Source organism: Leucopleurus acutus (assembly GCF_964270905.1).
Source record: "Leucopleurus acutus genome assembly, chromosome: 16".
Classification (NCBI taxonomy): domain Eukaryota; kingdom Metazoa; phylum Chordata; class Mammalia; order Artiodactyla; family Delphinidae; genus Leucopleurus; species Leucopleurus acutus.
In genome coordinates, this window is record NC_139158.1 from 8,351,222 (window position 1) to 8,421,661 (window position 70,440).

The window sequence follows — 70,440 nt, forward strand, 5'->3', positions numbered from 1 at the left end:
TGTGAGCCCCAGGGTATGTGACAATGTGAGGCAGTGATAGCCTCCCAATAGTAACAGGTCACATCAGGACACGTGGTCATCTGAGGCTCAGAGCAGTGAGTGGGCTCCCAAGAGCAGCACCGGGCTCTGCGTGAGGGCCCACGTCTGACACTGCAGGGCATGCAGCAGGAGCTCAGTAAATGTCTGTGGCGTGAGAGTGAGTGGATAAGTGTGTGAGCCATCAGCGTGTGCAAGGGGGTTAGGAGTGGTGGCCGGAAAGTCATAACGTGTGTCTACACTGTCAGACCTTACAGCTGGTGAGTGCCCCCCTCAGAAAGGGCCCCCGTCCAGGGAAAATGGAAGAACCTCTAAAGGCTCCACTGCAGCCCCAGCCGCTGGTGGATGGGACAGAGGGGCAGAGGGAGGCCTCATATACCCCAGGATGGGCCCAGCCCAGCCCCCTGCACGGGGCAGACAAGGCCCCCTGCAGGCCTCCTCCTGGGGCCTGGAAGCTTCCTGTCAGGGCGGTCTCTCCATGTCACCTTTCAGCCTCACTCGAGGCAGGCAGAACTGAGGCAGATGGAGGCGGAGGCTGGATGCCCAGCCTGACCACAGCCCTCCCCTGAGTGCAACTTCACTGCCTGGAGCAGGGGAACTGGGAAAGCCCAAGGCAGGGCTGCTAGTGGTGGGATGGATTTCAGGCAGGGTGGGGAGGTGCGATGGGGGAGGGGCACGTAGGTGCAGGTCCCCCACTGCCCCGGCCCCAGCTGTATGGGCCAGGCTAGGGGCTGAGGCTGGGGAGGGGTTCCAGGCCAGGCTCGCAGCCCACGGGCAGCGTGGAAGCCTCGCTGGGTGGGATGTGGTGGGTCATGTAACGCGTCCCCATGAAGGAGCCGGTTCGCAGCTGCTCTGGGGCCTCCTCCGGCCACCACAGGCTGGAGCTGGATGGGGAGAGGAAGAGGCGCAGCTGTCATTCTGCTGGGTGGAGTAGGCTGCCGAGCTCCCCGCTCCCAGAGCCCTCCCCCTGCAGCCTCTGCTCTCCCTTTCCTCCCTTGTAGAACCAACTGGAGGTGTGCCTCCTCCAGGTGGCCACCCTGACTACCTGGGTGTCAGTTCACTATGATAGAGGGCTCATTGGAGAGAAAACAAGGTCAGGGAGGAGAAGGGCCCAGTCAGAACGAGGTGGCCCCTTCTCTGAACCTGTTGTCAGAGGAGCTGCTGGACCACCTCCCTGACCTCCCAGGTGAGAGATATTGGGGGGGGGGGCGGGGAATTCCCTGCACATCCCTGGAAGGGGCACCGCCCACCTCAGAACCACAGGGCTCATGGAGGGCTTCCAGGTGCTGGGACCAGTGAGAGGGAAGGGGTTCTGGGTGAGAGAGGGGCCCTCGGGGGTGTCAGCACTCACAAGCGCACGCTGGAGGCTGCCAGGAAGGCCAGGAGCAGGAGACCGGCCAGAGAAGAGAGGATGGAGGTAATGACAATCATGTCGCCACTTCGCCGGCCTGGCCATGTGTCAATGGAGCCTGGGGACTTCCCTGCACACACAGTGGCTCTCAGAGGCTGCCCCTGGACCCCAGGGCGGTCACCTCCCCACCATGCTCCCACCCAAGGCTGACTGCCTTACATCCCCAGCCAGCCTCCTGAGCCCATCCATCTGTCCCTCTCAGCTAGGCATCTGTGTTCTGCCAGCCTGGACCACCAGCCATCGCTCCAGCCTCTGCCTTGGTCTCACCTTCTGGGCTGTTCCCACCAATGTGCCTGCCCACTGCCCCGCCTGTGGCAGGAAGCGTGGCAACAGAGCTCAGGACTGCCCTGCTCCTGGAGCCTGGCATTCAAGGCCCTCACATGACAAGACCCACCAACACCACCAGCCCGGCCTCTCAGCCCATCTCCCGGGCGCCCACATGTGGGACACTCCAGCCTTTCACGTGCAGTTTCCTTATCCCGGGACCCACGGCCCTGACCGACTCCAGCCTCCTTGCCCTGGCCCTTCTCCTCCACCTGGCAGTGCTGGGCACAGGGTCGGCTCCTTGAAGGAGGGGAAGACTGCTTCTGTCTATGACGGGGCTGGGGCCCGGGGTACCCGAGGGTTGGCAAACATTTTGGGGTGGACAGAGCCGGTGTCTCTGCTGATGGGGTCAACCCGGTGCCCCAGCCTCCAGCACGAGGTTCTGTATGGGGCGGGGGCCGGCTGAGCACGACCATGGTGGAGAGGGCGGCCAGTCCACACGGGGCAGACTAGAGCCGGAGCACCCCTCCCCCAGCGCTACCTTGGCGGAGAGTGATGGGGTCGGACCACCTCGTCTGGGCCTGGGGTGAGCCCTTGGAGTCCATCAGGAGGAACTTCACCCTGGGGAGAGAAGGAAGGGTGAGGCTCCGAGCCTCGACTGCCCTGGGCGAGGCCCCACCTTGGCCAGGCCCCAGGCAGCTGTTGCTGGCTGGCCAGGCTGTGGGCCTTTCCATGTATAGGGGAGGGTGGGGCCCATCAGCACCGCTGAAGCCTGGCCCTGCTCTAAGGACCCCCGGAGACCTCTCTGGCCACAGTGACCTGTGCCAGCAGCCCCAAACCATCTGAACCGTCGCTCTCCAGACACTCTATCTGGTTTAGGTGGCCCCGATTACTAAGTGTCACATGCAGGGTGCCTCAGGGTGGCTCAGCGGGGCGCATGGGGCTGGGGGGCCCTGGCTTCCCAGAGAACTGCTGGCTGTGAGGAGTTTGTGAGGCCTTGGAAGGCCCCCCTATAAGGGCGGGTACCCCAGGCAAAGGCCAGGGAGGGAGGGCTGTGATCAGGGCGCACTCCGAGCCCAGGATCACGGGAGGGGGCAGGCTGAGCTGGGGGGGGGCACCGGGAGCCGTGCGAAGCCTCGGTTGTATCTTTGTCCGCGGGTGGGGGGCGGAGCTCTGGAAGGTTTCCGAGCCGCAAGGAACGCAGGCAGGCTGGCACTGACGGGACGGCTCCGGGGGCCGCTAGGGATGCGGCGGCAGGTATAACTGGAGGCCGCGCCAGGGAGTGGCCACGGGGAGGGGGAGGGGGACCTGGCCGGGCTGGGTGAGAGGGCGAGGGAGGCGTGGGTGGAGCCTACGCCCCGGCCCGCCTTGCCTGCGCCCCCTGCCGGTTCCCCCAGCCGCACTTGGTCTCCCCAAGACCTCTGGCCTTGTCCCCTCGTCTGACACCTGCTCTCCCACCCCGGCTCCACCCTCAGCCCCAGGCTTAGTTTCCCGCCAGATTTACCTGTGGGAGGGACGGTGGGCCCTGCAGACTCCTCCCCAACCCCCACCCCACCCCACCGGCTCTGCGATGCCCATCTCCTCCTCGTGGGCCTCCTGGAAGGGCCACATTCTGTCTGCCCCCCCAGCTGGTCGGACCCCACAGAGGAAGAAACCCAGGCTTGTGAAGGGGAGGGGCTTGCTCCGCTTGCAGCCCGGAAGGGGACAGGCCAGGACAGAGGCCTGGGGAGAGGCTGGGTGGGGGGGCAGCCCTGGTCCCCAAAACCCCTCCTCTCCCAGCACAGCCCTCTCCCAAGGTCCAGGTTGGGTGACCCACCTGTAAGGTCCAGGGCCGGGGAGGGGGGCGTTGCAGTAGGGTGGCTGCTGGAGGTCAGCAAGGCAGCCGGCGTCATTGCCCACCCTAAGCACCGGGGCGCCCCCCCTGCCACCCACTGGGTCCTCACAGGGCAGCTGATCCAGGGTCTGGGGCAGCGTCATGTAGTGGCCATCCGTCAGCAGCCTCGGGGAGGCTGGGATTTCAGCCAGTGTCTGGGGACTCTGGAAGTCCCTGGAGGCTGCAGGAGTGAGGGACAAACAGATTGGGGCCGGAGGGGAGGAGCGGACGGGACCTCGCCACAGCCCCTGGCTGTGTCCAAGGCCTCCAGCCCTGGCCCTCCAAGCCTCACATGAGACTTTGTCACCTCTCAGAGCGCCCTCTGGATAAAGCCCAAACTCCCAATCCACACCCAGTTGTGAGGGGTTCCCAGGGCCCCTGCAGCTGTCCTCAGCCCCAGGCCTGCACCAGTACATACCGTTGCTGAAGGCCACCACCAGCCAGACAGTGCTGGCAGCACTGGCGTGCCCTTCCAGGACACAGCGCGGCTGCTCCAGGGAAAACGTGGTGGCCGTGACCTTCCCTTCCAGGTCCCAGGCTGTTATCCGCGGCGTGTAGGGGATGAGCTCTGCGGCCGAGGAGATAGGGGTGAGGGCCCAGGGCCCACTGCCCCTGGGGCTGCCTCTCCCAATCGGAGGGGGCAGGCTCCCAGGGTCCCGGCAGGTGCCCCAGCCCCTTGAATCTGGCCAGGGGCACCCATCCCGGGACCCCCCACTCACCCAGGCTCGTGCAGGGCTGGGGCCACACCAGCACCACGAGGAGCAGCAGACAAGGGCGCAGCTGCCTCCAGGGGAGCCCCATGATGGCCTGCAGAGCACGCATGCATCCACAGCCTGGGGCTCGGCCTCACCCCCTCCCCCAACACCGCGGGCCTGGAGGAGCTGGTTAGTCAGGCTGCCCCCTGGCCGAGGGCTTGAAAGACCTGAAAATGTTCACCCTCACTCCTCCTCCCAGCCCAGCCCACCACGGGGAGGGAGCTGGGCAGGGCTCCGGTGTGGGGCAGGCCAGGGCCAGTTAGGAGGGCAGGAGCAGGGCCGCTGGAGCTGAGCGAGAGAGGTCATTGGACCCCCAAGATGCAGGCCAGGGCACCCCAGGGGCCCATGTCTGAATTTGGGTCCCACCCAGCCTCCCAGCCCTGGGGAGGAGGGCTGATCTCTGGAAACAAGGGCTCAGGGCCACATGCCAGAGATTCCTGCACCCCAGGTGCCAGGAGCCTCCCTCTGGCCTTCCATCCCCACCCAGGGAAGGAAGTGGGCAGCCCCAACCTGTCTGACGCCAGCCCCATCACCGCCCCTGGCCCTGCTGCCATCTCTGCACCCTGCCCTTCCTCCACGAGGCCACATCCTCCCTCACTCCCCAGTTCCTTCGTCCAAAGGAATCACATGGACTCAGAGAAAGGATTGTAGAGCCCTTGACAGCTAGCAAGTCCCCTACTTCAGTGGTCCCCAACCTTTTTGGCACCAGGGACCGGTTTCGTGGAAGACAATTTTTCCACAGATGGGTACCAGTCTTCGGCCTGGGGGTTGGGGACACCTGCCCTACTTACATTACTCCCACGGGTTCTCACTATATATGTATTTTTTAATTTTTAATTATTTATTTTTTAAATATTTAAATTTTAATTTTTTTTGGCTGTGCCACACGGCCTGTGGGATCTTAGTTCCCTGACTGACCAGGGACTGAATCCAGGCCCTCGGCAGGGAAAGCGTGGAGTCCTAACCACTGGACTGCTAGGGAATTCCCTATATGTGTTTTAAAAATTGAGATATAATTCACATACCATGTCATTTTAAAATGTACAGTTCAGTGGTTTTTGTTTTCTGGGGGCTTTGGTTTTTTTGGGGGGGTTGTTTGTGTTTTGCTTAAACAAGGAGGGATTTATTTTCATTTACAAGAATCCTGGAGGAGGACAGCTGCTGGCATGGGCTTGGTCAAATGACGATAGGGTCAATGTCTCTGAGATTCTCTTGGCCTTTTTCTCATTGTAGCAAGATGGCTGCTGTGGCTCCAGCCATCATATCCTCAATCAAAGTAGGAAGACGGGAGGAGCAGGGAGGTGTTATCCAATCTCTCTCTTTTATCAGAAAAACATAAGCTTTCCTAGAAGCCCCTGTAGACTTCCTCTTAAATTTCACTGGCCATAAATCACCAGATTCCAGAACCTTTTCACCACCCCAAAAGGAAACACTGTACCCATTAAAACAGTCACTCCCAATTCCCCCTCCCCCTGACAACCACTAGGTTACTTTCTGTCTCTCTGGATGTGCCTCTTCCGGATATTTCATATGAAGTGAATCACACAGTGCATCCTTTCCTGTCTGGCTTCTTTCACTTGGCATAATGTTTTCAAGGCTCGTCCACGTTGTATGTGTTAATAGTTCATTCTGTTTTCTGGCTGAACAGCATTCCGTTGCATGGATACATCACATTTTGTTTATCGTGCATCAGCTGATGGACATTTGGGTTGCTCCCACTTTCTGGCTATTATGAGTGTTACCGTGGGCATGTTTTCAGTTCTTGGATATTCACCTGGTAGTTTTAATTGCGGAGTCATATGGTAACTGCTTTTTGAGGCACTGCCCAGCTGTTTTCCAAAGTGGCTACATTTTACATTCCCACCGGCCGTGGATGAGGGTTCCAATTTCTCCACATCCTCACCAATATTTATTCCGTTTTTTTTTTTTTATAATAACCACCCTAATGGGTATGAAGTGGTATCACTTTGTGGTTTTGATTTGCGTTTCCCTAATGACGTTGAGCATTTTCCATGTGCTTGTCAGCCATCTGTGTATCTTTTTCAGAGAAATATCTATTCAAGTCCTTTGCCCATTTAAAAAAAATTGGGGATCTGTCTTTTTATTGTTGAGTTGTAAGAGTTCTTGATATTTTTTGGATACGAGACCCCTATCAGGCATAAGATTTGCGAACATTTTCTCCGATTCTGACTCTCACTGTGCTGTAATGGTGGGAGCCGAGCATGAGGGTGGCACTCGGGTGCCCACCCAACTCCTGTGCCCTGTGAGCAGTGGAGCGAGTCTCACCGTGGAACCAAACAGGATTGGGGTCCAGCTTCTCTATGGAGGCCTCCCTGCCCTCCCCAGCCAACTTCTCCACGAGGCAGTGGGCACAGTGCCCAGGGCCCACGATACTGCTAGGGGTCCACAAAAATGCTTAAATTTCTTTTAAAATCAGAAAGAAAAAAAAAAGGAACTTCTAGATGAAAGAAAATGCTCTAACATATATTCATCTTTGTACCAGCGCGTTCTAACATAGAATTTCAGTCCTTTTCTTATACGAGAAGGGCTTGTGAAAGCAAACCCCCTCCCGCAAACCCCCTTCCCCACATCCCTTACGTCACTCGGGTGTGTGTCTCTTCAGCCCCAGGCCACACTCACCCCCGCCAGGCAGACAGCAAGCCTGCGAGTATTGGATCCTCCTTCTAAGAAGGTTGGGAAGGATGAGAACTTTGAGGATGGGGTCAGATCAATCCTGTCTGGGATTCCTGTCCCGGCTCTACCGCTGTCACTGTACCCTTGAACCTGTTTCCTCACCTGTAGAATGAAGACAGCAGCACCTGCCCCATGTGAGCAGTGCTTAGAAAGCCAGAACCCTGGGGAAAGAGATGGGAGGGGCCCTGGCAGAGCTGCTGGACTGCGCACTGCAAGGAGAACTGGGGCGGGGCCCGGGAGCAGCTCAGGTCAGCGCCCGGCTCCTGGCCTCACTGTAGCCTTGGTTTCTTCATTTAGGGGGTTGGATGGGCAGCCTGTAAGGCCCCTTCCTGTTCTGACGCAGCAGGACATGTGTGTGCTGGCCTTCACACATCAGATTTTACACACACACACACACACACACACACACACACACACACACACACACACACACACACACATACACACACACACACACACGCAGCCTCTCCACTGACAAACCCACCAGGGCCCGCTGACTTTGGCTATAGGGCATTTATTGCAAATAGAACATCTGAGGTATGAGAAGCTGACCCAGACCCAGGCCTGCCCCTGGCTGGGGGCACAGCAGGCAGTCTCTCCTCACCCCCTGCAGGGCCCCCAGCACCGATGGCCCAACGCGGCCCACCGAGGACGGAGGGGCCCACGCACTGAGGTAGCTGCATCCAAAGCCCTCACAAGTATGACCCCCAGGCTCGCCCAGTTCCCACACAGACCCGGGCCTGGGGGGGCCGGGGGATGGGGACAGGCAGGCAGGAGCAGCCTGGGCTCCGGGGGGGCACGCCTGCGCCCCCAGCTCACTGCTGCTGCAGGCAGTCCTCAGTCACCCCCTGGGCGGCCAGCTCGGCCAGCACGTTCTGCAGGTAGTTGGGGTCGGGGTAGCCGTGGCCTGTCACGTTGCGGTCCATCTCTGTCTTGTGGTGAATCTCGTTCCACACCACCGTGTCGGTCTCCCCCGTGGTGCTGGACGTCCCTACTGTGAAGATAAGTCGCCTCTTCCAGGCCACCTTCAGCAGCTCCAGGACCTGCCCAAGGGGGAGGGGATAGTGGGGAGGCAGGAAGAGGGGGAAGGGGAGGGAATGGCGGGGAGGGGGGGAAGAAGGTGGCCGTGAACAAGCGCTTATAACAAACCCCAGCTCCCGGGGCTGGCCTGGAGAGCAGACACCCACCCCGACACCCCCTCACCTCCCTAAGCCTCTTCACACCCTCGGAGCTGTCCCCACCCCAAAGCCACCACACCGGCTCTTCTGTCTGCCTGGCATGCTCTTCCCTGGCCTTCGGAGAGCTGGGAAGTCCCAACTCAGGTCCCAGTGCAGAGGTGGCTCTGCAGGCCACCGCCCCCACCACCCAGGTAGAACGGCCCCAGCGCCTCCCCATCCCGTCCTCCCACTGGAGCACCTGTGAGGTCAGCTCGTCTCTCCCTGGACCCCGGGCACCTGGGATGCCTAACGCACAGCAGGTCCCCAGGAAGGGGTGGCCCACACCCCAGCCGGCCCCCAGGCCTCATCCCCCTCTGCCTGTCGCAGTAAGGTGAACAGAGGCAGATCTGGTGTGGCCGCAGAGCTGGGCCCTCCCCACCCCACCGCCTCCCACTGCACACAGACAGCTGGGCCCAGAGCTGCCAGCCGGGGGGAAGGAGGGGCCACTCCCAGGGGCGTCGGCCGGGCCTTCACCTTGCGGCCCTGGGCGTTGTCCGGAAGGTAGCACTGGCGGGGAAACCCTCTGGCGGTGAACGGCTTTCCAGGGTTGGGGTGTTCCGGGCCCTGCAGGAGGCACACAGATGCGGGGAGTGGGAGCCGAGGGGCCCTCCGGCTGCAGAGGTGCTCGGACACGGGTGCCCAGCCTCACCCCTTCGCCTTCCAGGTGGGGCTACTGCTGCGCTCAAGTGACCAACCAAATCGACTGCCGTCTCACATCTCGCTCTGAAGACCCACCGTGAACACGGCGCCCACCCATGACTGCCCTCCCTGAACCCGGGCCGCTCAGCCTGGCGTCAGACACTCCGGCTAACTCCCTCCACTTCCCTGAAGAGCCCGGACCCCTTAGAGGCTGGGACGGAAGCGCTTGCTTCGCTGGCGGCCCTCCGGGCACGGGGCTCTCTGGACCGGATGGCAGGGCCCGCCGCCTGACACCCTCACTCGGGCACACAGCACCTCCACTCTCGCTCCAGAAGTGGCCGGAGTGGGGCCTGAGACAGTGGCGGCAGGCTGGACAGAGGCTGGCGGTTGGAACCGCGCACAGCCCTTGCTGTGCCCTCGGCCACACGGTGACACGCCATGTACAGCTCCAAAGTCCCCTCCCGCTCTGTGGCTCTACTGCTGTCTGGAGTGTTTCTAAATTTCACTTTGAGCCACGGAGAACTGGAGGGAAACCAGGGGAAGCACATAATTAGACAAAACCGAGTGACATCCCGTCAGACTCCTGGCCCCCACTACCCAGTGTCTTCCCAACCCGCCCAGGCTCTGAGATCCCCCAACCTGGTCCAAGGCAGAGACCTCAGGGGCCAGGGCTCCCGTCTGGGTCCCCAGTGAGCTTGGGTTCCTGTCCCCGCACGCCCCACGCAGGCCTGGATCAGGCCACTGAGCGGGTCCCTCAAGAGCAGTCAGGCCAGCCAGCCCTCCCCACCCTGTGCTCTGCCCCTGTGGGCTCGCCGGCCGGCCGGCCCAATAAAAGCGCTCCTCCCGCTTAGACGCTTGCTGGCCTTCCACCCAGTACAAGTCCAGCGAAGATGCCTCTGCCTCCAGGAAGCCCTCCCTGGCTCAGGAAAGGGCTACGGCCACCTCTTTGCTTCCACAACCCTAGGAGCTGGCTCTAGCCCCCAGCACCAGTGCCTCCTGGTTGCTGGTGGCCTGACTTGGCAGCCTAGGCACCTTCACAGTGACCCGGGGTGCGCAGACTGCTAGGAGGGGGCGGGAGAGAAAGGACAGCACCCGAGAAGGGCTGATTCCAGAAAGATCCGAGGAGGCTCCTCTTGTGCCGGGGCCCCTTACCTGAATGCCATGGGGAATGTTGTAGACTATGAGGATTGTCCCACAGTCCTCGTGGCCGGGGAGGGACACCTGGAACGTGAACACCTCCATCTTCCCCCGGGGCTGGGTTCCAGTTTTCTCCCCATAGATGGTTTTGCAGGAAGGACACTGCAAGCTTCCATCCTGGGACAAGGCAGAATGCCGTGGACTGAGCCGGGGCCCCTGAGCGGGCACCCAGGCCAGCCACCCCGCTGGCTAGATGGGAAAGAGGCCCACAGGGACACGAGTTTGGCCCCAAGTCACATAGTGGGTCCCAGGCGCATTGCCCAACTCCCAGGCAGCCTCCTCGCAAAGAAACTTGATTCTAGAAGCTTCCTTGGAAAGATAAGTTTTAACCCAGAAACTCATGCAATTTTCATTAAAGGGACAAGGTACCCAGAGACTGGCATCAGGTAAGAAAATGAGGTTTATGAGCAAAAGCTTGCACAGCCGAGTCATGTTTAAGATGAAAAAGAAAACCCTGTGAACGATGGACTGATAAGCTGGCATCTTGGCTGGTACACGATGGCACGGGGACACTGTACAAAGGCCAGGCCCCAAGGCCCACCACGGGCCTTCGTTCTCTCCGTCCCCCTACCTGTCCACTCCGGCTAAACTACACCAAAGGTAGGGCAGCCAGGCATCGCCTGCCACCCCGAGGCCCATCCTGCTGCAGGGCCAGAGCTGCAGACATCTCAAGGCTGCCTCCGAGCGGGCCCTGGGCCCCTCACACGGCAGCCCCAGTCACCTGCTTAAGTGCAACATGACGGGTACAGGCTGCGGGAAGGAGACCCCGACCCCCACCCCTGGCCCTGGTGGGCCATGGGTACCTTGTTCCCGTTGCAGTACATGGCCAGCAGGCAGAGCAGGTGGAAGGCGTGGCTGCACTTGGCCAAGCGGCCCACAGCCACCGGCCCGAAGGTCTTGCTGTCGGTCGCGTCGCTGTAGCCGGATGCCATGGACAGCTTCTCCATACAGATGATGCAGTCCTGGAGGGAGACCCAACCCGGGGAACGCTCACCCACGGCCCCTATGCCACAGCGGGTGAGTCCTGTAGGACTGACCTTCATCTGCTGAAGTGCCTCACCCCAGTCTAACTCAATCTGACAGCTGTTTGTTCCGGAGGCTGGGAGCACAGAGGGCTCACCGTCACCACAGCAGAGGGGACGGCAGGCGGCACCAAGCGTGGGGGCCAGTGTAACAACTGAAGCACAGGCGGAGAGGGCGGCCAGAACAGCCAGGCAGAGAGGTAAGTACGGGAGGGGCCCTCAGCGCTGGGCTTTACAAGGGAAAGGGAACTTGTCAGACGCACAAGCATGGGAACGGGCCCGGGCCCTCGGGTAGAGAGAAGAAAGCGTTCTGAAGCAGGAGCCAGCGTTTCCGCTGGGAGGGGCGGCGCACCTGCAGGGCAAGGGGCGACCAGGGTGCAGGAGACAAGGCGAGGTGGGGGGAGGACCAGATCCCGGGAGGCCCTGACGGCCACGTTCGGGGCTGGGGCTTCTTCGTCTTACACGTCGGGGGCCCGGCTGAGAGGCTGTGAGCAGTGGGTACTAAGTCATCGTGGCCACGTGTCGGCTGTGTAGCCGGCAGCTTGGGGGGGGGTGGCGGGGGGCAAAGCAGCCCAGCTGTGCTGGGTGAGCACAAAGGCAGAGACAGACAGACAGACAGCTGTGAAGGGGGAGGGCAGAGCAGGCTGGAGGGAGGGGCCGACGTGAGGATGACTTTCAGGTTTCTGTCCAAACCTTTACCAACCAGATGCTTCCTATGCACTCAGTTTGCAGGAGAAAGAGGCGAGAGAGTCCTCGGCTCTGGACTGGCACGAATGACCTTGACCCCCGCCCCTCCAGATTCTCCAGGACCCTCCACGCAAATCGGAGAAAAGTGGTGCCGCAGCCCCGAAGCGAGGCTCAGCAGAGGCCCAGGCGCAGCCGTGACGGGGGTCTGGCAGGCTAGGTTAGCCACAGGAACCCCGACCAGCCCTCCCAACAGCGGGGGGCAGGACGGCTCTCTGGACGAGGCACCTTCCAGCGGGGGACAGGCTGGCGTCCTCGTCTAAGCCACCCCTCATTTCCAAACAAAACCAAAAGCAGCGTGGTTCCCGTGACACGCACCTCATCCAGGGCCGTCTTCAGCTCTTCTGTGTAGTTTTTTATCACCTGCTCTGGCTCTGGCTTTGGAGGCCCTCCTAAAAGAGAGAAGAACATAAGCGGTGTCCCGAGGAGAGTGAACTGGAGATGCTGGAACGAGAGAGAAAGGACGACAGGGAGAGGTCCAAGTTGCTGGGAGGGATGTTAGGGCGGCTCAGAGGGGAAGGTTAGTGTGCAGGAGAGGATAGACCTGGGCCAGGCGCAGAACGCTCTGGAGCTCTGCCGGCTGAGCCCTTCCCGGCCCACGCCGGGGGCCCGGCCCCAGGAGCCCTGGAGGAGACGGAAGAGGGGCAGAGACAGCAGCTGGCCACAGCCCTCAGGAGCCACGACGGGGCCCTGCACACCTTCACTCAGGAAACCCGTCCCAGGCTTCAGAGGACATGCGGAAGAGTCAAACAGCAGCTTCTAAAACAGATACTCTGGAGCACATCCTGGCCGTGTTATTTTACTCAGCTTTCATCATTCTTGTAAGAAAGTCTCGGTAAGAGAAGTAAGTTTTCTGAGTCAAGTGTGTAGTGCGTGCCTACCCCATGGGGACATCTGTGTGCACACCAACTGCAGATGACGGCCACACGGCCACAACAAACCACAGTCTTCTTGGGCTTGTCCCTGGACTGTGGGGTGTCAGTGACATGCCTCCTCGATTCCTAAGCTGCCCACAGTTCTGTCCCCGACCCCTCCTCCCGAAACCTCCCACTCCTCTGTGCACACCTGTGCAGGAAGCCCGGAGTGGAGGCCCTGCACCAAACAGGCCCCACCCCAAGGAGAAGAAACTCCCCCAGCTAGAGAGAGAATCAGCATGGCAGGGGTTCTCCAGGCAGAGGCAGCTGCAGAATCACAGAGGGACAGCAAAGCGGAGCACAGGGGAGGGACCAGGGAGACCAGCGCAGCCTGGGAAGAGTGATCCCGGCAGGGCTTGTCATCCTGTCTCAAGGTCAGGGGGAGCTCCTGGTCCTAGACCCTGAGACCAGAGGGGCTCTGGTGTGAACCCAAGCTCATGGCCATCAGCCTGTGGCTGCAAAGACTTACAAGCCTGAGCTCCTTCTAGACCAGAGAAGGCCAGGTGACAGTTATGAGGGGAGCAGAGGGGCAGGGACCTGGTGAGGTCAGGTTGGATTCTGGCTCTTGGGCTGGGACCAAATCAGGTCACCTCTGAGTCTCAGTCCTCTCATCTAAAAAGTGGACCCAATACCAACCAAAGTCGTGATCACTGTAAGGGCATTAGCTGCTATGACCTGAAAAACAGCTAGAGGCAAAGGAAGACCACGCACCCCATACACACGCACACGCACCCCCATACACACAGACTTCTAGGACCCTGACTCTGGTCGCAGGCAAAAGCACAGTCCCCACAGGCACCGGGTGGCCATCCTGCTGGCTGGGACTCTATTCTGATTGAGGGGAGGAGGCCTTCTAGAAAAGACTGGTCTAGAAGGCCACGTCGACTAGGGACAGGCCAGTCTGCAGCTGGACCCTGGGATCCCTCCGGTGAGGCCTGGCTCAGCACCCCTACCTCTCTGCCTGCCTGTGCCCAGGCAGCCTTTCAGAACTGGAGGTAACTCTCCAGGAGCCATTTTTCTCAAAGGGGGCCAGCCAGGTGACCGCCTACCCCACGAAAGGGACATCCGAGCCCAGGAAGGCCAGAGCATCTGCTGAGAGCCTTGTATTCCCGGGGCAAACCCGAGTGCCTTAGGAAGCTGCCGGCCTCTGAGGCAGAGTAAGAAGGGGGAGCAGGGCAGGAGCGACTGCCAGGGGTGGGGTGGGGCTGGGCAGGATGAGCCCCGCCCCTCCTGGCCTCCCTCCTCCCCCGTTGGGCGGGGCTTAGACAGGCAGTGAACAGGATCAGAGCAACCACCGTACTACTACTACTTGCCAGGCGCTTCCCAAGCAATTTACTTGCTATTCCTCCCACAAGCAACCTGCCCTGTAGGAGGCGCTCCGCTCATGAACGGGAGGCTTGTGTGAGTTCACAAAGCCCGGGAGCTCTGGAAACCCAGGACTGGCGGAGCCAGAGCCATGCCCCCTCTCACACCATCCTGAAGGTCACCGAGCGGTCACACTTCTCTGGCCCAACGATGGAAGCAGAGCCATCATCGGCTTTAGAAATGGCAGGTTTAGAACTCACTACCCACAGGCCCCTCCACCTGAGTTCTGTTAAAACTCACAGCGCCTTCCAACGGTTCTGAAACCCCTTCCTCCCTGGCCGTGTGACGGCCAGGGCAGTGGTCATCGGGGGACCCCTCTGAAGTAGCCCCACATGGGCTGGCCCTTCGAAGGAAGCGGCGGAGGGCCGTGGTGGTCAGAGAAGAGCGTTCGGTGCAGAAGAGTCAGAGGCAGCAAGACTCGGAGGAGGCTTAGCAGAGGCCAGAGAGTATTTGTGAGCAGGAACTACCTTTCATGGACATTTTCCTCAATCTCTTAACTGAGCTGTGACTTTTAGAGGCCAGACAGGAGGCGGGAGGGCTGGCGGGCTGGGGTGCGCGGCTAAGACACACAGGGAGTCCAATGGCTGACATCAGAATACTCGTCATGCCTACACGGGGTGCGAGATCAGACATGCAGAGAGGGGAGAAACGTTAGAAGGAGTCGTTCAGCATGTGACCTCCACAAACCCCGGCTGTGTCCAGCTGGCACTGTCAATGGCCATCAGGACCTGCCGATCTCCCCGGGGAATCCGGCTGCTCGAGGCTGCCAGGGCCTATCCGGGCCAGCAGGGCTAAGCTCTGGGTCGGGAACCAGTGAAATGCCTGGCTGGTGGGAGCCTTGGCCCCAAGCTCCAAAGGGGTCTGTGCAAGCAACCCATCAGCCCGTGCCTGGAGCATGCAGTGGGCGAGTCTGTTGCTTCGGGAGGGCAGAGGGCAGAACGCCACCCCTGGAAGCCTCCTCAGCAGTTCTGGTGGGCGCCTCTCTGTGCCAGGCATGAAGAAGGAGAGCAGACGGGCGACACAGAAGGGCGCAGCCAAGCTATGGAGACACAGATGGGCTGGAGCTCGCGGTCCTCGCTTTGTGCCCCCTCGGCCGCGCCCCCTCAGCTCCTGCTCACCTTGCCCCCATGCGGCGCTGCCTGTTTTGCACGCCGCACCTGGCCCGCCTAGGTGCCTTCAGCGCCATCGCTGGGGCGGGGCGGGCCAGCGGGAATGCTGCCCCGGGCCTGCTGCCCCACCGAGGCATCCCCATGGCCCCTGTAGCCGCTCCTCTGGAGCAGTTAAGGTCCCAGGCCGTGGCTTCTTTCTCTGGTCCCCTTTGCCCTGGGTGGGAGCACAGGGGCAGCCCACAGCGTGAGGGAGCCGCAGCAGGCAGCCGCGCCGAGTGGCCTGTCCAACCTTGTCCCTCCTTCCTGATGCCTGCAGGAGGGATGCCTCACTCCTCAGCCTGGCGCTCCACACGCATCCTAGCCGGACCCTCACCCGCGCTCCCCAAGGACCTGGAACACAGCACGTCCTCCCGCTGGAGTCCCCGTTCCTGCCACACTCTCAGCCACCCTGCTGTCCACAGCACCCTCTACCCAATCCTCCCTGTCCCTAGTCAGGCTCAAAAGCACCTCCTCCCCCAGGGAACGGAGCTCTGGGCTTCCCCTCAGGCACCTCCCTTAGGGGGGCTTTCTAGGTGCTCAGAATCTGGCAAGGGGTCTGGGCACAGCGCAAGCCAGGTGGACCTGCTGCCCACTCCAGAGGCGATCCAGAGCGGTGAGGAGAGATCTGGCCTCGGGATCCACTGGGGCCCACTGTGGCCTCCACCAGAGAACAAAGGCTCTCAATGGGGCAAATGCGCCCAGTTAGGGACAGAAGCAGAGGCCGGCAGCCTGGGCAGCACAGGGTGCGTTGTGGTGGTCACTCCCAGGAGACACCAAAGTGCACATCAGAAGACCGAGGCTGGACACTGGGTGCCCGCTCATCAGGTAATTCGATGCCACCAGCATCCCAAGGTTGTTCCTGGGCTCAAATTGTGGGTTCCCTTGGAACTAAACATCGGGTGGGCCAAATGACAAGCAGGCACAGGGGGCAGATAGATGGAAAGAAAGAGAACAATCCCTTAGGAGAACCTTGGAGCTTTGTACTTGCCCCAACATGCACCAGTTCCCGCCCATCAAGCAGACCCCTCTGCACTGGCTGCCCCTCCCTGAGCGGCAGCCCCTCCCTGACTGCCCATCTGAAACAGCCACGTCCCCCTCCTGCTCGTCTCCTTCACTCTGCTCCAAGAGGTGCCCGGTCCCTGCCCGCTGGGGAGCAGACATCCCTGAGGCGACCGCATCAGCCCCGCAAGAGGCCAGCGTGAACAACGCTCCTGCCCTTCTCAATGCAGGAACTGCTCCGAATTCAAGACACAGACAGCGAAGTCTTAACTTAGACGTCCACAGGCAAGCAGCCCATGCCCTGCAGGTCTGCCTTCTTGTGAAGAAGTGTGAAAATCACCCCAGAGCTAACACTTCACAAAAGCGGCGTCCAGTGGACAGGATTGGGCGGTGGGGGGGAGGGGGGGGGACCAAGAGGGGCCATCACATCTTCCCCAATAGCAAGGGCTCAGGGACAGCCCCCCCAAATCGGCGTAACAGCTCGGATAGCCATGGCTTTTCCTGCTCTCGTCTTGATCTGCCGGAGCCCCTGGCAGGTCCTGGGCAGGTCCATGGGCAGATGTGCAGACACCCCCTTTCTGATGTCCAGCGTTGGCCTTCCGTCTAGTGACCAGGACTCAGGTCCAAGCCTACCCTCCGCTGGCCCTGGCCTTACCAAGCTGGGCTCAAGGCCAGTACCACTCCCCACTGGCTGACCGGTCTTGGGCAGGTCTTGGTAGCGTAAAATGCAGACAGTCCTCCTCCCTCGCAGGGTGGGAGCCTGGCCCTGGTCTCGGAGGCCCACTCCTCCCCACCCCCCTTAAGAAGAGGCCCTGGCCGGGCTGCAGGCAGCAAAGCCAGCACCTGAGGCGCCTGGCTGACACGGAGGTAGATCTTCCACCAGCGAGAGGGGTGCGCAGCCCTTCCGCAGTACATCCGCGGGCTGGAGACCTACCTGCAGACCCCTGTGCCCAGGTGCTCACCCCAATGCGGCGAGCGTGTTCCCAAATCCATAATCGAATCCGTAACTGCAGCCCAGCTGAGAGGGCTCTCCAGACCCTGCTTCTTGGGGGTGGGCGCAGGATCCCTGGTTCCCTGGTGCCCCACACAGCGGCCCCAGCTTCAGGTACGAGCCAGAGCCACGTATGCAGGTGGGGCGGCGTCTGGCCGCTGGCTCGTCTACTACTCTTTCCTCACTGGGACCCAGTTCCTGAACCTTTGGGGTCTGTTTCCCTGACAAACAAATGGAGATTAAAATACCTGCCTGCCTCCAGGATCGCTGTGAGAGCCCAGGCGGCAGGGGACACAGAGGATGTCCTGCAGAGGGTCCAGCCTCAAGAGCTCCTCAGTACCCAGACCACTTCTGAGCTGTGTGCAGAGGTGATCACGGCATTGGTATTAAAGCCTCAGTGACCGCAGAGCTGAACGGAGCTGGGCGCGTGCAGGTTGGGCCCATTCCCCCACAACCTCTCTCCAACAAGACCAGCACCGCATGCACGCACACGCACACACACACACACAGGCCTGAAACACCTGTGGCGTCGGATGCCACGAGAAGACCTAAACTGGGCAGGGACTTCCTAGTCACCACATTTTTGCTCACTGTTCTCTCTGCCCCAGCAAAGGGCTGATGGCTGAGCAGCTGACTGACTGAAAGCCTCCCCTCCTGGGGCTTTCCCGGCCCCACTCTACCGTCCTCACCGCCTCTGACTGGTCCTTCCCTGTCCTTCAAGGGCTCTTCTTCCCGGCATCCAACCGGGCCTCTGTAAGCTCACTCCCAGGGGGCGGGCACGGGCCGCCCCACTCCACCCCACGCCGCTCTTCTGAACTGCTCATCCAAACCTCCCTGCCTCTGGGACAGCTCCGCCTGTCGACAGCCACAGCCATCACCCCACCCATTGCCCCATCGCCTCACAGCGAGAAGCCCAGACTCTGAGGCCAAGAATGCCTGGGGCTGAATCCCAGCTCTGCCAAGGGCTGGCTGGCTGGCCCTGGGAGGTTTGCGGAGTTCTCTGAGCCTCACTTTCCTTAAACATAAAATGGGAATCAAAGTTCCTCCCCCACAGAGTTGCTATTGGGATGAAATGAGTTACCACACATGCAAAACCCCTAGTCCTTCCTCCTTAATTATGATGATTTATTATCTCTGTCGGCAGCTGTACACCAGGCCTCATTCCATTCCTTCCCTCTCACAACCAATCCAACCACCAAGTCAGAAGCCCTTACCTCCATCTACGGCCACGACCCTAGTCAGTGGCTGGCCCACCTGAGGCATGAAGTCCAGGTCCACAGGGTCTCCCTGCCTCTAGGCCTGGTCCCCTCCAATCCCCCCTGTGCTACCACAGTGACTCACCCAACACCCAGTCTGGTTAGCTCACTCCTCTGCCTCCATCTTTAAATGATGGAGGCTCACCAGACTCCTCAGTGTATCTTCAGGTACGATTTTACATTTCCCATAAGTTAAAAAATAACTTTCAGTGGCTTCCTAATACCCGCAAGAGGAATTTTAAAAACAGTTTGGGGCTTCCCGGGTGGCACAGTGGTTAAGAATCTGCCTGCCAATGCAGGGGACATGGGTTCGAGCCCTGGTCCGGGAAGATCCCACATGCCGCGGAGCAACTAAGCCCGTGCGCCACAACTACTGAGCCTGCGCTCCAGAGCCCACGAGCCACAACTACTGAGCCCACGTGCCACAGCTACTGAAGCCCGCGTACCTAGAGCCCGTGCTCCGCAACAAGAAAAGCCACTGCATCAAGGAGCCTGCTCACCACATCTAGAGAAAGCCTGCGCGCAGCAATGAAGACCCAACGCAGCCAAAATAAATAAATTAATCAATTAAAAAAAACAACAGTTCAAAGGTGTAAGGTTAGCAAAAGATCTAGAGAGACACAAAAGCACTTACTCAAAATGTTAACTCCAGCCAAGAGTTCTATGAGTTCCCCAGGGGGCCCCTTTAGGGAAATGCCTAAAGCATTTGGGGACAGCAAAGTGACTCCTGAACCATAATTCAAGGCGATGTGAAAACGTAAAAGATGGGGAAAGGCCACACCAGGGCACCCACCGTCATTAGGCATGACCCGCCCCCCCACCCCCGCCCGCCCCAACACCGAGACAAACGAACAGCCACCCAGGCTCACCAGCTGGGGGATACACCATCACTGAAAAAAGGCACCGCCCCCCAAGGAGCCTCTCTGGGTTTCCATGAGAACACACAGGGTAACAAGACCCCTGCCCCACAATCTCCTCCCCCTACCCCACGCATTCTCCCCTGCCCCCAAGTCCTGGTCCTGCCAGACACAGTCTGTTCTGGAACCTGGACCAGGGAGCAGCCTGCCTACCTGCGAGAGCTTGCTGGACCCTGCTGGGCTTCGACATCTGCACGGGCACCGTGGCGGGGACGCTCCTGGGGCTGCTCACTGGACCGCTGGGCAGGGAGGCACTTGGGGAGAAGAGAGGGCAGAGCTTAATGTGCGGAGCCGACTTAGCAGAAACAGGAGCCGGAGAAACACCGAGTGAGGAAGACACGGGTGCTGCCGAGGCCCCTTTGTGGTTTCACTTCCCGCAGCTGTCTCTGTACAGTGAGGGCTTCTGTTTTTTTCTTTTTTTAAAGAAAAGATCCCGATGAAGAGTATCTGGAAGGAGGAGCAAAGAGATCTGATGTTCACTCCTCTCAGACCCAAACTAACCAAGAAAGAGAATCTGAATGCTTGATGTTAAGCCAGAGGCCGGCCCGCCATCACTTCCCCTGTGAAAATCAAGCGACAAAAGTCAAACTCCAAGTTGGGCCTTGGGGAGGGGAAGGAACCGTAGGCAGGGACGGGGCAGCGACACGAAAGAACACTGCTGGGGATGAACCTCATCTTTTTACAAGGTATCGAGAATGAAGCTTTGGCTGTCAAAAAACGTTCTCCTGGACAATCAGAGACTCTGAAGACAAACCTAAAAGAATTATGAACTCACCAGCTTCATCAAAAGGAGGGCTCTGTGGTTCCCTGCAGAACGGAAGTCCAGCAGAAACCACGCTGAGTGGTCCAGACCAGTACCACCAGTAACAGGACCAACCAACATCAGAAACCCCAAGAGAAGATGCTCCGAGAAGGAAATAACACCCCTTTTGTGGTTCTTGCCAAAACAGCATAACCTCAGTCCAGTCATGAGAAAACGTCTGACGAACCCAAATTAAGGGCCATTCGACAGGAGGCCACAGGAGAAGGAACAGGTGGAGGAGGAGAAATGACAACTGGACGCAAAGTGGGATCGTGGGACAGAAAGACAACTGCAGAGGAAACACCGATGAAAGTGGGAAAAGTCTTTAGCTAACAGTCCTGCACCAGTGGTGAGCCTCTCTCTGGTTCTGAGCCGCACCATGTTTACGAAAGACGTTAACGCGAGAAGTCAAGTAAGGGCGGTGGGGAAACTCTGTACTATTTCTGTGACTTTTCTGTAAATCCCAAATCAGTTCAAAATACAGGAAATTCTTTTTTCAATGAAGGTCTTGCTTCCCACAGTGACTAATTCCAGGTCTCTCACTTGGTTTTAAGCCGTTATATTTTTAAACGGTAATAAACCCGTGCCATTATGGTTTCAGGGAGCCCTGCCCTGGGGACAGCTGGTGTAGATGGCCCGCCATGCCTGCTACCTCCTCCCCCTCCCGGTGACTGCGTCCTCCAATCCAGCACTGCCCATGTTCAAGGTGACGCAGTGGGAAGGGTTTTGAAACCCTTCCATGCAGTCCCTCCACTGGAGCTCCCCAAGGACAGGCCCTGGGCATGTTCCTCTCTGTCCCACTGGGCCCAGCCTGGATCCAGGAGCTGGGAAGGCGCTCAGGAAACGATGGGCGCCTCCAGTCTGCTGTGCCACCCTTACAACGGTCGGCAAACCAGCAACCACCTGGTTACGGCAAATGCTTCTGGAGGCTGCCCAGATCCTTCCCTGCTGCTGGCCTGGGGTCACGGGTCCCACTGGTGGACACAATAGGGAGCTGCTGGTTCTGACCCAAATCAGAAAATTTCACACTGGCTGGTACTGGTTTTCATTTCTGGACTATTCTCCCCAAACAGAATAACCTGTGCGGCCACGCTTCCCGCCACCCTTGTCTACCCTCAGCCCCAAGAGGACAATGGAACTGGATCAGGGCGCTCTGATGATGTGGGGGTCGGGGAGGCGGGGGGGGGGGTTAGGTGTGTAGGACACTAGGGCTAAGGTTTTGGCCCCGCTAAACTCCGTTTAATTTGAAGCCACGCCCCACCCCCTTCCTGAGCCTGTTTCTTCAATTCTCAGGTTCTAGAAGTGAAGAATTTGAGAAGATACAGCCCTTGGAGGCATCCTTCATCTCCCAAGCCAACCCGACAGGGAGCACTAAGCTTCAGCCCATAACCAGGAGGCTGGAAAGCCGAAGCCTGGCTCTGCCACTGCACTGGGCTACTCAGTGGGCTGGGCATCACTGGCCCAGCGGGGGTCCGAGAAGCGGGATCCTCCCTTGCTGGTGAGAGGAACGTATCTGAGGGAGAAGGCCTAGGTTCTAGAGCAGAAAGCAGACAGGCAGTAAGGCTTCCAATGAGCAGCTCACCCTGGAACTGGGACCAGGAACCACGGCTAAGTTCAATCTGCTTAGGGGTCTCACGATGTTGTCACTTGCCCTGCGACCTTCCCCAGCTCCTCCCCCATGCATTTCTCTGCTGTGATCAGAAGGAACAGAGCAGTAAAAGGATCCAGTGGGTCCCAAGATGGGGACTCTCAGAGGTGCACAGAACCTCAGAGGTCGCTGATCTCCCTGCACCGTCCTCTAAAGGGCTCAAACTGGCAGAGTGTTCCCCGATGTGGGGGCACCATATGCCCATGAAGTGCCCTTCCGAGAGTTCCCTCTCACCTGCCTCATGCACCCGTCCCACCTGCTGGGTTCCTGGCTCTACCTACTAGGCCCTCCCTGCCTTGCCTGTCTGGGACCGTCTCCAGGAGCTTCCAAGCGGAGCTGGGAACACGAGACAGGAAGATTTCTAGTCTTCTCCGCAGACAGGACTGGACAGTCCCAAACAGGGGGCAGAGCTAGAAGGCTGGACAGTGAGGCACACAAAGCCTGGTCCAGCTCCCCACAGGCTGCCACCCACCGGGGAACCTCTGAGCACGCGCAGTACAAGAAGCGTACGATGTGGAACCTGGCAACCCCCTTCCAGCCCCCGCAGCGCTTAAAAGCTGGGTGCCTTGGTGCATGTCAAGTCCCCTCTCTGAGTTTTACTTTCTCTCTCTGTAAGATGTGAACAATTCCCCAAGGCCCCCAGGGTGTCTGCGAGGCTCAATCTGCAGCACCATCCAAGTGCCCACTGTTTCCTAGGTCTGAGCGGAGCCAGGCGGCTCCGGGAGAGCTGCAGGGCCCTCACCAAATCCTGAAATCCACAGCCCTATCAGAGCAGAAGGAAACTTCAGAAACTGACCCGCCCAATTCTGTAACCTTCAGAGAGGAAAAGAGAACAGAGTGCAGCCGAGGGCCTACAGCGAGTCAGGGGCAAGGACCCACTGGAACCCAGGACCCCAATCCCACAAGTCTGAAGAGCCTGGCCGATACTGGGAGGGCGTGGGGTGCTTTCAGAGGCTGGGAGAACAGCAGCAGCAAGAACAGAGCTGACGAAAGCAAACTGAGAGCCGTTTTCCTAGGCCGGGTTAGTGCAGGGACTAAGCTCCCCGAGGCCTAGCCACACCAAAGCTGCAATAGAGGGCTGGCCCTAATCACCACCCAAGCCATCAGAATGCTAAACCAGCCGGCACACCCTCTATTACAGAATCTGTGCGTGACACATTTTGGAAAGTCTTCCATCCAACATCACTGAAACACAAGTTTTGGTGCTTAAAGGGATAAACTTCAGCTACTAGGAAATTTACTTAAACCCAGCGGCTCAGTGACAAATCATGTGTCTTCTCCATGGATTACTGCCTACTCGGAAAGGCTCCTGGGGCAACAGGCAAATCAGTCAGCCAAGGTTTTACCCAGATTGAGCAAGAAGTGATTTGAAACTATGTGGGTTACAAAAAAAAAACACATGGGTTCCACAAATTTTGATTTCACTGACTCACATGTCCTTCCCAACAGCTACCAGTAAACACTTTCTCCTCCACACACGCGGTAACCTTCACCTGACGCTGCTGCCATTCACTTGGCTTTGAGAACTATATCACAGCCGCTAGAAGACTAAGGTGCCAGGTGTTTTCAAATCCTTCCGGCCCTGCTGGGTTAAGAGATCAGGGATTTATTAAACCCCCTCTGGCTCTACAACAGCCATTAGAGAAGGGTTAACTGTAGAGAACCACACTACAAATTAGACAGGAGAACACTGGCCCCTGCGAGTGAATGTCACCCCTCCCAGCTCCTGAAGAGCTGCAGGAGGTCAAGGTGAACACCCCCTTCAGGCGGCAGGTCCCTTTGAGGCTGTTTCACCTGCCAGAGCCTGCTGGCCCAGCTCCCTCCTGGTTTACAACGTAGGGCAGCAGGGTAAGCAGCAACACGCACGACTCAGCAGCAAAGGTAAGGCCGTCTGGCCCGGCAGCCTTCCATCCTGTAACTGGCCTGGATGGCACTGACGGGACCCACCTCAGTAGCCTCTTGGGCCCTCAGGCTGGGGAGGGGAGACCAGAGAAATATCAGGGGAGACTGATGGGCGCCCCATATCAAAAGAAAGCAACAAAGCCCATGAAGTCGCCTGGCTCAATCCCAGCATCCCAGCTCTAGAACCATCTAGAAACTTGCCAGTTAATTTGTAAGAACATAAGCCCCAGGAGGCTAGGCAAAGCCGACCTAGTCATAAAAGCAGCTCCAACCTTGCTGATAATCCTTCTGGGCTGGCAAACATGACATGTTTTTCTCTAAAACAGACTGACTCACATACTGGAAGGGGCCTCACAGAGCACTGGGAGGGGCCTCACAGAGCACTGGGAGGGGCCTCATAGAACACTGGGAGGGGCATCACAGAGCAATGGGAGGGGCCTCACAGAGCACTGGGAGGGGCCTCACAGAACACTGGGAGGGGCATCACAGAGCAATGGGAGGGGCCTCACAGAGCACTGGGAGGGACTGGGTTGGCATGGAGCCCAGCTTGCTTATGTCTCTGTGCAAGCCCACAGAGAAGGCCCAGGCCATACCTCCCTGTGCTCCCGATTCCCAGAGAGATCTCAGATCCACGTGCCCCAACTCCTGGAGTACACGTAGGAAGACACCCGGACCCAGGGGGCCCATCCCCTCCTCTGTGTATTGGCGGCTTCTGCGCGCACCCCTCAGGGCGCCCTCTGCCTTCCTCTCACTCTGCCTTTTAGACAGCTTCAAGAACTCCACATGGGGAGTTCCCTGATGGCCTAGCGGTCAGGATTTAGAACTTTCACTGTAGAGGCCCGGGTTTGATCCCTGGTCGGGGAACCATCCCACATGCCACGCGGCATGGCCAAAATACAAAAAAAAAATTATTAAAAACAATTTTTTTTCAAAAAAAAAACCTCTACATGCCCCACAAGGGGCCTGGGTTTGATCCCAGCTCTGCCACTTCCTGGCTGTGCTGCCAACCTCGTCAGCCTCAATGTTCTCCCCTGTCAGCTGGGGACACCCCCTACCATATGGCCACTGGGAGGATTCACGAAATCACCCACACGGCCTGCTGAACAGGGCCCGGCTATAACATGCGCTTGGTGAGTGCCAGCTGTCACTGTCCTATCGAAGCTGGAAGGTCCTCTGAAGCCTAGCTAGAAGCTGGCAAGGAGGTCTCGGCCACACTGGGGCGCTTCAGCCCTCCCTGTGGTCAGGTGGGCTGGTGGGCGGGCTTGGGTGAGTGACGTGGCACCGAGAGGCCGACTCCCTGGGAAACAGGGCGGCCACAGGCCTACACATCCAGTCACCACCCGCCCAGGTCACCCTCTCAGAAATCAGCCCCCATCCCGGCTAACACTCTGAGTTCTCAAAATGTTCTCCAGGCCCCAGACCCTCAATAATAATCGATGATGAGGCCCCTGATCACTGACAGGTCTCTGAGCATCCCAGATGCACCCACCACTGGCCACTCAGGGGTTTCCCCACTTTAAAGCGCCACCTGGTCTGGACGGGGCCCATTTCACCATCTCAGGGTGCCCTATGAGACATGGACTGCACCAGCACAGCAGCTGCCCTATGTCACCTGCTGCCACCCCCAACACGCTCAGCACTTTGCTCTCTCCTCAACCAACTTTTAAGCACCAAAGCTGGGCTCACAGCCTTCCCTGGATGAGGCCGTGGGCTCAGGAAGAGGGCTGAACCTTCCATGTCTGTGACTCCAGGGCCAGGCACATAGACGGAGTCAGAGAAATGTCCTCAGGTACCCGGCCCCAGCTATGTGGCATACAGGCACAGCCAAAAAAACCTTTAACTGCTCAGAGAGCCCAATTCTGCTGGGTCAATGAAAGGATCACTGGTTTTAACCCATGGGGCAACTACCAGCACTCAGGTGCCAGAAGTCAGGTAGGCTCCCCGGGACACAAGGCTGTGCACGGCGTGGCACCTCAGCACCACGTGACACGTGCAGCGCTGGGGCACGTGCAGAGGGGATGACGCAGCAGGGACAGCCGAGGAGGCAGGTGCCGAGCCTGCGGGCATTTGGGGGGAGTCCTCCCAGCTAAAGAAGAGCAGAAACCCAAGCCCGCTAACAAGGCATGCAGGTGGACAAAACGACCGTCCGCGGAACACAAGATACCTGGCTGCGCCGGCAGCGGACAGTCCTGGGGGCTGGTGCTGAGGTCCCACGTGGGAGAGGCTGGAGCGGTAGAGGGGCTGGTTCCCCAGGGAGGGCAGGGCCCCAGCCCAGAGGTTGGCGGTGCTCAGCTTGGGCGCAGACCTGGCCCCAGAGAGTGAGGGCTTGTTGTATGGAGAAAAGGCCTGGTGGGCCCCCAAAACAATGGCGGTCCTGTGGGGTGGCTGGGGGACTGCGTAGGCAGGAAGGTTGGTCATGGAGTGGCGGTAGCGGCCTGACATGGGGCCGGCTGCGCCGCCGCCGAGGCACTGATGGCAAGAGCAGGCCACTCCCGTGTGGCCCGGTGGGGCAATGACAGTGGTCGCTGGGTACGGGGGCCCTGCCTGGCGCCGCACGCTCCGGCAGAAGCTGGAAGTCTTGTTGGTCTGCGTGTGGGTGGCACAGTTGACGGTGTAGTTGTACCCCAGGGCAGCCAAGTCCACGAGCTGGGCGCCCCTGGCCACCTGCTGCTCCAGGTAGTCGCAGACGCTGGCTTCATACGCCGTCCAGGAGCCGTCGTCACTCAGCCACTCCCAGACGATGCCCCGGCCCGGGGCCGAGTGCTGGGGAAACAGGTGCCTCCGCACAGCCCGCATGGTGCCTGTTTTAAAAGGAGCGTTGCACAGATAAAGTTCATCTGCTAGCCACTCACCACCTCCCAAAAAAAGGGAGTTTAAAAATTCTTTTTTTCCTACAACCAAAATAAAACAACACGATCACGGTGTATATATGGTCATGCTGCTGTCTGACCTAAAGGCTGGCATTGACTATTCTCTCCAAATTTGGGGTGAAGGGTAGAGAGCTCTCTCTATACAAAGAAACCATGGATCAAAGGGATCAAGTGGCAGAGAGGGACCAGCGCTTCTCAGCAGGAGTGAGGGATGCTGGACGCTTAGGTCAAAGACCAGCTGTGGCTCAAAATAGTCCTAAGGATGAAACCTATGTAGCCTGACTTAAAAAACTGAAAACAAAATGTCTGAAGAAAATTAAATAATCCATAATCCAACCACCAAGAGGAAAGCACAGGACATATATCGTATATTGTAACATATTCCTTCCCGTCTAGTCTCCTAGGCATGTATGTTTAGGTGTAGCTGACAATCATACTGAAAAATTTCCTCTTTTCATGTATTATGCCGTAAGTATTTATAATGTCTGTAAAACTTTGTAAAACTCTTTATTAACTGTTACACAGTTCTCTTACATGGATGTACTTAGATTCCTTTGGACTTCCCAGGTAGCAACTATTAGCAAACACCTGTGGTTAGCTTATATTAATAAACAAAACCAATTCAGGAGAGAAAGAAAAAAGTCAATTTGGGCCATGCTTCCAACAGTACTTGTCAAAAGGTGATCACTGCGATTACCTTCTACCTGGTCTCCCGACCTCAGCAGCCAGTGGGATACTCTTAACCCCCAAATCAGATTACGTCACTCCTCTGCCCTAATCTTCCCAGGGTTCCTCCTTTCAGGAGAAAAGTCGAAGTCCCTAAAGGGATGGAAAAGCCCTGAACGACCTGCCCTTCCCTCCTTATCTGTCCCCAGCCCTTCCTGGTGACCAGGCCACCCAAGCTCAAACTTCAAAGCGACCTCTCCCTGTGCTTTACACATCCATTCCCTGATAAACACTCACTGCTACCTAACTCATACACAGTTCTCGGATCATTTGTCTTGTGCGCTGCCTTTCTCAGTGACTGCAAACATCGTGAAGGCAGGGACTTTTATCTGCATCCACTGCCTGGAAGCCTGAGTCCTCACACCCTCGAGGAGGCTGCTACAGGGATTGGAGCAGGAGTCTTCAGGCTCGGCACTAGTGACATGCTGGGCTAATAACTCTTTGTTGTGGGGCTGTCCTGTACATTGTAGGATGTTTGGCAGCATCCCTGGCCTCTACCCACTAGATGCTGGTAGCGCCCCACCCCATAGTCCTGACCATCAAAAATGTCTCCAAACATTGCCCCCAGCTGAAAACCACTGATTTACAGGGATAGTGCACAGCTCTGGGAAGAAGTTGGTGGCCCCATTCTCAGTAATACTGAGCAAAAGACACACACACACACACACACACACACACACACACACACACACACACGAAAGAAACATGAGTGCACAGGAGAGTGAAGTAACTTGCCCATGTGACACAGCTATCATACAGGAGCTGGAACCCATCACCAGGCCCTCTTAACTAGCATGGTGTGCCACCCCCATGCCAGCCGGCCTGCTTGCCTGCCTGCTGCCAGCGAGACACTCAAATCCCTGCGGGCGGAAGCAGTCATTTCTGGTTTGGGAGACAAGGGGGAAAGGGGCTGGAACGGCCTCTGCACTGTGTTCCCAAGGCACCCCGTACCACTAAGGAACATCTCACACTGCTATCACTCCCACCACCTGCCTTCTGACCGTGTGCATTTCAGGGGCAGGATAACACTGAGAGTCAATTCTGTGACCCCCAACACCTAGCACGACGCCCAGCCCGAAACAGGCACTTGGACACATACTCGAGGCAGGAAGTGCCTTACCAGTGTCCTGGCGGAACTGCGTCCAGCTGGGGAGGTCGATGATATACGGAGCCAGTGAGGGGTCAGCCTGGCCTAAGGGGATGCTATGGGCCAGGCTCCCCAGCCCGAAGCGCTGGCCCTTCTGCTGGACAAACTGCTGCTCGATGTAGTTGCAAACAGTGGCACTGTAGGGGTGCCAGGTGCCCAGCCCGTCCTGCCATTCCCACACGGCCACTGCCACCGGGCTGGTGTACACCTGAGCCAGGGAAGGGCTTGGGGCCATGGCCATCTTCCCCGGGACTCCCTCTGTTCTCCCCACCGGCTTCAGACCACTCTGGGCTGCAGTCTCAGGTTCATTGCCCAGCGCTTCCAGGAGACCTGAAACAAGACAGACACGCAGTTACCGACGCACACGGTGGCCCTGCCAGAGTCAGTCTCAGTGCGGTGGGGGGGTGGGGGTGGGAATCGTGCTTTTCCGCAGTCACTTTTTTCCCTAATACCTTAAGGGCATCGTGAACCAAGTACCTAATCCTGTCTCTTTGCTCAGGCAGCCAGGAAGAATTCGGAGTCAATCAAACAGCCTCCTTACCTCTGCAAATGTCCAGGAAGACACAGTGGGTGAATTCTGGGTGCTAATCGTCAGCCCTGCTTCTGTCCTTTTACTAATAATTTCCCTCTGGCCCAACTACTAAGTGTATCCTCTTATACTGTATGTATTTTCATGAGTCACCCCAATCCTCTGTGGACTGAGGCCAGCATGACCCCTTATACCTTTGTGAGGACGCCACACAGGTTTCCAAAGCAGGTTTGTTTGTGAGACACATATTAACACCTGCTATGCTACAGATGAAAAAAAAACTTGTCTCAGAAAGGACCAGGGGCTCAAGGACAGCCAGAGCTGCGACTCTAAGCATGGGTGGGTCCTAGCTCTGTCCAGGTCTCCGGGCTGCCCTGGTTTCCCGCACCATTAACCACAGAGGGCAGACCCTAGATAGACATTAACATCCTATGGGTGCTGAAGCCCTCCCTCTCTGGCCTCTCTGCACCCCACTCCCTGGGCCTGGGCCTTGCTGACCAGCGGTCAGCTCCAAAGACTTGACACCCATCTCCCAAGACATTCTTCTCCCAGTCACTCCCGCCCAGTTGCATCACTCAGGGTTTTCCCAGGCCATCCATCACATGAACTTCTCCTCCACGGCCCCGACCAGAACTCTAATGCCCACATACACATATGGCGGTCCCTGTCTTTCTGCCCCCTCAGAAGGCAGACACCCAGCGAGTCGGCCTTGTCCACAGCCACCTCGCCAGCCCCAGCACAGGCCGTGTCATGTAGCATGTGTTATACGTGGATTAGCTCAAAGCACGACTGAATGGAGGCAGATGAAGATTCTATGTGCCTGCAGCTGTTTGAAGAAGAAAGGGGGTCTGTGGAAGCTCCTAGGGTGAGAGAGGAACGGGGCCAAACAGACTGACAAGGCGGTATTTCTCCCACTTTATGGACAGGAAAACAAAGAAGTCAAGGTCTTACTGAAGGTCACACATACACTGGTAAGTGGTAGCACAGAGTGCAAACCCAGATCAACTGGCTCTAATGCCCATTTTCTTAGCGAGGAAAGCTCAGCATGAGCTCTACCTTGGGCTCCGCCTAAATAAACGTTAAAATCCTAGGGATGCTTAAGCCCTCTCTAGCCTCTCAGCCTCTCTGCACCCCACTTGCTTAGAGAGGGGGGAGGGAGAAAAGCGGTGGGGGGAGGGGAGGAAGGGGGAGAGGAGCCTGCATCTCAAGCTGTGAGCACCCTCAGCTGTAACGTCCACAGAGGGCCCTGGTGCCAACAGGGTTCCCAGTCACATCATCCGCTCCGATTCCCACACAATCCCCTTAAGTACAGACATTGAATTTTGTCCCTGTTTTGCAGATGAGAAAACCGAGGCCCCGGTGGTTTTGGTGACTCACTTTCATGGCCACTAATGAGGCTGGGACCCTTCCTGGGCTTTCGCTGCTGTCCCTGAGACTGTACTCCAGCAGGGTTTCAGTGAGAAGGCCGATACCACCTGCCCCACAAGGAAGGCAGAGCTGGAGCAGCACGTGACAGGGAAGAGGCACAGGCTGTGGTGTCCACACGCCACATATTCACTGCACTCTACTCACTGTGTCACCTGGTGAAGGTACCTAAGCCCTCCAAGCCCGATTTCGCTTGGAAGTGGACATATCAACCTCTATTCTAAGTGCTTTTCTAGGGGATTCAGATGGATAGGTGTGTATAAAGCACCCAGAACAGCTCCAGGCACACAGCCGATATCAGCCAATCTTGGCCTCCCTCCCTTTCCCTGCTCCCCTCCAACCCAGCACCTCCCACCCCTCAAGTCTAGGTGAGGAGCGGCGGCCCAGGGCGGCACTGAGCTACCCGGCCTGAGAACGTGGGCAATGCGTCAGGCCTGCAATAACTCTGAGCACACATAGGGGGACCAGGGCCACCCCTGAGCTGCCAACCGCTCCAACAGTAGCACACATCCCGCCATGGAGGATTAGACCCGGGATGCCCTCGAGATGGCTGGCGAGCTTATTAGCTCAGCGCCTGCAACTAGAGGTCTCTGGACCCACATCCAGGTACAAATCACAGGACTGGTTTCAGGGCCAATTACTCCTGAGTCCAGACTTTCCCCCCGGCACCTCCTGGCAGGCGTCACTCATCTCTCTGGCAGCAGGGGCCTCCCATGTACCAGCGCACGTGGTATGTTCCAGCATGTCCACACACCCCCAGATGAACCAACTCGGATAACTCTGCCAAACAGCCTGAGATCTACACTCGAGAACTTCAGCTAAGCTCTTCATGAACGTGTTTGGCCTACAGACTGCAGGCACACGACGGTCCAGGCTCTGTCAGGGTACTAGAGACCCAGAGATGAGAAAGACACAGCACACGGCCCCTCCACGACCGGCCACTGTCCCCACTAATACCAAGGCCTCCACCTTTTGTCCACATGCATCAAATTCTAGCAAGTGCCAGAACATTCGGAGCCATTTCCCACCTCCCAGACATTGATCCTGCTGGTGCCCACGTCCAGACTTCCATCCTCTCTGCGCCTAAGCCCCCAGCAATGTGCCCATCCTTCCAGACTCAGCCACAGCACCCCGCTCTGAGCCACACCTTTAACAGAAAGTGCTGACCCCATCCTCCTGTGCGTCCTCACTGCATTCTCCATTTATCCAAACATACTGCATTTATTGGTTTCAGTATCTGTCCCCCCTCTCACCACCCCCAGAACAGGAACTCCCTGAGGGCAGAGCTGGGGCTGACCCAAAGCTGGGGCTGCAGCTCGTCAAATGCCTAATATCCCAGAGGGTCTAAAACACACACGCCGAAAGAGAGGAGCACCTTCTGCTCCAGGCGCCTGGGGCACACTTGGCACGATGCCCAGAACACCCACTGAAGTTCCCCTGGAACGCAGCAACCATGCACACGCAGTGGCCGTGTCAATGCACCCATTCTCTGTTACAGCCTCAGCCATCCCCAAGCTGCAGTTCAAAAACCTAATTTGTTTCGGCTCCTAATGATGGGGCTATTTAGGGTGCTCTTAATTATGAAAACTGTTATTATTCTAATAACAGTTTTGGCCATGGGAAAACAGCCTTAGTCTGGGGGCAACCTAAACACTTTATGATAATGGAATAAGGGAATTCTTAAATAAATTATGGTACACCCCAATGATGGAATACGAGCCTTGAAAAATGTTTTTAAAAGGCTTTCAGACCTAGGATAATGCTGTTGACAAGTTAAAAATACCGGATATGTAACCATATACACTATATGCTCTCAAGGGGGTGGGTGTGCCATTTACTGAGCACCTACTATGTGGCACGCACTCTGTCCGGTGCTCTTGCCATCCAGCTCTCTCAACCCTCAACTGCCCTTGAAGGTAAAGATTATCCCCATTTTACAGACATGAGAACCAAAGCCAAAAGTAATTAAGAATTTACTCAAGGTCAGACGGCCAGTCTGTGACACCAGGTTCTAATATAAGCTAATTTGTAAAAGGTGGGAAGGAACAACACTGACATTTTACTAGGAGTGATGGAGTTATGGGATATTTATTCTTTACCTCTTTCTGTACTGGCAAATGTTCTACAATGATCATATTACTTATTATGATCGAACAGAAGTTATTTTTAAAAAACTGTATCAAGGGGTTCCCTGGTGGCGCAGTAGTTAAGAATCCGCCTGCCAATGCAGGGGACACGGGTTCGAGCCCTGGCCCAGGAAGATTCCACATGCCGCAGAGCAACTAAGCCTGTGCGCCATGACTACTTAGCCTGCGCTCTAGAGCCCGCGTGCCACAACTACTGAGCCCGCGTGCCACAACTACTGAAGCCCTCGCGCCTAGAGCCCGTGCTCCGCAACGAGAAGCTACCACAATGAGAAGCCCACGCACCACAACGCAGAGTAGCCCCCGCTCACCACAACTAGAGAAAGCCCGCGCGCAGCAATGAAGACCCAACACAGCCAAAATAAATAAATAAATAAAAATTAAAAAAAAAATGTATCAACAACTTTGACCACGAGAAAAATCATCCTGCCTTCTCTTGCATTCTCTTGTCACATTTAGCCACAAACGCCTGTGCACAGCCCCACGGCTCCGAGGCACAGAGGGACGCTACTGTCCTACCAGAAAGGGGTTTCACACAAAGGAAAAAAGTTGCACGTGTCCAAGAGTCTTTCTATTCCCAGGGGATTTACAAAAGCTTTAGAACAAGACCTGAGCTGATGCAGGAATCTGAGTGAAACTCATCCTGCCTGACTGTGGGCCTCCGGGTAGGGGAACCACACAAATGGATCCCTTACAGTTGCGGCCTCCGGGAAGAAGGCCCCGAGCGTGGCTTTTAAACTGGGCGACTGTCAATTTGCCAACATGTGAGGACCCATTTCCTCCCCGCAAAGCCCACCGAAATACAGAGTGGCCTGGCCCAGGCCTGAGCTGGGCAGTTCACCCTTGGCTCCATGCTCGGTGACCTTGGGACAGTCACCTCCCCTTTCCTGGGCTCCACTGCTCAGGCGGTTGGATGGGTTTTCCAGCCTCTCATAAGCAGCAGAACCCTTTTCAAAATGTGACCGTACGCTGCCCATCGATATGTAAAACGCAGAAGAGTGGGGTGCTCTTATGGACACAAGGGCTGCCCTCCATTCCTACTTCCTGAGAGGTCCAGGAAGCTGTTGTGCGGGACAGAGGCATTCTGAGGGGCACGGATTGGACACCAGTGAGACCGGGTGGACTTCAAACCCTAGTTCCATGCTGCGTCACTTTTCAGGTGCTTTCCAAGAAGCACGGGCCTGCAACTCCACCCCCCACCAGCTGACACGGTGCGCATGACCGCTAAGCAGAGCATGACCTTCAAAGACTTGTTACAGGGCAGCCGGCCACCCAGGCACTGTCAGAAAGCCTTCCCACGGAGATGGGAAAGTCGAATACTGCACACAAACACACCAAAGAAATGTTCTACTTTGCTAGACACGTTGTTTTTAATACAAATTTAAAACAATGGCCTATTATTTTTTTGCCTGTCAAAGCAGTAAAAATAATTTCAGTACTCAGTGCTGGTGAGAGTACCCTGAGATGTCACACTTCTGGGACGGATAAACCCTTTCCAGAAAACAGTTTGGTAACACGTATCAAGAGGTTTAAAAATGTTCACTTGCTTTGACACGATCATTAAAAAATCTATCAAAGGAGATGAGAGAAAAACTTCAACATAAAGATACTCCCCACAGCACTATTTTAACTTGGTAAAAGAGAAGCAGAGAGAAAACGCAGTAGAAACGGTACCAAAATGCTAAGGACTGCCTTGGAGTGCAGAAACTATTAGAGACCTTTGGTTCAACTTCCTTACATATCTGAACTTTTCACATTTTCTAAAGTGGGAAACTATTACTTTTGTTTTCAGAAACAAACCGCTACAATGCCCACCACTTTCAAAAGATCGTAAATATGGCACAAACCCCACCACTGTTACTTACCATCATTACTTCAGACGGCTGCTCCTGTCCCAGTGGAGTTTCACTGACAGGCCTGTCAAAGTACCACGGCACCTCCTTGCCAAGAGACACCATGTCCCACCCATGAGTTCCAAGGAAGTGCAAAAAACACACCATCCAGGTGCCCAAACTATTACAACAGGGGAGCGCTGCAAGGTAAGGCTTTTGTCTAGAAAAGAGACGGCTTACGCTGGTGCCACCCAGGCCTGACTAGGCTCCTGAGAGATGGAAGGAACTACACATGATTTGTCCCTTGCACATGGGGCTGCTAGAAGGGAAATAACTCCTCTCCTGGCTGCTGCCTGACTAGGGCCCTCCAGGGGCAGGTCAGAGCAGAACGTTCCAAATGGGGCTCAGAAAGCCACACAGTGGCCAGGAGGCAGGCCCCAGTGACCAACAGTTCCCCAGTGCGCAACCTCCTCCACCAGCACCAAGAGCCTGCTGCTCCTTCTTTGCCAGGAGCAACCTGACCACCCACAGGTCGTCAGAGCCTATCCTGGGGCCAGAATGGGGGAGCAGCGGAAGCAGTGGCAGGCACAGTGGCCAGAATCACACCAGTGGCCACCAACCAAGAGCTTACTAGGTACCAGGCACCGTGCTAAGTATCTTGTAAGTGGTCTCATTTAGTCCTCACATTCCTCAGCAAAGGGTATCATCTCCATTTTGTAGGTGACAAAAGGGAGGCAAAAGATGAACAACTTGCCTGAGAAGCCACAGGTATGAGCAAACCCAAATCAGTTTGCAGAGGGATACACTGATGTGGACAAATCAGCCTGCCAGATGCATCTGCTTGGCCTACTACACAGTTTTTAGTTTTTACAAATTGAGCCAATGTTTAAAAACTGGAATATCCACCATTAAAAAAAAAAAATCCAGACTTCCAGCTTCTCTTGAAAACCAGAAAGCCTGGCAACATTTGCAGGCCTGACCCAGATTCATTATGCAGCCAGCAACGATGAGCTGCACCACTGTGGTGGCTCGTACTACTCTCAAGGTTACCACAGTTACCACAACTCTCCAGGGCAGAGCCGGCAAACTTTTCCTATAAAGGCCCGGAAGGTACATATTTTAGGCTTTGTAGGACACTGGGTGTCTGTTGCAACTACACAACTCCACCACTGTAGTGTGAAAACAGCCAAAGGCCACACATAAACTAACCGGCGTGGTTGTGTCCCAATAAAACTTTACTAACAAAAAAAGGCTGTGGGGCTTCCCTGGTGGCGCAGTGGTTGAGAGTCTGCCTGCCGATGCAGGGGATGCAGGTTCGTGCCCCGGTCCAGGAACATCTCACATGTGGGCCTGTGAGCCATGGCCGCTGGGCCTGTGCGTCCGGAGCCCGTGCTCCGTAACAGGAGAGGCCACAGCAGTGAGAGGGCTCGTGTACCACAAAAAAAAAAAAAAAAAAAAGAGGCTGTGGGCTGGATTTGGCCCATGAGCCACGGTTTGCTGACCTCACTGTGGTCCCACTGAACTATAGTTGAGAAATACTTCTTTGAACCCGTTTCTCTATTGAAAAGTGGGAGAGTGCTTATGCCTCTGGCCAGCCTCCCCTAGGACATGCCTGCCCTCTGTAGACATATCAGTCTTCGCCCAACACCTGAGGGCGAAATACAGCATCCAACAGCATGGCAGGCAGCATGTGGTGAGGGCCACCCCCAGGGAAGCCCAACCTGCTTCCCTTTCCTTGCATCAGGCAGCTGGGCCCTGGCCTACCTCTCTTCTCTCCTCCCTCCCGTGACCCTCTCATCTGCTCCCATGGCTTCAATAATCCCATGCACGCAGAGCATCCAGATCTTTCTTCAGATGTCCTGCCTGAGTCCCTTAAGCCCTCTGCTCCAGCCATCGGCAACTCTAGTGAGAGCCCAGAACCGGCCAGGCTGTTTCATGCCCCTCACCCCCCACCATGAGTACTCATCCCACCTGTCCACTTACTCAATTCTTAATTCCCAGCCTGAGACTCTCTGTCCAGTGAAATCTTTCCTACATCCACTCCTGCCCTGCACGGAGAAGTGGCCTCTTCTAACCACCAATGTCCATGTGACATCTGAGTGCAATTATCTACTTGTCCCCTCCACTAGGGCACAGACTCCTAAAAGGCAAGGATTATGGTCAGGAAAAGATTCTTCAAACAAGGCACAGAACGCTGACTATACATGAAGAGATACATTTCACTGTGTTAAAATTAAGAATGGTTGTTCAACAAAACATGCCTCAAAGAAAGCAGAAAGTTAAAAACTGGAAAAAGATATTCACAATAAGCACGAAGGATTAAAATCAAGGATATATAAAGAACTCTTACAGTCAATTTTCTTTTTAAAGCGCCAGGAACCCCACAGAAAAATTGCAAAAAAGTGAACATATAATTTACAGGAAACACACATGCCAATAAACTTATGAAGAGATGTTCGACATCAGGGCTCAGGGACACAGAAATCAAGATCCCAAAGATCCCATTTTATACCCATTCCATTGGCAGAAATAAAAAAAAGTCAGCCTATACCAAGTGTTGGCAAGAGTGTGGAGCAAGTGGAAGGCCTACGTTCTGCTGTTGGTGGAGTGAAAACTCGTACAATCACTTCAGAAGAAGTCTAGTAACAACTACGAAAGTTGGACATTTATTCACCCTACGACCCAGCAAAATACCACCCCTCAGCTCATACCCAAGAAAACTTCTTGCATATGTGCAACAGGAAACGTGTACGGAAATGTTCAGAGCAGTCCACGCGTGACAGCAAAACTGGAAACGAGCAGGTACCCATCAACGGAAGATCAGACGCATAAACTGTGATTTGCCCACACCATGGAATATTATTCAATATTCAAGACAAATGAACCAGATGACATGCAATACTATGGACAAACTGTAGCGATATTTTTTTAAGTGCCTTAGGAATACACAGGTACCGTAAAACTACATAAAAATGAAAGTGAGGGGATAATGGTTATCTCAGGATGGGAATGAGAGGAAAGATCAAATGATTGGATGTGTATTTTGTTTCAAGATCCTGGCTTTTGTTGTGGATGGCTGAAATGCAGGAACTTACAACACATTAAAAATAACTTCAGAAACAAGTGAAAGCAAGCTGGGCGTGAACGGTGATCAGTGTTTATTAATCTAGTTCTCTGTTTACCTGCGGTGAAAATTAAAACAAACACACAGAAGGGACTGTTTAATTCTCTGTACTCCAAGTGCCAAGCACAAGCCCGGGCACACAACTTCGTAAGCGTGTGTGCAATGAATGAGGGATGCTCCTCCCTCGCCCATGGCCCCATTCCTGCCGGCCTCTTCGGTACCTTCAACAGGTCTGAAGCCAAACCCACCTTCCTTGCTGATGCCCCTCTCCTCCTGGATTCCCTGGCTCTGCACTGGCCCTCCTCCGCCTTCTCCCCCAGCCCAGCGGCTGCCCTGGCTTGCCCTCTCCTCGCCTCCTCAGACCCCACTGCTAATATCTGGTTGGGACCTTTCTGCCTCTCACCTTGACAAGCACTCTCTGCCGACTGGCTTCTCCAACTCCTGTCTCTCCTCGTCCACCCTAGAGACAGGTGCGAGGTTGAGCTTCCCGATACAGTTCTGACCCTCTCTCTTCCGCACCTCCCCTAGAGCTCTAGAAATAATGTTCACGTTCCAGCTGATGCTGAACGCCCATCACAGTCTGGTCCCTTCCTATCAACAGTAGCTGCCAGAGCATCTCTCTTCAGTATCCTCTTCCATCTACATCTTCCCTTCCCCGACCCCTCCTAAAAAGTGTAAGTGATGAGCTGCTACCCCACATACCGCCAGTTTCCCCAACTCCGTGCCTCGACTTTACCCGGAATCCCACCCACTTGGCCACCCATCCTCAGCTGACCCACACTTTCAAGGCCCCATTTAAACACCTCCAGGATGCTGGGATGTGCCCACTTGAAAGAAAAATCCCCTCTTACCAACTTCCACGGCATTCTGTCTGTCCCCTACAGTTCTCTCTCTTTCACAAGACCCGGAGCATCCAGAGGGCAAACTCCCCTGTCTACCTCCCCCTACCAGAAGCTGGCAGTGGTGTACGGAAACAGTCACGAAGAGAACAATCAAATCCATTCCACGCTTTCTAGCCAGGGAGCTCATCTGGCTCATTTCTAGCCATGGCTCATAAAATGCCCATCCTAGGACTTCCCTGGTGGTCCAGTGGTTAAGACTCTGTGCTTCCAATGCAGGGGGCTCAGGTTCGATCCCTGTTCGGGGAACTAAGATCCCACAAGCCGTGCGGCACGGCCAAAAAAAAAAAAAAAAAAAGCCCTTCCTGGAATTCTACTAAAATCCTTCTGTTCCCCTGAGCCTTGGCATGACCCATAAAAGCCCCCGCTCAGCCCCCTGCCTACCTTTCCAGGCTTCTCGACCCCGCATCCACACGCTGTCGCTTCAGCCACACTGAGCTGCTTACAGTGACCCAGATATGCCAGGTTTCTTCACAACTTTGCGTATACTGACTCCTCTGCCAGGCTCCCCTACTTCCTGGGACCTACTCCTTCTTCACAACCTTAGCTATCATCTTCTGGAGGCTTCTGGACCTTCCCTCCTGGGCAAGGGTGGGCTGGGCTCCGCCCCGTGATTATCCACTCCTCAACATGTATCACACTGACAACACCTTGTCACTGTCTATGGTTTGTTTATCTTTTCCACCAAACAATGAGCTCCTGGAAGACAGAACTTTTGCTCCTGGTCACTGTAACCCCAGCACTGGGCATGGGGCTTGACAAAAAGGAGGCACCCAGTTAAGGTTCAAGTAACAAAAGAAACTAAAATTTCCAGTTCAAATGCAGAAACCGTGACTCGTGTCCTTCATCCCATAAAGCGCGTCTGAAGGCGGAAAGCATCTTCTAAGACTGGTTAAACAGGAGAAGCTGCTGGCAGGAAGCCACCTGAATTTATCTGAGACAGTTGGCAATCAACAATCAACTCCCAGGGCTCACTTTCATCCTGGGGACCTCAAGCTCCACCCTCCCCAGTGCCCACTTTCTCTACTGAAAACCGGATTGGGAAGGCAGCAATGAATGTAAAGTCCCCATGGCTCTCACCTTTTCTCTCTGGAGAGCTGGCACAAACTGTGCCTTCTTGATGCAGATACCAGATCCTTAGGAGGAATGACTTGTTTGAGTTCCCATCTTGATATAAAATTCAAACAACAAAAACCGGGCAAATCTGAAAGGCTTGCTGACTCAGCAACACAAATTCCAAGGCACCTTTGCCAACAAGGAAGAAGATGATCAGGTTTTAAATTGAGAAACAGGAGTTAGTGAAAACGAATTCACAGATGTCCAGTCTGTGTGCTGTGGCTGGCGACTGGAAACCACCAGATTCATTTTCCAACAGCCTGGGCAGAGCAGAAGGTACAGTAGTCTCCCTCCGCCCACTCAATAACCAAGGGGATGGCTAACAACAACAACAACAACAACAACCCCACAAAACAAACACACACACACTAAGCCCTTCCACAGAAAGGCCTGAAAGGACTTCGAAAGCCGATCTGCAGTGCAGGTATCCAGGGAATCAACACACCAGAGACGGAAAAAATTTGGCCAAGGTCACATGGCAAATGAACAAGAAGCCTAGTTAGAGTCATACTGATGGTTTAAGTAAAGCCTGATTTTGGTTACCCGAAAGACCACCTTCTACAACTCTACAGGAGCTAGGATAGCATGCAGAAATATTTTGAGTTTCTTAAGGGTCCAAGCGTCTCTGCACAAACTATTTCCACTGCTTTTGGCACTTAAAGAAGAGGAACCAGTGTGGGGGACAGCAGCTGGCTGAGAAAGGGTAGTTTCAGGGGGAAAAAAAAAGCGTCCTAAATCCTTTCCACAGCATATACCTTATGCCCTCCCCAAGAAAGTGACCCAGGGTCCCAGGAAATAGGCACTTCCTGGAAGTCAGACCCTACACGAGGCGAGTTAGGAGTTAGACTAAGGAGGCAAACTCCCCTAAAGTACAGCCCCTGGCTCCAGTGAGCCGTCCACCGGGAGGCAGACCCCAGCAGAACCCAAACGCTAACTAGGGCAGCCGGTGGCATTATCACCACCGCCTCCTCCAAGTCCGGTGAGAAAGGGTACACTCCCACAGACGGACCAAACTCTGTGTCTGCGCCCCTCCCCCTGCTAGCCCTTCGGCTTCCACCCCGGCGTTCACCCTCCCACCAGGTCCCGTGCTAAGCTCCCAGCGTCTCCCAATTCCGCCAACTCCCTCCTCCGGGACATCTACCCGAAGGCCGGTCCCCACAATCCCCCCCCTCCCCCGTCACCCCGGGGCTCTTCTCCGGCCCGGCCCAACCTTCCCTCACGCCCACGCCCGCCCCCTTCCGGTCCCAGATCGGCTCGGTCTCCCCCGCGTCCCCGGGACCCCAGCCCTGGCGACGAGCAGGTGGCCTGTCCGCCCCTCTCACCGAGGCTGAGGAGGGCGCGGGGGCAGGCGGACGACACCGCCGAGCTCAGGCTGCAGCCCCCGCTGGGCCTGGGCACGGCTCAGGCTCTGCCTCCCAGCCTAACGAAGAGGCAGCCAGAGTGAAACAGCGTCGCTTCCTTGCGTCCCAGTGCGCATGCCCAGGACGCTGGGCCTTCTGGGAAACGTAGTTCCAGTGGAACAGCGGGGGGGGCGGGGCCGAACTCGACGTTCACCTGTTTAGGGGGTATGTATCCCAAGAGAGCTTCTTGTCTAGCTGGGGAGACAGACACTTAAACATACAACTACAGGACTCCCCTGATGGCGCAGTGGTTAAGAATCCGCCTGCCAATGTAGGAGACACGGGTACGAGTCCTGGTGCAGGAAGATCCCACATGCCACGGAGCAACTAAGCCGTTGCTACAACTACTAAGCCTGTGCTCCAGAGGCCGGGAGCCACAGCTACTGAGCCTGCGTGCCACAACTACTGAAGCCTGCACGCCTAGAGCCCATGCTCCACAACAAAAGAAGCCACCGCAATGAGAAGCCCGCGCACCACAATGAAGAGTAGCCCCCGCTCACCGCAACTAGAGAAAGCCCGCGTGCAGCAACGAAGACCCAACGCAGCCATAGATAGATAGATAGATGATAGATAGATAGATAGATAGATAGATAATAAAAAATTAAATTAAAAAAACACACACACCTACAATCTAGTAGGATAAATGTGATAAAGGAGTGAGAGCATAGAAGGGGGTGCCTAATGCGGGGTGGGGGGGGGAGGTCAGGAAGACATCGCAAAGGAGGTGACATTTGAATTGGATTTTGAAGCCTGTATAGGGGTTTGCCAGATGGAATACAGGGAATCCCTTGCAAAGGATGAGAGATGTGAAAGTGCCTGACGCATTCAGGAAGCAGGGAAATGTTCTGTGTGGCCAAGGCAGAGGGTACATGGATGGGGTGAGGACAGAGAAAATGGATTAGGGTGTGGCAGGATATGGGGAAATGTCTGGGTAAGATTATGATGGACTTTATATGTCATGCAAGAAATTTGGGCCACTGGAGTCAATTGAAGATTAAGCAGGGGAATGAGAGTAGGCATTGCATTTTAGAAGGATACCCTTGTGGTGGGTGGAGGATAGAGAAAGGAGTGGGGAGACCAGTCTGGAGGTTGTTGTTCAGGTCGAAGGTGATGAGGCCTAAACCAGACTGGTGACTAATCTTTTGGGATCATAGACCTCCTGTAGAAAGCTAAAAAAAGTTATTCCCAGAAAAATGCTCAGATGTGTTCACACCTGTGTATACACATACATTTTGCATACAGTTCCAGGGGATTCAGAGTCCTCTGAATCTTGAACTCTAGTTGAATATCCTTACATAATCTAATGTCACTCATACTTTATCAGGGATTTGAGGAAGATTCAGATTGCTGGAGATGGGGAAAGAGCCCTCCCCCAACATTCAGTTCAAACACTTCATTTTATAGAGGAGGAGAGAGGGGGAGTAACCCACCAAAAGCTAGTGAAGGAAGAGAAGGAACAACTGCAGCGGGCCCAGTTTCTTGTACCCTAGGCTGGGTACAAGAGCTGAGTCAGCTCCCCATACCACCCAGAGGTGACTTAGAAGACATAGGCTTTGAGACTGGGGGGGCATCAAAGTCAGGTTCTTCTAATTATGCCCAGAGCCAGCTCTCCATTGAGAAACGAAGGGTAGCGTTTAACCTGTGATTTATACTAGATGCCTGCCGCGGCTACAGATTAGAATGGGACCACTTCCCTGCCCCTCTCAGAGCCTCAGTTTTCTCAGCCATAATCATTAACAACATGTCTAAATCACCTGGTAGGTGCTTCCCTCATTACTCCCATTTTAAAGATGAGGACACTGAGGACTTCCCTGGAAGTCCAGTGGTTAAGACTGAGCTTTCACTGCAGGGGGCCCGGGTTCGATCCCTGGTCCGGGAACTAAGATCACACATGCCATGCAGCACAGCCAAAATAAATAAATAAATAAAATAAAAATAAAAAGATGAGGACACTGAGGCTTAAGTGAGGACACAGAGCTTAAGCAATGTGTCCAAGGTCACGTAGTTGACAGCTGAGAGCTGGTCTTTTTTTAAAATAAATTTATTTATTTATTTTTGGCTGCGTTGGGTCTTCGTTGCTGCGCGCGGGCTTTCTCTAGTTGCGGCGAGCGGGGGCTACTCTTCACTGCGGTGTGCAGGCTTCTCATTGCGGTGGCTTCTCTTGTTGCAGAGCACGGGCTCTAGGTGCGCAGGCTTCAGTAGTTGTGGCACGAAGGCTCAGTAGTTGTGGCTCATGGACTCTAGAGCGCAGGCTCAGTAGTTGTTGCACACGGGCTTAGTTGCTCTGCAGCATGTGGGATCTTCCCGGACCAGGGCTCGAACCCGTGTTCCCTGCGTTGGCAGGCGGATTCTTAACCACTGAACCACCAGGGAAGCCCTGAGAGCTGGTTTTTATATCGAGGTAGTGTCTGACTCCAGACTTGAGCACCCTCATATGGCTGGCCTCACTGCAGGAAAGGTGGGGATGCAGATGAAATGGTCTGAAGCATTAGAAAAGCCTTTCAACACCCAAAAGATATTTTAAGCGTTTCCTTTTTCCTCAGTGAAACACTGGAGTGTTTGTCCAAAACCCCACTGCACATACACGTAGACACTCAAATGGGTAGAACAATGGTGAGAGGCTGGCTGGGAAGGTTCTGGAACCTAGGCTCTAGAGAGGGGAGGACCTCTAAACGCAGACTGTTGGAGCTCTGGGGAAGTCTCAGGGGCTCAAGGTTGAGAACCAGTGTGGGAGGCCAGGGGGAAGGCTGAGGCGAAGTTCCACAGGGACAGGAAGTAGGAAACGGTCTGGAAGACTGGGTGCATGGGAGTGTCCTCCCATTAGGTAGAGCATGCTAGAAAAGAGGGGAGGTCAGTCAGTCAACCTCACGCAGAGTGTGAGGTAGGGGGAGGGGTCGAACAGCCAGGTATGAGGCTCTGGAGAGATCTGGGCTAGAGATGGGGATTTTGGAGTCACAGGCGATGAAATTGAGATCACCTGGGAAGACCACAGAAGAGGCGCAAAGGTCAGTCCAGGGCTGAGGAATGCTGACTTTTGAAGGACAGATGAGAAGCAGAAGTGTCTGGGGAACAGGCTGGACTGGGGGACACCAGGTGAACATGATGGCAGAGAACCAAGGGGAGGGTTCCATGAAGGGGGAGCTCAGTGGTGACAGACACTCTGAGAGGCCCAACCAGCTGGTCCCCTGGTGGGGAGCCCATCCCAGAACCCAGGGCTCCTGCCTCCCAGTCTTGGGTTCCCTCATTTTTCAGTCAACCGGCTGATGTCCAGAAAGGTCCCAAACTTCTGACTTAGGGACAGGAAGGCCATTGGTGACCACACAGTGGCTTCCATTAAGAGACAGGAGCTGAGGCCATGGAGGTTAGGAATGCAGTCTGGAAGCATAAGCAGCTGTTCCAAGAGCAATCTTTGTGTTCCACACATGGGAGGAGGAGATTGAAGGGGGTGGCAGAGGATAAATCCACACGTGTGGAATGATGCCACTTACATAAGGATGCCCGTGGCCGTGTGCGCTTGGGAAGACGCCCAAAGGGCGGTGGGAACAGGTGATAGTCACTTTCTTTGTACTTTTCCTGTAGCATTTCACTGTGTCCCAATGAATAGTTTCCATTTTTGTAACCTAAAAAGAAAGACTATTTTTATTTGGGAAAAGTAAAGAGTTCCGGTCGTGAAAAGAAGCGAAATAGGACAACAGCGAGAGGGAGAACGGGGGACAGGGACTTTGAGGTTTTAGGCAGGAGAGAGTGAGTGTGCTGTGCTCTGAGGCTGCAGCAGGATGTCCCTCAGTTAGCTGGAAATGAGGGAAACTGGATTGGCCACTTGCAAACTGAACTTTAAGCCAATACACATAGAACGGGGCTGGTTAAATAACCCTGGAACGCTAGGTAGAAAGAATGAGGAAGACTCACAGGTGCTGATGGAACTGGTAGCCAAGATCTATTGTTAAGTAAAAAAGGAACTTTCAGAGCAGAGGGTTAGAGTAGAATGGGCACTTTTGTGTGTGTGTGTGTGTGTGTGTGTGTGTGCATTTTAATTTTTATTGGACTACTATTGATTTACAATGTTGTGTTAGTTTCAGGTGTACAGCAAAGTGAATCAGTTATATATATATACATATATCCACTTTTTTTAGATTCTTTTCTCATGTAGATCATTACCGAGTATTGAGTAGAATTCCCTGTGCTATACAGTAGGTCCTTATTAGTTATCTATTTTATATATGGTAGTGTATATATCCCACTCTCCCAATCCCAATCTCCCAGTTTATCCCTCCCCCCACTTCCCCCTTGGTAACCATAAGTTTGTTTTCTACATCTGTGACTCTGTGTTTTGTAAATAAGTCCATTTGTACCTTCTTTTACATTCCACATGTAAGAGATATCGTATGATATTTGTCTTTGACTTACTTCACTCAGTATGACAATCTCTAGGTCCATCCATGTTGCTGCAAATGGCATTATTTCATTCTTTTTTATGGCTCAGTAATATTCCGTTGTGTATATGTACCACATCTTCTTTATCCGTTCCTCAATCAATGGACATTTAGGTTGCTTCCATGTCCTGGCTATTGTAAATAGTGCTACAGTGAACACTGGGGTACGTTTGTGTGTTTTAAATGCACACACAGGCTTGGAGGCATAGATATTTTCTGAGAGGAAACCTAAGATGCTCCAAGAAGGTAAGGGATGAGCTGAGGATTTTTATTTTATTTAGTATGCATTCATGCTGATTTTTTCTATCACAAAAATATGAGAATGCCCCCCAACACATACACACAGTAGAGTAGGTTAGGTATGCCTTGTGGGAGCTGAAACATTTCAGGTGGAGGCTCTGTACTAAATCATCTGCCCAGAAGGGAAGACTATTTTTTTTAATTTTTCTTGTGCTGAGAACTCTTTTTTTTTTTTTTGCGGTACGTGGGCCTCTCACTGCTGTGGCCTCTCCCGCCGCGGAGCACAGGCTCTGGACGTGCAGGCTCAGCGGCCATGGCTCACGGGCCCAGTCGCTCCGTGGCATGTGGGATCTTCCCAGACCGGGGCACGAACCCGTGTCCCCTGCATCGGCAGGCGGACTCTCAACCACTGCGCCACCAGGGAAGCCCTTTTTAAAAAATATTTATTTATTTGGTTGCACTGGGTCTTAGTTGCAGCAGGCAGGTTCCTTAGTTGTGGCATGTGAACTTTTAGTTGCGGCATGCATGTGGGATCTAGTTCCCTGACCAGGGATTGAACCCGGGCCCCCTGTATTGGGAGCACAGAGTCCTAGCCACTGTGCCACCAAGAAAGTCCCAGGAAGACTTTTATTTTTTAAGGTCTCACAGGCTAGCATTTGTGCCACCCACGGGCCTTGAGGGCTCCCAAGCAACTGAGAATGAATGATGTGGCCCAGGAAAGAAGTGGCCATAGAAGGTGGAGTGGTGGGGGCCAAAGGAACTTAGATTCAAAAACAAAGTTCTTCAACTCCACTCCAGGTGTCAGGGTTTACTGCTTCCAAAGGTTCCAATCTTGGAACCAGCCCCTGGCTCACGCTGGAGCAAGAAAAGATCGACTTCAACCTGGGAAAAGGCGAGACATTAGAGCCCAGCGACACCACTGAGGGGCTCGAGCACTTTCTGATGTTTTGCTTGGAAAGGCAGAATTTTGCCGCTTGGTGCCTCAGCTAATGGACCTCCATCTGACACTCTGGAGGGCTCGTCTGATTAGAAGCCACAGCTGCCTTGCTCATTATTTCTGATTAAGTGACAGCACCTGGTATCTCTGGGTGATGGCCTCGCTCAGGACCCAGGTGCGACCTACACAGCCAACAAAATCGCAGTGGTTTTGCAGCCCTGAGGAGGGAATCAGTCTCACCTGAAAGCACCATCTTATGTCATTCCCAGTCCCTGGGAGCCCAATTTGGTGAACTGGTTTGTCCTTCTTGCTAGTTCCCTTGCTGCCAGTCTGAAATAACTGATGTGAACTCACAGTTAATTCATTGGAGAAGTTTGTTTTAAATCTAAGCAATCCCACTTGACCTCTAGCCTGCACCCCACAGTTATTGTTCTTATTGTAAATTAATGCTCTAGCACCCTGCTGTTAAAAAAAAAAAAGACAACAAGCCTGAGGTGGGAGATAGATGGGCCCCAAGCTGAACAGTTTCTCCCCTGTGGACAGAAACTCCATAAAAGCAGGATGATGGAGGAGGCTGGGCCCTGCCCAGATAAGAGATAATAGACGACATATTCCTTATTCTTGAAATCAAGGAGACCTCCCTGACTACACATGCACAGAAAAGGCTCCTTGGAGGTCAAAAAGGGAGGGGGCACCAACTCATAGTAAGTGATGTCAACTACCCATAGGCCTCTTCGCTGGAATCCATCTTGGCTAAGAGATACACACGCACACAGGGAGGACCCTGAGATATACCAAATATGGACTCAGAACCAGGTAGAGCAACATGATTGGTCAAAGGAAACCCAGAAGAAATGCCCCATATGAGTGATTCAAACTGCCACGAGTGTGTCACTCTCTCTCTGAGCCCACCCGCATGTCTATCCACGTGTACACTTCTTTCTCCTAATAAACACTTGCTTCACTACTTTCCGTCTCTGTGTGGAAATTCATTTCTACACAGCTGACGGGCCAGGGCCTTGTCACTGACCACTGGTCTAGTGGCTAAGATTTGGTGCTCTCACTGCCGTGACCCGACCTCAATCACTGGCCAGGAACTGAAACCCTGCTTCAAGCCGCTGCAAGGCCGAGGCCACCGGAGATCAGGCCCAAAATGGAGTCAGTTGTGCTAAGCCGCATGTCAGCAAACCAAGACTTATTACCTAATTGCAGTTTCAGCCTCTCCCAGGAAAGTAACCTTTAACCAGTCAATCTGGAATTACCTGGCCAGCACTACTGAAGTAATTCGCCCCATAGACCCTTTCTGTCCCCCATAGGAAGGTGACTTTGCCTGAAACAATCCACTCTTTGCTAGAAACTTCCTTTTCCCGCCCGCTTCTGCCTATAAAAGCCTTTCACTTTGTACAGCTCTTTGGAGCTCCTTTCTATTTGCTAGATGGAATGCTGCCGAACTCCTGAATTGTGGAATGAAGCCAATAAGATTAAATTTACTCAGTTGAACTTTTATTTTATTTTATTTTTTTATTTTTTGTGGTACGTGGGCCTCTCACTGCTGTGGCCTATCCCGTTGCGGAGCACAGGCTCCGGACACGCAGGCTCAGCGGCCATGGCTCACGGGCCCAGCCGCTCCGCGGCATGTGGGATCTTCCCGGACCAGGGCACGAACCCGCGTCCCCTGCATCGGCAGGCGGACTCTCAACCACTGCGCCACCAGGGAAGCCCTGAACTTTATTTTTAACACTCATTTGGAATCTTGAGTTGCTCAAGAGAAGGGATCAGTTGTGGTGTGTGGACAAGCAAGGTGTCCTAACCTGAAGGCTGAGGGCAGGTGGTCCCTTGGGAGACACAGTGTTATCTTTCTGGTGATATCCAACCTCCTCCTGGAAACTTCCATTAGCCCCTAGGAGCTGCTCAGAATCCATTGATTAAAATACCTGATAAGTCTCACACCTGTCAGGAAAAATTGTAAAAGACAATTTTGAAATGGGCAAAAAGTTAATCTGGAAGGGTGTTCGAGAACACCTAGGTATCTGATTCTATAAGAATCTGTGCCTTTCCTAGTCTTTGACTGAGGTATTTTACAAAATCAATAGTAATGCAAATAACTCTTACCCATAGAGATGCAATTGATTTCTGTCTGTGAAAGCCATTTTTGCCTCTATCAGCAAATTCATGCCTGCATTCCTGATCACCTTTGTAAATCTGTTTCTTGGATTCTCCTTTGAACCAGTTTTTTCCATCTTGCAGTTTCCCTCAATGAATGAGTTCAAACAAGATCTCTGACATGTTTTACTTTTATATTTGTGGGATGATTTTTTTTCATTGTTCTTTAACATAGCTCATATCTCCCTTTTTACCCCTTGCTATTAGGAAGGCAAAATTTTAAGATTAAGTTGTCTTATTTTTTAAACTTTTTACCATGGGGGCACACCCATAGGCTGGAGCTGCAAGCTGGTCCAGGAGGGTGGAGTGTGGGGTCTCCCAAGAGAGTGAACAGGTGCACTTGGAGCCCACAGGATGTGCTATGTGACTCTGGGCGCAGTTTTAAACACTCAAAGTGTTGATTAACCGAGAGTTTCCCAGGATATAATAGGGACTTTCCCCAAATGCCCGGGCAGGCGGCGGCCTGAGCAATGGGCCTGCCATCTTCCTCCCTTTCCCACGGAAGCTCCACCTTGAGGCGGGAAGGCAGGGTCCTCTGACATTACCGCTGGAGGTGGCCTCTCCGCCCGAGCTGAGGGCACCCACCTCCTGGAACTAGCTGGGGCTGACACTTGAGGTTACATCCTCGGCACACTTCCTCCCCATACCACACGCAGCCACTTCCTCTGAGAACAGCAGAAGTTGAATGAGAAAAGAGTTCCCGAGATGTTGCAACATCCAGGACAATGAGGGCAAGTAACAGGTGGGTGGTCCTAGCGAGGACCGTCTCCCAGGGGGTCCTGGGAGTAGCCTTTGCTTGGAGACCAGCTCTGAACACACACTGCATTCCAAGTGTCACATGAATCCTCACCATAATCCTGAAGTCGAGAACTCCCCCATCTGAAACAGAATGATTCTTAGGAGGAGGAAACGGGCTCGGGCAGGGGTAGAGCGGGGTGGGATGTGAGACAGGACATTTGGCCCAGGGGTCGTGCTGCATGACCCAGGATTCCACCAAGTGCTCTGTTACTCAGTCTTCAGACAGTCCCATCTTACAGATGAAATGACCTGCCAGCCCGGCCGTGGCAGGGAGCCAGGCTGGCTTTTTGTCAGCCTCCAGGTTTTACTCTGCTGCTTGGTCGATCTCCCTGACAGAGACGGCCCATCCATGGCACTCAGCCCTTCAGTGGCTCTTTTTCATTTTATCAGCCCTCCGTGGCCAGCTCCTCCACTCTCCCCCTTACTGGACGTCCAGGTCCTCTATTCCTACAGCCACAGGTTCTCACCATCCTCTCCTCCCTCCACACCCACCTCCCCCATTTTGCCCAGCTAGGACCTGTTCGTTGTTTGAGGATTTGCTCCAGGATCACCACCTCCAGGAAGCCCACCCTTTCTACCCCTGAGTCTTTTACTCCTGTACAGCACACCTGATGGGGGCGGGGGACAGGATTCCTTCTTGATGGAACTCCGCTGGCCCAGAGTACTTCACACACCTGAATCAGTTGGGGATTTTGTTGAGATGCAGATTCTTAGGTCTGGGATGGGGCCCCAAACTCTGCCTTTCCCACAAATCCCCAGGTGATGCCCAACGGTGTTCACAAAACCATGCTTGGAGGGGAAGGACCTAGGCCTTCCTGTACTTCTGAGGCCCAGAATCTCACAGATCTTGCTCTGAACGTATTTAAGTGCCATTTGACTCCAATCAGTTTATGCCTAACAGCCCTGCCCAGCAGGTACCAGCCCCGTTTTGCCCCCAAGGATGCTCAGGCTCACAGCAGGTGACTAGCAAAGCTGGGATTCCACGGTGAAGGAGATCTTCACCCAGTGAGAATGAGTCGCAGCTGGTGGTGAGGTTGGGGAGCTAAGGGGCAGCCGATGGTGGGGACGTCACAGCCCTCAACAGCGGGAGCACGGCCACCTCCCCTGGAGAGGGGCCACAAGCTTCCTGGGCACCACCGGGGCACCATTCCCTTGCTGAGCACTCCCAGAGGCTGTGGCCAGGGCCTGGGGGAGCACGGCAGCTTCTGGGGGGGAGTGATGAAAGTGAGGGAGGCCGAGAGGCAGCTCCCCTCGGTCACAGGAAGGCCTGAAGCACCCACAGCTGGTGACTTGGCCACGACACTCACCCCCCAGAAGGGTTCCCCTACAGCAACTTCAGGTCCCAGGTGACCATGCCCTAGACCATCACTTCTGGCCTTTGGGCATCTAGCACGTGGACATGTGGCTTCGTGCCTGCTGCCATTAGGGAAGGCGACTAGAAGTCCTTTCCTCCCTGCCCCCAGCCCTGGCATCAGACCCATAGGGCCCAGAGCCAGGACCCTCTGGCCCCCTAGAAGAGGGGCTGGCAGGGCCCACCCTACTTTAGCCCCCAACACCTCTCATCTCGGCCTCCTTGGAGATGTGGGATTATACTTGCCCTGGGAAGACAAGCCCCACCCGCTCTGATACACAGACTTGCTAAAGACACAATGGTACTTCAGTTTCGCCGCTTGCACCCACGACCCTGTTACAGTCCACCCTCCGCCCCTACACAGCCCCTCCCAATTCACCCCCATCTAGTTACGGTGCCACACCCCAGGGGTCACTTTCTTCTTTTATTGGGAAGCAGACACAGGGCACACGGGGTGGGAAGCAGCCCGACGCTTTCCCGTGAAACCCAGGACGATGGTGGCCAGAGTCAGGGACACCACAGTGGCCAGGCCTAAGCCCAGCAACACCGAGGGGGAAGAGGAGGTGGACCCTTCCACACTGTGGTCTCTAGTCTTCCCCAGGAAGATCAGTGGCCCCACTGTGACATCTGCTTCTTCTGTCACTGAAAGACAAGACATCCAAGGGTCACCCTAGTCCCCACACAGGAGTCAGGTTAGGGGTTTGGGGTTGCTCAGTGGGTTCTAGACCAGTAGGTTTAGTTCTAACAGCTGCATTATTCTCCCACACCCCTGATTATGTATCACGACTCCAGGATGACTGCAGAATGGCCCCAGCCGACAGCAGGGTGAAGGCTTGGGGTCTCTCTCACTTAGCCCCGAAATGGCATCCCCCTAGGGGTAAGCAGCCTTAAATGGGGAACAAGTGTCACCCTAGAGTGACATCCGGTGCCCTAGACTGAGGGGAGGGCAATAGACCTGGGGCCCTCTGGAGACCTACCATGCCTGCGACTGCGGGGAACAGACTGTCCCTCCAGGTGGCGCAGCCTCCTGTAACGGCCTGATACGCCACAGCTCCCCTTGTTACAGCATCGACAGATATCAACAGGGCCTTCTACCGGGGACCATCTGAGAGGGAAAGACACAAGGGTCAGACGGCTGTGCAGTCTGCAGGAAGCGGTTTGCTGATAGTAGGCACCTTGGGGGAATCAACAGGAGTGTGGCCAGTTTGCTACCCCGGTTATGTCCAATCTGGTCTCCTCACCTATTGGAGGACTTGCTGAAGGAACAGGCCTTGCTTATTTGGTCCGGGACTCGGTCAACCGGAGTGACCTTCAGGTGGCAGGTGATATATATCTGGAAATAAGAGCAGCTGTTACGAGGTGGAGTTCTGCGCAGTGCAGTGACTAGTAAGCCAGTTCTTCTCTAACCCTTAACCCTTGAGGGGGAGGGGAAGCCCACTTTAGGGATGGGATAGTGCAGGCTCAGAGGTTAACCTACCTCAAACTTCAGAGCAAGTCGCATCTTTATTCCTCTGGTCTTTCCCCTACTTTTCCAATCACTTAGCATGCCTAAGCCCCGGGGCCCATTAAGTCAGAACCTCAGGGACAGGAAATCAAGTCCACAAGGGCCAAAATCCCACCCGACCAGCTGGAGTGGGGGGGATTTTGACAAAACCAGAGCTCAGGTCAGCCTGCATCCTTTTGGAAGAGGTCCCCACAGTCAGAGGTCCCCCTTCATACTTCAGGGTCTCAACACACACATGCACACACCCCCCAAATCCTGCAAAGAAACCGAGGTGCACCGCCTTTCCTAAAGCCTTCTGCAGAACCACAAGCCTCGGCCGCCACCTAGTGGCCAAGCGTGCCTGCAGGGTAACCGTTTCGGAAACTTGAACCAGCCCGGGTGCACTTCTGGCTGCCTCTGCCTTCCATGTGCACACACACCCCAGCCCCCTCACCAGAGAAGGGCTTCCGGGTCCCTTAGTGTTCCCACTCCAGGAAGGGAACCGCTTTGAGCCTCAGCTTCTTCCCAGAACACATTGCTGATGCTAACTGGGGCCTCAGATCCCAGGGTGGTTCCTCGTTAGCTCTCTCCCTTGTGCCATAGCCGCGCCATCAGCCAAGCCACCCGCCCACCTTTGAGGGAGAGCCGTCCGAGAGCTCAAGGCTGCCTTCCGTTGATCAGGATCGTCCTCTGATCTTAGTCACCCCCAGCCCATCCCTGGAGAGGCAGATACCGGCTCAAGAGTCACCCATGCTGATGGCCACCACCTGTGTGAAGCCTCATCCCCTCCTTCCTCACCCCTGGACCACCTGTGAGGTCGACTCCCTACCCCAACCAGCATCTTCTACCCTAGGCCCCCCAGGGTCACCGAGCTGGGCACTGGCACCCTTCCCGAGTCTATTTTCTTTTATCCCCAGCCCCATTCAACCCAGGACCTGCCATCAGAAAGCTCCAGGACATCTCCCAGTAGCTTCAGTTGTGCCCTTCCTTCTATCTGTCTACCATCTGTAGCAGATAACTTCTGTTCTCCGAACAGAACTTCTGGGTGAGGTGAGGTAGCAACAGCGAAGTCTAAAAATTCACACCGCTCGTCCCTCAATGCCAGCCAGCCACGTAAGCCTCCGGTTTGGCGGTTTGTAAACCTAGCTGCTTATTAGACACGCCAGGGAGCTTAAAAGGCTCCTGATGCATTTCTAAATAAAGAGACTAGTGGCTAGGTATGGTGAGATACTAGTGGTAGAACCTAGATGGTAGGTACATAGCTGTTTGCTGTGAAATTCTTTTGGCTTCACTTTTGAAGATTTTAAAAAACTGGAAAAGTTGATGCCAGGCCCCACCTCAGTGAAATGAAAATATATGGGAGGTATCAGTATTTTGATGATCCTTAGGTGGTTAGTACAGAGCCAGAGCTGAAAACCCCTGCTTTAGTCACTAATCCTTCCTGACCAGCTATTCCAAATTTCACATCCTCCCAATCCTATCTCAGGAAACTTGTTTAAAAACTTCTTGATTTTCGTTTATAAGATTCTACCAGCACTTTCTGGCTAGAGGCCAGTCCTACCTGTGCTTCCTGCCCAGCCATCACGAGTGATCCACGTTTTAGCTCCCTCCCCCCTCTGCCACCCTTAGTGTCAAGTTGAGCTTCCTAGCTTAGTGGTTCTCAAAGGGTGGACCCCAGAGCAGCAGCATCACCAGGACCTGGAAACTTATTAGGAATGCAGATTTCAGGCTCCACTCCAAACCTTCTGAACCAAACCCTGGGTGGGGGGCCCAGTGGTCTCTTTCAACAAGCCCTCCAGGTGATACTGATGCGCTCGGGTTTCAAAAAGTCACAGGTCTAGCCTATGATCAAGTTCGAGAGGCTACCTAGCATGAAAAGTTCACCCCTGCTTCCCTTGCCCTTCTAGAAAGCCTCCAGGAAGGCTGACACCTGCTCTTATTAAGTCCTTTACTCAACCCATCTGGGTTCTGGCCCTGCTGACCTTGTGAGGACAAAGTCAGTGACTTGGTCATCAGATGCTGCACCGTTGGTGCTCATCCGATGTGAGCTGTCAGCTAGGTCTCCTGTGCTCTTATTCTCTTAGTTCGTTCTCTTTCCAGGATCCCTGAATCTCTCCATCCTTCATGGATTTTCTACCGGTCTCTTAGGGCCTGTGCCTCCCCAAAGATCTCACTAGAGCCCATGGCTTTTTCTACTTGATAAGTTACTAGGATAGGGCAGAACTATTAAATCACTGCTTAAGGGGACAGCTAGTGAGTGACCACACCGGCTAGTAAGCCTGGTCAGCCTGACCCTATGAGTTCAGCCTTATTCCAGGCTCTTAAGCCATTACCGTGTTTCTGGAGTCATTAGCAAAGTGGAACACATCCACTGTGAACTGGAGGGTCTCTGGTCTGGGTCTGGGTGCTTGGAAAGCAGATGAGGCATCGGTGAGACCGTCCACGAGACAACTTGAAAGAGAACAAGTGAAACACAGTTAAAGATTGAGGAGGGTGACACAGGGCGTGTTGCACAAGCGTTCCCTAGAGAGGTAGCCCAGCCTTACCCGTGGAAGTCCACGATGGTGTGATAAGGGGAGGTGTTCCAGTCCGGCGTCAGCGTGGCCACACAGTGGTCCACGAACACTCGCAGGGGCACGTGGCTGCCGGTGTGGACTTGGGCCTGGAGGTGGGCTCTGTCTCCCAGCTGGAAGGTGGGCGTCGTCTTCTCGGTGCTCCAGTTCTCTGCAAGGCACGGCCAGGGTGAGGGTCTGCCAGAGCGCCCCCTGCTGGCTGCCCCCTCCCAGCTCTCCTTGCTCACCCTCCATCAGGCGCAGAGAGAAAACCAACTTCTCCTCCGAGAACATCGTGGTCCTGAAGGGCACCCAGGTGGGCAGGATGGCCCAGCTGCTCACGTTGCCCTGCCTGGGAAGAGAACAGCAACCGTCCACACCTGGCCCGGGGCTCCAGGTCCCTGGGCTGCAGCCCCTACTAGTGACACACTGCCCTCCTCTGGGGTGTGTACGGTTCTGCACAGATGTGTCTGCCCACTGTCCGAGGCCCCCCTCTCCAGGATCTTGTTCTGGGAAGCCCTTCCACACATGCCTCATCCCTTGTTTCCTCGTGGTATCAACACCATCTCCCCTCCCCACTCCCAGATAGGAGGGCAGGGTTCAAGGCCTTCACACTCCGCCCAGCACAGGGCCAGGTGTCGTAGTTATAAACCAGTCGCCCTGTCCTCCCACCTCGATGCCCCAGTTCACAGGCACATGCTTCATGCTGGGGCCTCCCCACCCTTGCTCAGCCACTGCAGGAAAGCCAGAGGGAGAGAACAGGTTGTGATGGCCAGAGTCAGAGCCTGGAACCCACCCCTGCGCTATTGAAAGACCACTTCTGAGCTCTGAGGGCGCCAGTGGCCGGGCAGCCTCGCAGCTTCCACCAGGAGGCAGCTGTGGCCCGGACCAATTTCAGAGGCTCAGAGCAGAGGCAGCAGGCCCTCCATTCCCGCCAGGACTGAGGGCAGGGACCGCAGCCCAAGCACCTCCCCCTCCTCACAGCTGGATGCTGCCAGGAGGCTGACGTGCCTGCCGAGGGACCTCTGTGTCAGGGGCAGCAACAGGCCCATCCCCCACGGACCTGGGGTAGCGGCACTCGATGGGGACCTCCGCACGGTTAGTCCTCAGGATGGACAGGTTTCCCACAGGGCGGGGGTCATGGAACAGGAAGGTGCTGTACACCAGGGTGTCGTCGGTCACCTGAGGGAAAGGGGAGGGGTTAACTCTCCCAGCATCACCTGCCCTGATGTGCCCGGCCAGGGGCAGGAGGGCCGTCCGCTGGTGGTGGAGAGAACACAGGCCCTGGGCTCAAAGCCTGCTCTGCCGCTGACAACGTGGGAGAGACTGGACAGGCACCCCCTTCGCACCTCTTTTCACCCCAAAATGGTGACACCACCGCAGGGAGTCTGGATCAGCTCCGTGTCATCACCAAGCAGTGCCCAATGACCAGAGACATCAGGTGTATGCTCCCTTCTCAGACTGCTGCCCTCACCCCACCCTAACACACACACACACACACACACACACACACACACACACACACACATACACATACACACACACACCACTTCCTTTTCCAGGAGAGGCCTGAGGCCAAGAAAGCCTCCAGGAAGAGGCGAGAAACTTCCAGGAATTTTAACTCACTGCCACAGCAGTTACCACCTAACTCGCCCTCCCCCTTCTGACTTATTCTCAAGCCCATTTCACAGAAGGGGAAGCTGGTTTTTAGCGGTTGCCTGAGGCCGGAAGAGCACAAGCAGGTGCTGCTGGGGCAGTTTGCAGCACCTGCCCCCCAACCCCGGCCCCCCAGTGAACGGCTGCCTGGCCCTGCCCTCCGCCCGCTCAAACGTCATGGGAGAATCTTAACTGTGTATCAGCAAGGCTCCCAGGTGGAGCGCTGCATATACGTGGGACCCAGTGCAAAGTGAAAACGTGGGGCTCCTTGTTCAAAAGGAAAGAATTTCAGGACAGCAGAGCATCACTAAACCGAGTGTGGGCCCTGAGAACTGGCACAGGTAGCGTTCCCAGGAAGCCGCCCCGTCCCCACAGGATTCTCATCTGGCGAGACTGGGCAACATTGTCCTGGGGAGAGGTGTCATCAGGCTGTGCTCCACGGTGGAGTCAGCTGGGGATCTTAAAGCTACTGATGTCTGTCCCCACCTCCATTCCGATTTAAGGTGGGCTGTGGGAATCAGGAGTTTTAACCACTCCCCAGGTGATTCTAATGCCCCGAGGCTGGGAGTTGCTAAATTAGGATTATTCCTTAACTCCTGCGGCCTCCCTATGCTCTCCCCAGGGAAACAAGGCCCAGGAGGCTTCAAGGACAGCCCTGGGCACCACACTGAGACCAGAACCCCAGAGGAGGACTCCGGGGGCTGACGGTGCTTCAAGGCCAGGTGGGCAGGGGGGCATGACAGAGGGGAGGACAGGCTCTCTGAGCTGGAGCAGAAGTCGGTCCAGGGAATCGTGCACCAGCTGGGCCCGGTCCGGCCCTGCCTTGCTGAAAGGCCCCTCCTCTAGTCTGAGGCTCTGCCCCTCCCCCCTCTCCTTGGGAGGCGTCTGGCCCGAATATTACTCAGCTCTCTTCCTGTACATGCCCCCTACTTGAGACTGCTCCTATGCGACCCACTTTGAGCCCCTTCAACACAGATGAACACGATGCCCTTTGCCCCCTCCCTCAACATCACTTTTAGTTCAAGGCTTCAAAGCCATTAAACATGAATGAGGGAGGCCAAAATTCTGGTGTGTTTTTTTTCTGAGATGACTTCCGAGCTTTCTGAGGTGTCAAAGTTCATCTCTTCCATACAAATTTCTAGGGCCCCTCACAAGTGCTGGGCTACCCACAGGGGATCCTATCACACCCTCCTCCCCTACATCAGCTACATCTCTCCTGGATGCCCTCCAGGGGTTCATAAATCCTCAGGAATCGGAGTGGGGGTGCCCAGTCTGGCCCAAATTGCACTGCCACCTCTGGACTGCACCCCACCTCCCCAGCTTAGGCAGCTAGAGGCAGGAACTCCCCCGCATCCCCGTGCCACTGAGGCCCAGCTTCAGGCCTCAACTACTCCAGCCACCCGACCCCACAAATGAAAGGAATTCACCCCAGCCCCGCCTGACACCGGCTCTGCATCCACACTCCCCATCACCGGCCCCCTCCCATGTCATCCCCCCAAGGCCGGGGCTGCCGAGGGGGCCCAAGCCTCACCTGCACACTGTTGCCGCATGCGTGCAGCCCAACCTCAAACCTGACCACGGGATCTGTGTCCATAGAGAACAGCGGCTCACAGTGGTCAGGGCCCAGGGTAAGGTCTGCAGGCCTGATGAGCTTCCCGGTGCCAAAAAGGTCTTTGCTGACCGTAACCACCAGCTGGTCCTCCTGACACTCCACCATCACGGCGGGCGGCTTCGATGGCATGAGATGTTGGGATTCATCATGCCAGACGGGCCGGGGGTTGCACAGCTCCAGACTCCCCCAGAGCAGAAGGCAGACAAAGAGCCTACAGCTCGGCCCCATGGTGCCTACGAAGCCCCTCCCACTGGCAACTCCGGGGCAGGCGCCACCCCCGCCATCTTATACCCCGGGTGATGGTTACTCACACCTGGGCTCCCAGTTGCCTCCCTTCCCCAGCCAATCCAGTGGGCTAGGCCTCCGCTGCTCCAAGTGGCTCCCGGTCCTGCAGCATCGGCATCACCTGGGAGTTGGTTAGAAATGCAGACACTGGGACGTCCCTAGCTGTCCAGTGGTTAGGACCCCACGCTTCCACTGCAGGGGGGGCCAGGTTCGATCCCTAGCTGGGGAATGAAGATGCTGCAAGTCGCGTGGCACGCCCCCCCCCCTCAGAAAAAAGAAATGCGGACTCTCAGCCACAGCCCAGGATGACGGAGTCAGGATCTGATTGTTTGCTATCTCCCCAAGTGATGTGTATTCACATTAAGGTTTGGCAGCCTGGTCAGTCATAACTTCTCACCCCTTCCCTACTCCCACCCCTAGGGGTCCACCCTTTGCAAGACCTTGCCCTCATTGCCTAGAGAGGGAGCTGAGAGATATCCTGGATTGCTGGGGCGGGGTGGGGGGACCTGGAGAGAGGCCTTGATTGAAGGATGAGGAGAATTTTATCAGAGATGGGAGCTCTTTCAGAGGAGAGAAACGGAGGCATCATTAGGAGACCGGGGTATGTTGTGAGCCGCTGCTTAACTTTACGGGAGGTAGGAGGGAAGGGCGGTTCAGGCAGAGGCAGCTGTGTGAACAAAGGTGTAGATGGGGCACTGGGTGGGCTTGGGGGAAAACCCCAGGAACTCAGAGATGCTGGAGCCTCAGGTCCCCAGGGGGCAAAAGTGGCAGCTTAGGGAGCTGGGGAGGTGGGTGGGGCAGGATCATGAAGGTGCTGGGCTGAGATGCTGGACTTTGCTCTGGGGGGCGGGGCGGGGAAGGCCACAGAAGGGTACTGAAGCAGATGCACCATCTGGCGAGCTCTGGCTGGGGAGGGGTAGGACTGGAGACGAGGCTCAGGGGGCTACTGCACCAGTCCTGGCGGAGGAGGTAGAGAAGGACTGGCAGACAGGGTCAGCCTGTACTCATGGCCTACTCTGTGCCAGGCCTGGGTGAGACTCCTTCAGGAGGGGAGAAAGAATACAAAAAAATTCACGGCACTGAATTGCCAGGGGCAGAAGTGTGTACTCTCCAGCAAATGCCTGTTTCTAATGTGACTGAACCATACATCTAAGTCGCTTAACTATACTTCCTTGGTGTTTTTTTTTAATACTCTACTTGTGCAAACATAAATAAATGCAGGGGAGAGACTGCCCGCACAACTTCTGACCTGATCAGCACGGGTGGGGGGAGGGCGGAGGGGGGAGGAAGCCGGCAGAGAGAAGCAGGTGAGAGGTCAGGCTCCAAGCTCGCCTGAGTGGCCTAGGGCAGCAGAAACCCTCCCACCTGGGTTTCCTGCCCAGCAGGCCCAGAGGGAGGGAGCCAGCAGTGGCCTGAGGCCCCTGAGGGACAGACAGCTGGAGAGAGGGGAAGGGACCCCTCAGAACTTGTTACCCACAGCCGTGGTTTGGTTGTGGTGGGCTGGGGATGAGCCTCCCTGAAGCCTCACATCCGTCAGCCTCTCTCCCTCTCTGCCTTGGAGTTAACCCCCCTTAGAGGGCTTCAGGAAAAACAAAAGAGAAATTTGTGCGGGGGGGGGGGGGGCGGGGGGGGCGGGGGTGAGGCATGTACTGCTAGGGGGAATCTGGGTGAGGATGGGGGAGAGTCTGGATGCACACGGGGTGGTGGTGAGCATGTGTGTTCCCCTTGTCCAGAAGGAGGACTAGAGACACCTCCATCAGGGAGCATGGCCAGTCCAGCCCCCAGGAACCCTGAGAAGTGCTGAGAAGTGCTGCCCCCTGGTGTCCAGAATGCACCAAAGCACGGCCACCAGCTCAGAGCATTTTCCTTAAAATTCTTGAAAGCCCAGATAGTGGTTTCTAAACACTATTCCTCTTTAAAAGCAGGACCCAGCTCTTCTGGGAGAAATGGCTGATTCCAGGGCTAGGGCCAGGAAAGACAGGATGAATCTGGAACATCTTGTCATGCCAGAAAATGCCCACAAGTGGTTAAGGATCTGCCTGCCAATGCAGGGGACACGGGTTCGATTCCTGGTCTGGGAAGATCCCACATGCCGTGGAGCAACTAAGCACCCCCCGCGAGCCAAAACTACTGAGGCTGTGCGCCACAACTACTGAAGCCCGCATGCCTAGAGCCTGTGCTCCGCAACAGGAGAAGCCACCGCAGTGAGAAGCCCTCGCACTGCAATGAAGGGTAGCCCCTGCTTGCCGCAACTACAGAAAGCCCGTGCGCAGCAACGAAGACCCAGCACAGCCAAAAATTAAATAAATAAATAAATAATTTTAAATGCTTGCAAAATGATGAGAACGTGTCAAAAGAACACAGGAGTCAAATTAATGGGGTGGGGGGGTGGCTGGCCAAATTGGGGACAACTGTACATCAGAATGAATAAGGACAGTAAGGACTACACATTGAATAAAATAAGAATTCCTGGGCTTCCCTGGTGGCGCAGTGGTTGAGAGTCCACCTGCCGATGCAGGGGATGCGGGTTCGTGCCCCGGTCCAGGAAGATCCCACATGCCGCAGAGTGGCTAGGCCCGTGAGCCATGGCCACTGAGCCTGCGCGTCCAGAGCCTGTGCTCCGCAGCGGGAGAGGCCACGGCAGTGAGAGGCCCACGTACCGCAAAAAAAAAAAAAAAAAGAATTCGTGAGTGTCCATGCTGATGCTAAACACAAATATAAAAACCCACGAATGAGAAAACTTTTCCCATAAAAGGGAAACTTCCTTACGATACAATGCCAACAAATGATCGTGGAAGGAAGATAGATTCAGAAAATAACCATTTGCAATCATCACAGTACTAATAGATTCAGGCAAGAAGCATTAGAGCCTGTTAAAGATCAGCTGATAGTGGGTAGGGGAAGGATGGATGGGGAGTTTGGGATTAGCAGATGCAAACTATTATATACCCGTCAGGACTAAGATCCCGCAAGGCGCTCAGCACGACTAAAAAATAAAAAAATAAGGGTAAACAACAAGGGCCTACTGTGTAGCACAGGGAACTATATTCAATATCCTATGATAGGGAATTCCCTGGTGGCCTAGTGGTTAGGACTCAGCCCTTTTACTGCTGAAGGCCCGGGTTCAATCCCTGGTTGGGGAACTAAAATCCTGCAAGCCACACGGCGCAGCCAAAGTTAACTCTTCTAAAATGTTCGCTATCACCTATTAAAAATGTTAAATATATATATATATCCCATGATAAACCAAAAAAAATAGCTGATGCTGTGATGAAGATGTTAGCTAACCCTATAATCATTTTGCAGTATAAAGTCAAATCAACGTGCTGTACACCTTAAACTTATACAATGTTTTATGTCAATTATATATTGATAAAGCTGGGGGGGAAGCTCTGGAGATGTATGGTGGTGATGGTTACACAACTATACTGAATGCTATTGAACTGTACACTTAAAAATGGTTAAAACGGTCAATTTTATGTTATGGATATTTCACCACAATAAAAACAATAAAAACAAAGCAAAACTAGTTGATGGAAGTTAGAATACATAGTCTCGAAGTTTCTCCTTAAGGATTCTTTATTAATTACAAAAGAATAAAGGCTTCCCTAGTGGTGCAGTGTTTGGGAATCTGCCTGCCAATGCAGGGGACACGGGTTCGAGCCCTGGTCCTGGAAGATCCCACATGCCGCGAAGCAACTAAGTCCGTGCGCCACAACTACTGAGCTTTCACTCTAGAGCCCGCGAGCCACAACTACTGAACCTGCGTGCCACAACTACTGAAGCTGCACGCCTACAGCCCGTGCTCCACAACAAGAAGCCTGTGCACCGCAACGAGGAGTAGCCCCCACTCGCCGCAACTAGAGAAAGCCCGCACGCTGCAATGAAGACCCAACGCAGCCAAAAATAAAGAAAGAAAGAAAATAAATTTTTTTAAAAATTACAGGGCTTCCCTGGTGGCGCAGTGGTTGAGTCCGCCTGCCGATGCAGGGGACACGGGTTCGTGCCCCGGTCCGGGAAGATCCCACACGCCGCGGAGTGGCTGGGCCCGTGAGCCATGGCTGCTGAGCCTGCGCGTCCGGAGCCTGTGCTCCGCAACGGGAGAGGCCACAACAGTGAGAGGCCCGCGTACCGCAAAAAAAAAAAAAAAATTACAAAGGAATAAGTGGCTACTTTACAGTGGATAAATCTGGCAAATAGCACTTTAGCCACATTGTCAAACTAACTATTAGTTGAATAAACATTATTATTTATTTGGTGGGATAAAAGGACATCACGTGCCTCCTGATGTGAGGAGATGATACCCAGGGTTTAGAAAAAAGTTATGTATGTGTAAATATGTGTGTAACACACATGTATGTGTATACATATGTGTGTATATGTGTATGGGTATATATGTACATACACACAAAATTACTTGTGTATACATATTACATACATACAGAGATAGAAAAGCATATGTAGCAAAATGTTCATATTTGCTATATCTGGGTAAAGGGTAAAGAGGATTTCAAAATAAAAGGTTAAAAATAAACCCTTTCTAGGTCAGATTCAAGTGAGAGGACAAAGGGATTCGTTCTCAGAAGAAGGCTGTTAACCAGTTTCCAAAAGCAGTGGGTGAAACAAAGTATGAGGTTATAGGTAGGAAACAAAAATATGTGTAAGATCTTTGAGAAATAATTTATGAAACTTTACTGAAAGTCATCAGAGAATACCTAAACAGAGAGAGATTCCATATTCATGGATGGGAAATGCAACCTCAAAGATATCAATTCTCCCAAAATTAATTTATAAGTTCTATCAAAATCTCAGCAGGTTGTGTGTGTATGTGGAACTTGACAAAATGACCCTAAAATTTATATGGAAGGGCTAAGGGCCAAGGAAACCAAGACTTTTGAAGAAAAAGAACAATGTGAGAGACACACCCTAACAGATACTAAGACATAATATAGAGCCATGGTAGTGAAAGCAGGGTGCTGGTAGGACAAGAAAAAAATACAGTGGAATAGACGAGAGAGCCCCAAAACAGCCACTTGCATAAGTGGAAATATGATACATGACAGAAGGAACAGATGGACAACTCAGTAAGAGAAGCTGTGACAAGTATTATCCATATGGGAAAAAAACCTGGATTTCTACTTCATACATAAAAATGAATTCTAGAGAGATTAAAGAGCTGAATGTGAAAGAACAAAACTTTAAAACTTTTAGAAGGAAATACAACCTCCCAGGGCAGAGTGAGGTGAAGGGTATTTGCTAAATATGACCCCCATTCCCTCCCCCAACAAAAAAGCACAAATCGTAAAAGAAAGGTGACTTTTTAGGGCACTTTCATAAATAATGATAAAATAGTTATAATAATAATAATTACCATTCATCATTTACTCACAATACACAGGGACTTGGTTGAGTACCCTAATCCTGATACCCACCTAGGGAAGTGTCACTGACCGCATTTTACAGATGTGCAAACTAGGACTCAAGAGAAGTTGTACCCAAGGTCACGATGTACCAGTGAACAGCCAAACCAAGTTCAATCCCAGATCTATCAGACTCTAGCTCCTGGTCTTTTGTCTCTAACCCTTACTGTCTCTCTGACACTTTATAGTAAAGTTAATAATACCAGTTGGGTGTGTTGGCGGCGAGGTCTACCCATCTCAATAACTCTAATACAATCAAGTGTTAGGATTTATGTGCCTCTCCCCCAGCTATTCATATAAGATATTCAATAGGTGCTTTAAGAATAGGACTTTCTTCCTCTCACCCTGGGAAGACAAAATAGCTGGTGTGTGATTAAGAATAAGAAACCAAAATTGTGGGACAGATGGAATTTGCCAGACGCACCCACAAACAAGCCACTGACACTGACACTACAGCTATGGCATTAATTCTGTAGCCAGACTTTAGCTGGAGGGACCATGATGGGGCGAGATTTGGCACGTGTTTTGTGCAGTGAAAGAGATGAAAAGAGATTTAGGGGTATAAAAGGAAAGCAGCTCTGGGAAACTTTTCACTATTTCATTATTAAACGTCAAATGGTATACAAAATTTACAGCCCTCTTGACTTAGTACGTGACTTTGATTACAGCTAAGGAAAATGAATATTTTGTACAATGTTTCTGGCTTTTACTTACAGAGTGTTAAAAATTACCTTAAAAAATCAATTGTTGGGAATTCCCTGGCAGTCCAGTGGTTAGGACTCCACGCTGTCACTGCCAGGGCCCAGCCTCGATCCCTGGTGGGGGAACTAAGACCCCACAAGCTGCGTGGCACAGCCAAAAAAAAAAAAAAAAAAGTGTCTAAAGGGATAATGAAATCCACTCCCTCCCACCCCCACCTATTGTTAACAGTTTGTGGTGAATCCTTCCAGACAATTTTTATATGCGTATCAAATCACTTAAAAATACACTTACTAAATGCAATGTGGTATCCTGGATTGGATCCTGGAACAGAAAAAGAGACATTAGTGGGAAAACTGGTAGTATCCAGATAAAGTCTGGAGTTTGGTTAATATTAAGGTATCAACGTTAATTTCTCAGTTTTGACAAATGTATTGTGGTGTATAAGATTCTTGTTAATATTAGGAGAGGGGCTTCCCCGGTGGCGCAGCGGTTGAGAGTCCGCCTGCCGATGCAGGGGACGCGGGTTCTGTGCCCCGGTCCGGGAAGATCCCCCATGCCGCGGAGCGGCTGGGCCCGTGAGCCATGGCCGCTGAGCCTGCGCGTCTGGAGCCTGTGCTCCACAACGGGAGAAGCCACAACAGTGAGAGGCCCGCGTACCGCAAAAAATATATATATATATATTAGGGGAAAACTAGGTGAAGAATTTATAGGAACTCTGTGTACTATTGGGGCAATTTTTCTGTAAACCTAAAATTATTCCAAAAGAAAAAGGTTATTTTAAAAATGCACTTAAAATGGGGGTCATATTCTACACTGTTCTGCAACCTGCTTTTTCTCGTAAGAAGCAGAGGACATCTTTAATGCTGAAAATCACTTCATTCTTTCTGGTGGCTGAATAGAACCATATATGGAGGTACCACAGTTTATCCAACTAAAGTCCTCATGGTGAACATGTAGATGATTGCAATTTTTTTTTTCACTGCTACAAACTAGAACTTCCTTGTCCATCTATCTTTCCATTCCTGCTTCGATATTTCTGTAGGATCAATTCTTAGAAGTGGATTTGTGGATCAAAAAGTATCTGTGTTGGGACTTCCCTGGCAGTCCAGTCGTTAAGACTCCTCGTTTCCAATGCAGGGGGTGCAGGTTCGATCCCTGGTCAGGGAACTAAGATCCCATATGCCACACGGTGTGGCCAAAAAAAAAAAAAAAAAAGGTATGTGTGTTGACACTTTTCATAGCTACCGCTATCGAACCCAGCAACCTTCTGTGGATATGCCTGTCTCCTCCACACCTGGCCTTTAGACTTTTTACCCCTGATGTCCACACTAAACCAGCAAGGAGCGGGGGGACTATAATCCACGTTCTATTCCTTATCCAGCAGGTCCTCTGTGGGGCACATTCTCTACCAGCTCTGGGTATGGCTGCGTTGCCGACACTGAGATCTTAGGTCCAAGGCTTTATACTGTCTTCCTTTCTCAGTGGTCATGTTACCCAGACTATGTTCCTTGAACCAGAGGAAAAAGACTGAACACTTTCCAAGAGGTTGTGTGTGCTTGACTGACTGGTGTTTAGACCACCTACTCACCTTCTACAATCAGGGGGGTGGTACTGGAGTTACAGGACCATCAGAGTTTTCAAACAGGATCATGAGGGTGGAGAGTGATGGGAGGACTTCTGATTTGGAGAGGGTGATCAGGAAAGGACATTCCCAAGGGAGGTATATTTGAGCAGAGGCTTGAATGAGGTGAGGGAGTGAGTCGTGCAGATACCTGGGGGGAGACAGCTCCAGGCCAAGGGCAAGTGCAAAGGCCCTGAGGCAAGAGCAGGTTTGGTATGTTCCAGGAATGGCAAGGAGACTGGAGGGGCTGAAGCCTAGTGAATGAAGGAGGAAGTGGTAGGAGGTGAGCTCAGAAAGACCAATTCATGAAGGACCTTGTGAGATTTTAGATCATATTCTAATGGGAAGTCATTCAAGCAGGAGAACACTGGATGTGATTTACTGTCAAAAGGATACCTAAAAAAAAAAAAAAAAAAAAAAAAAGGATACCTAGTCACTATGCAGGTAATACATTTAGAGGGGCAAGCATGGAAGCAATTAGGCTACTGCAGTGGTCCAGGCAAGATATGATGGTGGCATGTATCAGAGCAGAGTTACCCAACCCCAGAACTATTGACATTTTAGGCCAAATAATTCTCTGTTGTGGAGGCCTGTCCTTTGCCTTATAGGATGTTTAGCAGCATCTACACAGTTGTGACAACCAAAAACATGTCTAGAAGTTGCCACATGCCCCCTAGGGGGCGAAATCATTCTGGTTGGGACTTGTATTCATATTGTATTAGAGTGACTTGGAGAAGGTAAGAACAAGTTGAGCTCCAGATATATTTTGAAGGTAGGGCTGGAAAGATTTGCTGATGGAATGGATGCTGATGGTACGATGCAAGAAAAAGAAGAATCAAGGATGACTTCAATGAGTAAATAAAATGTGGCCCATCCATACAATGGAATGATTCAGCTTTAAAAGGACGGAAATTCTGGACTTCCCTGGTGGTCCAGTGGCTAAGAATCCGTGTTTCCACTGCAGGGGACACGGGTTCGATCCCTGGTCAGGGAACTAAGATCCCGCATGCCTCATGGTGCGGCCAAAAAAAAAAAAAAGCATGAAAAAGGAAGGCAGTTCTGGCACAGGCTACAACATGGATGAACCTTGAGGACATTATGCTGAGTGAAATAATCCAGTCACAAAAAGACAAATACTGTATGATTCCACTTATACGAGGTACCTAGAATAGTCACATTCACAGGCCCTAAAAAAGTAAAATGGTGGGTACCAGGTGCTGGGGGAGGGGGAATGGGGAGTTATAATTTAATGGAGACAGAGTGTTACTTTGCGGAGATAAAAAGTTCTGGAGATCTGTTTCACAATAATGTTAATATAATTAACACTGCTGAACAGTAGACTTAAGAACTAGTTAAGATGGTCAATTTTCTGTTAAATGTATTTTGCCACTTAAAAATAAAATAAGATAACTCTTAAAAATATTTATTTATGTATTTGGCTGTGCCAGGTCTTAGTTGCGGCATGTGGGATCTCTAGTTGTGGCATGTGGGATCTAGTTCCCTGACCAGGGATCGAAACCGGGCCCCCTGAATTGGGAACACGCTACTGGACCACCAGGGAAGTCACAATAAAATAATTTTAAATATTGCATAAAAAAAAGAATGCAGTTTTTGTCCAAGAGGGTCTGCTTGATTCTCAGAATGTGGCAGCTGCTGCCAGAAGTTTCCTCTGGGCCATTGGTTTCCCAATACAAGGCACATCCCTTGGGAGGCTTCTGCCTTGGCGGCCCTTAGGCCTTAGGCTGCTTCTGAAAGAAAGTGCTGGACAAACATAATGGTCCCCAGTTCTGGTCATACCAAAATCTCCCTCAACACCGGTGCTTCCCCAAACATGCTCCCTGCCGTTGTCTACAAGAAGATCAAAGAATGAAGTTTCAGTGGCTCTAGGGGGAAATACTGGGCACTTCTCTTCTATGCTCTAATTTCACTTTTGCATGTTCTGTGGGAACCGCATTTTGTCGTAGCGCAAATGTATCTCACAATGAGACTTTCATTTCCCAACAATGGGTTGCAATGGATTCCCACTTCAGCCGTCTTGCCTAGATAAACACACCAAAAGCAACCTAAATGTCCATCAGCAGAGGAACGGATAAAGAAGATATGGTACATATAGAATGGAATATTACTCAGCCATAAAAAGAATGAAATAATGCCATTTGCGGCAACATGGATGGACCTAGAGATTGGCATACTGAGTGAAGTAAACCAGACTGAGAGAGACAAATATCATATGATATTACTTATATGTGGAATCTAAAAAAAGGGTACAAATGAACCTATTTACAAAACAGAATTAGAGTCACAGATGTGGAAAACAAATTTATGGTTACCAGGGGGTAAGAGGGGGAAGGGATAAACTGGGAGATTGGGATTGGGAGAGTGGGATATATACATTACCATATATAAAATAGATAACTAATAAGGGCCTACTGTATAGTACAGGGAACTCTACTCAATACTCTGTCATGGCCTATATGGGAAAATTCTGTAATGGCCTATATGTATAACCGATTCACTTTGTTGCACACCTGAAATGAATACAACATTGGAAAGCAACTATACTCCAAAAAAAACTTTTAAAAAAGAAAAGAAAGAAGAAAGAAAAAAAACCCAAAACGAAACACACACACCAAGAAAGAATAGTGATGTGGGCACTAGCCAGATTTAGTGTAACAGATTTCCTGTGAATAGGAGGGACTGTTAGAAATGCATTAGGGGAATTCCCTGACAGTCCAGTGGTTAAGACTCTGCTTTCACTGCAGAGGGCCTGGGTTCAATCTCTGGTCAAGAAACTAAGATCCGATCCCACAAGCTGCACAGCACAGCCAAAAAAAAAAAAGTGCATTAGGATATCTTTTCATAACTAACCTAAACGGAGTCATCAAAACTTTTGGGTGTCACCATCCTCCTAGCGGGCTGAAGAGCAGAAAAGGTACTCCACTCGGGAAAGACATTCCAGAATGTGGGGACCCAGTGGGATTACACTCACACACCGCACACCAGATTTTCCTACTATCCAGACAAGCCCGGCTGCTTCCAAAGGATCTTTGAGAAGATAAAACAGTGAATCAACCCCTGGGCACCTGCAGTTTCTCACACCAGGGAAAACCACTTGTCAGAATCCATTTTCATACCCCAAGCTGATGATTTCAAGAAATACTAAAAATTTTTTGCTTTTATTTTGCAATGTTAGTCTGTTTTGCTTTTGTAAGTCAGCTAAGACTTTTTAAAAAATGTTTTATTTTGAAATACTAATTATAGATTCACAGGAAGTTGCAAAGAAATGTATAAGGAGGTCCCGTGTACCCTTAGCTCAGTTTCCCCTCAGTTTCCCCTTACATAACTGTAGTACAATATCAAAGCCATGAATGTGACATTTATATGATGTGTGTGTATAGTTCTGTCATGTTATCATATGTGTAGACGTCTGTTACCATCATGGCCATCAAGATACAGAACAATTCTGTCATCACAAAGATCTCTCTTGAGCTATTCCTTCACACCCACTCCTCTCCCCTACACAATCCCTAAACTCTGGGCATCACTAATCTGTTTTCCACCTCTATAACTTTGTCATTTCAAGGATATTATATAAATGGAATCATAGCATGTGTGACCTTTGGAGATCAGCTTTTTTTTTCACACAGTAGAATGCCCTTGAAATTCACTGAAGTTCTTGCACGTATCAATAGTTTGTTCCTTTTTATTGCTGAGAAGTTTCCATGGAGTGACTGTACTATGGTTTGTTTAACCCTTTACCTAATGTAGGACATTCTGATTGTCTCCAATTTCAGGCTATTATAAATAAGCCTGCTGTGAACATTCTTGTGTAGGTTTTTGTGCAGACATAGGTTTTCATTTCTCTGGAATAAATGCCCAGGAATATAATTGCTGGATTGTATGGTAAGTGTATGTTTAGGGGTTCTTTGTGTGTTAGTTTATTGTCTTTTTTCTTTTTTTTTGCCACACCACACGGCTTGCAGGATCTTAGCTCCCAGAGCAGGGATTGAACCCGCGTCCTCAGCAGTGGAAGTGTGGAGTCCTAACCCCTGAACCTCCAGGGAATTCCCTGTTTAGTTTTGTTTGTTTGTCTGTTTGTTTGGGCTGCATTGGGTCTTCATTGCTGCACGTGGGCTTTCTCTAGTTGCGACCAGTGGGGGCTACTCTTCGTTGTGGTCTGC

General features: G+C 53.6%; 3 protein-coding genes across 4 annotated transcripts; all 3 read right to left on the reverse strand.

Moving 5' to 3' along the window:
• Positions 1–760: 760 nt before the first annotated feature.
• Positions 761–4,385, reverse strand: UPK3B (uroplakin 3B; the record flags this gene model as incomplete). The annotated part of the gene is made up of 6 exons (XM_082856919.1): positions 761–920; positions 1,388–1,517; positions 2,253–2,332; positions 3,528–3,765; positions 4,003–4,152; positions 4,304–4,385. 6 exons carry the CDS (start codon positions 4,383–4,385, stop codon positions 761–763), a joined length of 840 nt encoding a protein of 279 aa, XP_082713045.1.
• Positions 4,386–7,537: 3,152 nt separating this feature from the next.
• Positions 7,538–28,792, reverse strand: DTX2 (deltex E3 ubiquitin ligase 2). 2 transcript variants are annotated; one of them, XM_082857180.1, is made up of 9 exons: positions 28,511–28,792; positions 25,959–26,595; positions 19,596–19,696; positions 14,599–14,739; positions 12,171–12,244; positions 10,890–11,048; positions 10,042–10,203; positions 8,725–8,814; positions 7,538–8,076 (listed from the first exon to the last, which is right to left on the reverse strand). In XM_082857180.1, the coding sequence occupies exons 1-9, from the start codon at positions 28,776–28,778 to the stop codon at positions 7,849–7,851; spliced, it is 1,860 nt and encodes a 619-aa protein (XP_082713306.1). In that variant the 5' UTR covers positions 28,779–28,792; the 3' UTR covers positions 7,538–7,848. The 2 variants fall into 2 exon arrangements, with proteins under 2 accessions (XP_082713306.1, XP_082713307.1); XM_082857181.1 differs by lacking the exon at positions 14,599–14,739.
• A 22,560-nt stretch (positions 28,793–51,352) lies between these two features.
• On the reverse strand, positions 51,353–58,459 carry ZP3 (zona pellucida glycoprotein 3; the record flags this gene model as incomplete). The annotated part of the gene is made up of 8 exons (XM_082856650.1): positions 51,353–51,570; positions 51,906–52,033; positions 52,170–52,261; positions 54,745–54,862; positions 54,958–55,135; positions 55,212–55,311; positions 56,023–56,145; positions 58,151–58,459. The coding sequence occupies 8 exons, from the start codon at positions 58,457–58,459 to the stop codon at positions 51,353–51,355; spliced, it is 1,266 nt and encodes a 421-aa protein (XP_082712776.1).
• Positions 58,460–70,440: the final 11,981 nt, after the last annotated feature.

Excerpts from the sequence above, each read along its gene's own strand:
- DTX2 (XM_082857180.1), bottom strand. The coding sequence starts at position 28,778 with ATGGCCATGGCCCCAAGCCCTTCCCTGGCTCAGGTGTACACCAGCCCG. Across the intron at positions 10,204-10,889 it reads TGTACTGCAACGGGAACAAG|GATGGAAGCTTGCAGTGTCC; the intron begins GTACCCATGGCC and ends GCCTTGTCCCAG. Across the intron at positions 8,077-8,724 it reads ACAACGCCCAGGGCCGCAAG|GTCCTGGAGCTGCTGAAGGT; the intron begins GTGAAGGCCCGG and ends CCCCTTGGGCAG.